The 72,089-nt window shown below is 39.9% G+C and overlaps 3 protein-coding genes and 1 non-coding gene across 5 annotated transcripts; 1 reads left to right on the forward strand and 3 right to left on the reverse strand.

Annotated features, from left to right (window-relative positions):
* Nucleotides 1-11,896: 11,896 nt before the first annotated feature.
* LOC146630144 (uncharacterized) lies at nucleotides 11,897-13,781 on the forward strand. Of its 2 annotated transcripts, none has more exons than XM_085355619.1 (3): nucleotides 11,897-12,074; nucleotides 12,572-12,836; nucleotides 12,993-13,781. In XM_085355619.1, exons 1-3 carry the CDS (start codon nucleotides 11,977-11,979, stop codon nucleotides 13,662-13,664), a joined length of 1,035 nt encoding a protein of 344 aa, XP_085211745.1. In that variant the 5' UTR covers nucleotides 11,897-11,976; the 3' UTR covers nucleotides 13,665-13,781. The 2 variants fall into 2 exon arrangements, with proteins under 2 accessions (XP_085211745.1, XP_085211744.1); XM_085355618.1 differs by having other exon boundaries at nucleotides 12,046-12,130.
* Nucleotides 13,782-15,839: 2,058 nt separating this feature from the next.
* On the reverse strand, nucleotides 15,840-16,957 carry LOC146630145 (G protein-coupled receptor 4). Its single transcript, XM_085356539.1, has 2 exons — nucleotides 16,577-16,957; nucleotides 15,840-16,370 (listed from the first exon to the last, which is right to left on the reverse strand). Exons 1-2 carry the CDS (start codon nucleotides 16,955-16,957, stop codon nucleotides 15,840-15,842), a joined length of 912 nt encoding a protein of 303 aa, XP_085212665.1.
* A 4,885-nt stretch (nucleotides 16,958-21,842) lies between these two features.
* Nucleotides 21,843-40,272, reverse strand: sun2 (Sad1 and UNC84 domain containing 2). The gene is made up of 16 exons (XM_085355620.1): nucleotides 40,033-40,272; nucleotides 29,392-29,506; nucleotides 29,178-29,281; nucleotides 28,540-28,920; nucleotides 28,397-28,456; nucleotides 28,149-28,223; nucleotides 27,644-27,783; nucleotides 26,315-26,365; nucleotides 26,075-26,113; nucleotides 25,428-25,622; nucleotides 25,183-25,320; nucleotides 24,980-25,076; nucleotides 24,494-24,609; nucleotides 24,197-24,370; nucleotides 22,645-22,734; nucleotides 21,843-22,460 (listed from the first exon to the last, which is right to left on the reverse strand). Exons 2-16 carry the CDS (start codon nucleotides 29,502-29,504, stop codon nucleotides 22,344-22,346), a joined length of 1,890 nt encoding a protein of 629 aa, XP_085211746.1. The 5' UTR covers nucleotides 29,505-29,506; nucleotides 40,033-40,272; the 3' UTR covers nucleotides 21,843-22,343.
* Nucleotides 40,273-66,107: 25,835 nt separating this feature from the next.
* On the reverse strand, nucleotides 66,108-66,179 carry trnac-gca (transfer RNA cysteine (anticodon GCA)). Its single transcript has one exon. It is a non-coding gene; the product is annotated as a tRNA-Cys (tRNA).
* Between the last annotated feature and the right edge of the window lie 5,910 nt (nucleotides 66,180-72,089).

Genomic DNA, 72,089 nt, shown 5'->3' on the forward strand with positions numbered 1-72,089 from the left:
ATTGAAGTTAACTCAGAAAGATCAATTGGAGAAAAAGAGTCTAACTTAACATCAATGGTACTAAGAGTAGCTGTAGATAATATTACATCTGTGGGATGATTATTGGTAATTTTTTCTCTAATGATAAAAATTTTATTTGTGAAGAAGTTCATGAAGTCATTACTAGTTAACGTTAAAGGGATGGTTGGCTCAAAAGAGCTCTGACTTTTTGTCAGCCTGGCTACAGTGCTGAAGAGAAACCTGGGGTTGTTCTTATTTTCTTCAATCAGTGATGAATAGTAAGATGTTCTGGCTTTGCGGAGGGCTTTCTTATAAAGCAGCAAACTATTTCTCCAGCCTAAATGATGATCCTCTAAATTTGTGACACGCCATTTCCTCTCCAGCTTACGAGTCATCTGCTTTAGGGTATGTGTTTGAGAATTATACCACAGAGTCAGGTACTTCTGATTAGAGACCTTAGTTTTCACAGGAGCTACAGTATCCAGAGTCGTACGTAGTGAGGAGGTGAAATTATTAACAAGATAATCGACCTCTGTTGGGGTAGCGTTCAGATAGCTGCTCTGCTCTATGTTGGTACAGGGCATTGAAGATGATAACAGTGGGTGGATTATATTCTTAAACTTAGTTACAGCGCTTTCAGAAAGACATCTACTGTGATAAATAAATACATTTTTTATTTATATAGCACCTTTCAAGACAGAATCACAAAGTGCTACACATAAGATTACAAGTCATAAAAAGATTTAAAAAGAGAAAATTAAACAGGCAAAAAATAAAGTCTACTCTCCACTGCTGTGTAATCAATTATTGTAAATGTAAATGTTATCAGGAAATGATCAGACAGGAGAGGGTTTTCAGGAAACACTGTTAAATGTTCAGTTTCGATGCCATATGTTAAAACAAGATCTAGAGTGTGATTAAAGTGGTGGGTGGGTTCTTTTACATTTTGAGAGAAGCCAATTGAGTCTAATAACAGATTAAATGCCATGTTGAGGCTGTCATTTTTAGCATCTACATGGATGTTAAAATCACCCACAATAATTATTTTATCTGAGCTCAGAACTAAATCAGATAAAAAGTCTGAGAAATCAGACAGAAAGTCTGTGTAAGGCCCAGGTGGACGATAGATGATAACAAGTAAGACTGGTTTCTGAGTTTTACAGCTGGGGTGGACAATGTTAAGCATCAGCATGATTCATTTAAACTAACATAGTCATCCTGCTGCAACCAGGTTTCTGTAAGGCAGAGTAAATCAATTTGTTGATCAATTATTAAGTCATGTACTAACAGAGACTTGGAGGAGAGAGACCTAAGATTTAATAATCCACATTTCACTGTTTTACTCTTTGGTTCAGATGTGGATACTGTATTGTTCTTTCTTTGTGATTCTTTATGTTTAAGTTGTTTGTTGCTGGTTTTTAGTTTGTTTTTTGTCTTTTTGGGAGCTGACACAGTCTCTATGGAGATGGGGGTTTTTTTTGGGGGGGGGGGGGGGGGGGGGGGGAGCAGGGGTAGCAAAATCAGGTCAGTGCAAATGACAAGGCTATACCGAGCATGGCATGGTCTATTGGTTAGCTGTGAACATGCTAAAAATCTGTTAGGGACTGATATACTTTAATGCCATAAAGAAAGCTTAAGAGTTATTAACTCATTCACTGCCAGCCATTTTCAAATCAGGTAACTCCCCACTGCCAGGGTTTTTGAGCATTTTCACTCACTTTTGAAGAGCCACAGAAAACTGTGTGTTATGATCATATAAACGCTGAACCTACCAAAATGAAGAACAGACTCTCTTCTTTCATCCAAAAAAAAAATCTTGTTTCTACCATTTTCCATTCTTTAGTAATCAGCTGTAGAAGAGAGGTGGGTTCCACCAAAGATGCCTGTTTTGACCAAAAAAAGGGAGAAAACGAGCTTTTTGTGAAAAATACATTTCAAGCAGAAAAGTGCCTTTGACACTAATATTTCTTGCTTTGTGACGAGGTCGTATTCTAGCCCCTCGCATTGAAAAACGTAATTGACGTCTATAGACGTCAATGGCAGTCAACGTAAGTTTTTCAATTGACGTCTATAGACGTCAATGGCAGTGAATGAGTTAAGATTTTCCTTTGTATTTTCCACTATTCCTGCTTGTTTAACAACAGCTGAAAAAAAAAGACATCACTGGTCCAGCTGAGAGGGATTTTTATGTGAGCAGTAGCAGGAGCAAAGCTTTGCGCAGCCCCGTCTTGGTGTTCTGGAGACAGAAATAATAATAATAATAATGGATACTTTATTGATCCTGTGATATTATTCTGTTATTATATGTTACCTTATATATGTAATCAAAGTAGTTGAATTAGAATACTGCTGTAGATCATATTATACCCTTTAATATAGAGTGTGTGAGCTGTATGTAGTTTAGTTCTCGTTATACTTTTGAGTTAAAAGAACATATTCACGTATTAGTTTATTAGACAAGTGTGCATCACTCTGTATCCTTGATCTGCTGTGAATGTGTTACATGCTTAATTGTTGAATCATGAAGAGAAGATTGTAAGCAGGAGACTCTGTGTCTAAGACAGGGGAGATAGACAGACCACATTCCATACCCCCACCTTACAGAAAGCAGAGAAACAACTGCCGAGGTCATAACTTAGGCGCTGTAACAGAGAAAGAATGTGATGTTTTGGCTTTTACGACTAGCTGGGGGCCACTAGAGAGTATAAAAAGCTGAGCAACCCGTCACCATTTTGAGACATGTGCCTGACCCTCTGGTAGCATCTCTCCCGTCCGGACGTTGTAATGCTCTGACTGTTGAATTGTATGGAAATAAATGATTGTTGATTGAGCATTTATACACCGAGTATTGTCCCTCCTTCAGCCCAAAGATTCAAAGAATTGGGAGATTTCAACAATCCCCATGGGGAAATTACTTGTTTTTTTCTCTGCATTTGACCCATTCACTCAGTGAAGCAGTGGGCAGCCCACTAAGCAGGCGCCCGGGGAGCAGTGTGTAGGGACGGTACCTTGCTCAGGGGTACCTCAGGGTAGCCGTTAAGTGGATTCGAACCGCCGACCTTCCGATCATGGGGCGACCACTTTACCTACTGAGCTATCCCTGCCCCAGAAGTTACCATATTTGGACGACAGGGTGGAGTGCTAAGTTATCTGCTTGGCTGGCAAGTTTGGTTAACAAGCTGCATTCATAAATCGTATGGTTGGAATGAATATTGGGTGTTATCTAACCCGACACTGGTACTGCTGCTGTCAGGTGCTGTCATGTGCAGTAATGCTGGATACCGCACACCTGACGTACATGCGTAAATTCAAGAATGCTGATTTATTTACTTCTTTTATCTTATTTCTCTTTATTTTTTCACCTTTGGTTTAAAACTCTTATTCCTTTAGTTTTTATCTTGTGAAAGCTTGTGATTTGTATTCCTCTCGTTCAACTTTTCATTGTAATGTTGACCCTGTGCTGACTTTCATGTGACAAAAAAATCAAACTGATCCTGAACTCAAACTTATTGGATGGTCTGTAGCAAACAGCAAGTTTATTATTTGTAAGACAATCCCATTACAAAAGCTTCAGAAGGTGCCCACAGCAGATAAGAAGGAGAGAGTTCCAGTTCAGTGACTCCAATTAGCGGAGGTGAAGCCTAGCAGATGGTGTTAGGAAACCTGTCACTAAAGGATGACCATGCTCTGAACTCCATTATCTGGGCGGATGTGTTATAAAAACACATTTATTTATTTAATAAGTTTTTTAATGCATTTGGACATTTCTCTGTCCAATAGCTTTGGCTTATTTGTCTGATGTTGGACAATTGGACGCTATCCAAAACATGACCTTAAGAATCCAGACCTGAACTTCATATTTGCATGTGGTCCAGATAAGAAGGGTGGCTGAGCTGAAAGGAAAGACAAGAAGAGACATGTTGATTCAACGTCATACTGTGAGGTAAAACGTCTGAAATGATAAACAAAGGTTACGATAGAAACATTTGTTTTCTATAAGCAGGTGATAGCTGTACTGGCTCTGAGCAGAGCACTGGCCTATTCCTCTGTTCCAGTTCCAGTTTGTTTGTTTGTTTTGCACAATCATATGTTCGTGCACAGTTATCAATCGGACTAATGAGAATATGGCCTTGCGTGGTAATCTGTGATTCTGTTGCAAGCCCGGATAAAATGTGACACAACAAAATCTTTTGCAATGTTCTATTTTCTATTGCAAAAGACAAAGACAGAGCAGGAAAGCTGCTCTGTCTTTGTCTTTTCCTTTATTACAAACCCGGGCAGGCTGCCAAAGTGGCCTTTTTTTCTCTGTTAGCCCAGACTCTCAGTTTGGTAGTTTAAGCTTTTACAAAACATTGTAACATTCATGTTTTATCATCAATGCTTGCATGTGACAACTGATGTGATACACTTTAATAAACTGATTATGTATGTCTGGACGCTCCTTTTTTGTTACCAGTTTGAGCCAAACTGGTAACATATTTGCACATACAAGGACGGCTGCAGACCCCAGATGTCATGGCTGTGTGCAGGCAGGCAGGCAGGGAGAGAGGACCCAAAATTCAGGACTCACAGAGGCAAACGTAACTCAAAACAGCCAGCTTTATTGCTGGAAGGCAACTGAACAGAAAACTAACTAAACTGAGAATACAAAAACAAACGACCCAGGCAGGCTAGCAAACAAAACACACAGTGAAAGTGAGGGTACAACAGGACACAGAGAAACACGGGGCTGAACTACACTGAGGCGTAATCAGGGAATGGGAAACAGGAGGGAGACACAGCTGGGAGAGATTAGGGCTAACCAGACAGGGGCACGCAAAACAGAATACACTCACATGAGACATGGGCCTTCACAATAAAACAGGAAACAAGAAACTAAACGACTTGACTAAAGCTATAGTAAACACGAGGTTACAAGAATAAAACCCTTAACTGAAACAAAGACTAAGTATAATAATAATCAAACACAACAACAGATTAAGAATATAACCCATAATAAAAAATCAAACCAAAACATAAAAAACTCAAAATACCGGGTCAAAATGACCCAGAACAGTGACACCAGAGGAGACCAAACTTTGGCTGCAAAGGCTAATCCTTGACAGTCCAAAACATGAAAAGTAAAAATCCAAAGAGGCAAAATGAGGGAAAAACTGAAAGAGTAAACCCAGACTGAACAGACATCACGAAAAGGGTAATGTCTGATTGAGTTACAAAATAATGAGGGCAGGAGAAAGGAAATGAGGAAAGCAGAAAACACAGACAACCACATAAGGAACCTCCAAAGTAAGTCAGTAAGTACACATTGACTAAGTGTACACAAGAAATGGGCGGGTGAGTTTCCAAACACTCCTCCAGTGTCTTCTTAGCCCCGAGGCCTGAAACTGCAACACAAAAAAGACACTTCTGACCCGGACATTTATGCAGCCCACACTTTGAATGTTAAAGTGCAGGCAACTCTATTTCACATTCTATCACAAGACTTCATGGTATCTGGCTGACCAAAGGCATGAAACCTAGTAAGGATTTAAGGCTATTCATAGTTTGACTGTAAGTCAGTGATAGCCAAGCAAACTGACACATTCGTTCACGGCCCTATTTATGGATTATTACTCCGCTCTGAACTCCTGCAGATATTTGGATTATAAAATGAAAGCTGAAGGTGATCTGATTTGGAACAGTTGCTGTAAAGCATTAAAATATATTTTTTTCTTTTAGATATGAGAATCAAGAAAATCAAACTGAAATCCAGAACAAAGGATTAAAATTCAGTTTTCTTTTCTTTTCTCTTCACTTCAATTCATTTCAAATTCATTTAATTTATGTAGTACCAAATCACAACAGTCACCTCAAAGCACTTAATGGTGTAAGGTAAAAACCCTACAATAATACAGAGAAACCTCCTTCAATTAGATGATTCCCACTGTGATCAAGCACTTGGTGACAGAGGAAGGAAAAACTCCCTTTTAAAAGGAAGAAGCCTCCTCAGAAGCAGGCTCAGGGCGGAGCAGCCAAAGGTGACAGGACAAAAGAAGCAGATATTAATATTAATCAGTGATTAACCTGAAAGTCGTGTACAAAAATAGAGAGTGAAAAGATGACATTTCCATTAGTCAACACATAAGCAGCCAATATGACAGACTCACTTTCCTTATTGCCAACAGGAAAAACATCCAGCAGTGGAACGTGTCAGCGAGGCGACTCCACCATTATATCTCCCCCGAACCTGAGGGTTGTTTTCAGGATACAGTTCATTGCAGTTTACAGTAAATAACGTCTAACTGGCCAACCACTTGACACTTACCTCTTACCACTATCCATGCAGTTTTGCTGTTGACTAAAAGTTTAACCAATCAAAAACAGAAGATGGCTTAGAAACCAGAGGTCCTGGAAGCTGTATTTTTTATCTTGTGCACATAGGCTAACATGTGTACGCAGGTGAATGCCCAGTGACATATGATCCACATAACTTACAAAGAGGCCTCACCCTAATTTTCAGTTTCTGCTGTTTTTGCATGTGTACACAGGTGATCACGAGCCAGAAGCACTTCCTGCGCAGCTGTGCATCATGCAGTTTCAAATGCTGTCCCAGTATGCACAGGTGATGATGGCAAAGGGCAAGAGCAGCAAGAACAGATGAATTTATACTAAATTATTGTTGTTGTTGTTGAAACAAATATATATAAATATTTATATATATATAAATAATAAAAAAAAAAATATATATATATATATATATATATATATATAAAGTGGTAATAAAAACAACATCTGCATTACCTCACAAGACAGACTAATCCTCTGCTTTTTAAAAAAAGTGTGTCTCTGTGCAGTCCTCCACAGGTTTTGTGTATCTGTGTAGCTGATCCATTAAATTTTGTGTCTCCAAAAACACTTTTATTGTGTTTTATGACCTTTTACCCTACTTTTGTTGTTTCTTATTTAACTGTTGTGTTTTTCATGTTTTTCTACTTGCTGGTGTTTTCTTAAGTTGCAGTGCATTTGACCTCTCAGGGCCACCATATCCAGGGACTTTGTAAATTCATGTAACATAACCAAAAGTAAAATCTATACCTTAAGATTATATAGTTTTGCTTGGCTTGAAAACAAAATGTTGCCACATTGTTTTAATATTGTACATTTACAAATTCTTAATTCGAAAGTAGTCTGATTTTACGGCCCACACTAAAGACTAATCTTATCTTATTATCTTAAAGCTCACTGATGCCTCCTTACTTGAATACTGTATATTGTATATTGCATAGCTTTTTTTTTGTTATACGTAAAATTGTATTGTATTTATTTAAATTTTTACTTTTTAATTATTTTATTTGCATTTTTTTAATCACTAGGGTTTGAGAGTAACGAAATTTCTATTCTCTATATGTCCTGTACATGTGGCAGAATTGACAAATAAAGTTGACTTGACTTGACTTGACTTGATCTACACTCTGCAGAAATGTTTTATGTAACTCTCTTATTTTACCATATTTTTTTACATTGACATCAAAATTAAAAATGGGATGTTAACTGTGAAGTGGGGAAACAGTTGGTAGCGTGACAGCTACACTGCGTGTGACGGAGCCTCACACTTTAGCTCCTGCCATTTGTGAGCAGGACCAACACAGCTGAATACACACACAAACCACATGTGGGTAAATCATTAAACACGTCAATAAATTGCAGTTACAACTGAAAACAGTACTGTGCAAAAGTCTTGAGCCACCACTCATTTCTCCATATTAAGTTTCCGAACTTCCTTGTAATGGTTTAAAGTGGTCTTAAGCAACATTTCTCCAGAATTTCTGAGGCCTGTTCAACAGCTTTTGTTGGCCACTGACTGCTTTTACACTTTTTCAGTCCAGTCCTTGTACCTGACCATTTGCTGAGGAATGTCAGCACGGTGGTTAGCACTGTTGCCACACAGCAAGAAGATCCTTAGTTCAAGTTCCACCATCAGGCCGGGTCTGTGTTTGTAGAGTTTCCATGTTCTCTCTGACATATCTCTCCCTAAGACACCAAGATAGGCTCCAGCCCCCCAGTGATTTGGGAATCTTGTCAAAATCAAGGGAATTATGAACACAGAAAAATGCTGTTGGATTGGACCATAAAACAACTGAAACCGTGTTTTTTCATCTTGACAGAAAAAAGCACAAAAGGCAGCCAGCATCCAAAGAAGAGCTTTGAATGTCCTTTCATAAGCCTGGAGAACTATTCCTAAAGACTAATTAAAAGAAAGCTGCCTAAGAGACCTCAGGCTGTGTTGAAGAATAAAGGTGGTCATACTAAATACTGACTGTCAGGCTTGTTAGAATTTTTACAAACTCTGTTTTTGCTTCATGTACTGGATGTTTTTTCATGTCAGCTTCTCCTCAAGATTTAACACTCGTCTGACCCCAGTGCATTTTTGTTGGCTCATTTCCTTTTTTTTTTTGACACCTCTGCCTTGTCGTAGGAAGCGAGAAAAGAAACTGTGACACATACAGCAGAAACTTAGTCTGAGTTCATTTAAAACCAACTTGCATCATATATAGTATTTTCTACTGTTTTGGTGTTTTCCTGCTACACTTCGGTGTTTCACTCGGGCTTTAAATTCTGCCCCTTCTGACTTAGAGACTCATTGTACTGGTCTTCAGCTGACAATGCCCACAGAGGATCCCCGAGCAGCTGAGCTCATTACTGAGGTCACGGGGTGCAGATTAGGACAGATTTACTTCCATAAAATGGGACGACACATTTGTTCACCGTGCCTCACTGTCTATCACAGGAAACCACATGCAAACTTTCTGAAAGTCTTCCCGTATGAAGTAGAGCAGAGGGAACTGTATTTTGCACACTTCTGAAACTTATAATACCACCACACGCCACAGCTGCTTTACAGTGACTGTATTGAATGAGAGAGTCATGCTTTACCTTTAAATTTTTGTGCACTTTTTTATACTTTTACATGGAGCAGTTCAAGCTCAGTGGAATCTTTTTGCTACCAGACGCAGACATTCGGAAATCTATGATTTGATTTGTCCATGTCTGTGAGGAACCTTACAAGGTTTAAAGGGCATTTGAGGAAGTGATGATATTTTTGTCTGCACCTCCTTTCCTCAAATCACTCTTTCAACATTAAGACTTCCCTTAAAGGTTAAAGGCAGAATTAAGATTAGGGGGTTAGGCTAAGAGTAAGGATTACGGTTAGGTGGTAGGTGATATGAAAAGGGATTGGATTAGGGATTAGGAATCCAATATTTCAATAAGGATCCCGTGACACCTATCAACTGCCATGCCAACATTTTCATTTAGAACTTAATTAGGATTAGTTCGTAATCATAACCTTAATTCTAAAATCCACACTTAAAGTTTGGTGACTGCGCCTCGTACTGTTGCCACGGAGTCACTCATAGAGACAAAGAAGCACGTGGCCATGTTTTAGTTGTAATACTTTTTACCACGATGACACATATATACACGCACAGAGACTACAGCGCTACCCACCCTCTCGTTGCTGGTAAAGGCATGTATGTATATAGTAAGTGTGGGATGAGTCATCTGAAAGTATTTCGAGAAGTGCTCTGTGGGTTTTGGTCTGCTGACATTCCTCGGAAAGAGGAAGCAAGTTGACACTGCTGGCAGTAAGCCAGAAATGAAAGTCAACACACTTGTGATGTGTGATCTGATAAAGAGGTGTTTCCATAGCAGACAGTTTGTGCTGTTTATAAGCAGTTTAAATGTGATGGTGTTTGTGTATCAGGCACTCACATTTGTCTGCGCTTCATTGGCGCCCTCTGCTGTCTGTGTTGAAAACCAACAATCATCAGGCGAGCACAGGTCACAGGACCTTAAGTCAGAGACGTAACAGCTCCTAGGAGAAAATAAAAGGATAAGTCAGAGGAGGGCCTGGAAAACATAACGTATTAATAAAAATTTTGACAGCCAGAAATATTATAATTCAGATCAGTACATTTACATATTTTTGTATCTATAAAAAGGAAGCTGACACACGCAAGACTTTATCAAAGGTGTGAGCATCACAGCAGAGGCCTTTGTGTCAAAGTAGCTGAAGGTAAAACACAGAAAAACATGAAGGCGATTTTCCTGGCCTGGGATTTTATAAAAATATTCTGCAGTACATCAAAAACGAAAGAAAACCATTAATCAACACATGAACGTTACCTCTGAAGTTACAGCGGTTTTATTAGAGACACAGCTAAGCGTTTTGCATTTTGCATAATTTTAAAAAGTTTAAATTTGTTCAGTATTGAACGGCAGAAATTAGGTTTTCTTTTCGGAAGTATATAAAACGCTGTAAACAACGGTAGACTTGTGTGTAACAAGCAAGCGAATAATGAAGAAAACGGATTTTTAGACGGGAAACTGCTGTTGAGAGAGAGAGAGAGAGCTGTGCATCGTGGTGGAAGCAAAACAGTAAAAGTAAGAGTGAATACATGACGATGTTTATGTGAAGCGTAGTTTGGATCTTCTTTTGCTGCTGGTTCGGTCAATATTGTTTGGAGAGACATCAAACTAACAGCTTTAGAATCCGCGCATAAAGGGAACACAAAGCGACAACAGATCAGAATCAGCGAGCTGTCGGCTTTCAGCCCCGACTGTGAGAAAGGCGACATCTAACTGATTCTGATCCGCGGGTTTTGTCTTTGTGCAGAATCCGTGTTCCTGCTCTCATTTACTCTCTTAGCTGTTTGGTGGTTGTTGAAATTTTGTGAGGTTTAACCTGAGATTCTGGCATTTTGGGCAAAATACATTTATATTAAAAAATCGATTCAGGATTTTAATGAATCGATTTTACGTTACCCAAGCCAGAATCGATTTTAATCGATAAATCGATTATAAAAACACACCCCTAGTTCAAATGTTCTCAGCTCAAGTACAGTTGATTTGTTTTACATCAATTTACATACATTTTCTCCCTTGTATAATTTATGTTTGTGGAATTCTTCAATCATCTCAAACTGCAAAGAGTTTTCTGTTCATTTTTACATACAAGATGCATCAGAACATATACATGCTTTTTTTTTATTATTGACCAACAAAATTAATTAAAATACACAGTGCTGCTGTTAAAGCTCTGAGGCCGACAGAGATGTGAAACTGCTAGACTGCAGGCTAAAAATGAACCCCAAAGTGTGATCTGCAGCATTCTCGCCAAAGCTGCACATTTACTATTGCAAGCACTTTTGTCTCAGTCACACTTTTAGCATTGATGCTGAACTCAGATAAAGCATTTTTACTTTTCAACTTTTTATTTAATAAATGCTGAAAATGCACTTCAATTACGCATAAACATATTAATTACTGATAATACTGAAATACTGATTTCTCTCAGATAGCACAGTGGTGTGGTCATTAGTGATGTCACCTCATATTAAGAAGGTCCTTACACCTGTGTTTGCATGCTGTCTGTGTGGCTTCCTCCTGCAGTCATGCCTCTTAGGTTAACTGGTTGATCTAATTGAGTATAGGTGCCAGTGTCTGTATCATCCCTGAACTGGACAAATGGCAGACAGAATGTCCAGCACTTCAGCGCTGGGACATTGCTTATTCACTTTAGGGCTTTATTTATTTTTCATATAATAATCTAACCCCTTTATTCATTGATTATATTACGTTGTTAGAAATATGGGGCTGAAAGAAAGCAAAGAAGAAAAGATAAATATAGATATGTATATGTGGATCTTAATGACATCATACAAAAGTGCTCTCTGCACTACAGAAAGAGTCAGGAAGCAGGTGTCACAGATAGACGGGCTGTTGCAAACTGTCTCCAGGGGGTGGCGGTAATGTGCCGATTTGTTGGAAACTGCTAAGAGAAGTGAAAGAAGAAGAAGCCGCTCCTGGCTCCTGTCAGCTGAGCGGAAGTTTGAGGCATGAGCTGAAAATGGATGAGTTCTAGTTCTTGTGTTTTTCTTTATTGTGTAAAAGTTGGTTTCAAGTGTCCCAGTTTCATATCGTCGGCACGTCTGACTGATGTGGCTAAGTGCTGCCGCTGCTTTCGTCGCTGTTTGTGCTTATTACATGAACTTTGACAACCAGCTTAGAGGAGAAGAAGAACAAGGCAGGTCGGTGTTGTCCGCATGCCCTTCTTTACTACAACTTTATTCACAAGGCTTATTATTAGAAGGTATGTTGAGTCAAGTTACGCAAACATTCATGTTAATGGCAGACTGTTAATCCAAACTCTGTTCTGAAAGCTATTGTTTTATTCCAGGAACATGTTTTTATCTCAGCACAAGTGACAACATTCATACGTGTTTAATTGAGTCAAAGGTTTCTATCGGCACAACGTTTATTTGCATTAACGAAATAATTTAGCGGGTTTTTGTTTGTTTATTTATTTTAGAAATGGCATGCAGCTGTCTGATACAGAGTTAAACATAAGCTATTAAAAGGATGACTCCATTAAAATCATGCGTTTTAATTTAGTGACTAAATTTCACAAAGGTCACGTGCGCCTGAGTCAGATGTGTAGCGTAGTCAGAAACAGCAGTTTTCACTAAATTCATCTTAGACTATTGGGAAGAGCTAAGAGCTGATTCATATTTCTCTCCTTCCCTTTCCTCAGCATGTCGTCCGCTCTTCAGCGTCACGTCATCTGGGAGTCAGATGGGCTGGTAGCCTACCTTCACCCTCGGCCCTGGACCCCGGGCTCTGTCATCCTGGAGAGCAGCACCCCCGGGACCCAAGGAGGCAGCATTTTCCACCTGGGGGAGCCAGAGTACTTGTCCTGGCTGCTTGGGGCGAGAGCTGTGGCAGAGCTGCTTTGTGACAGGCTGGGAGTTCGGAGGTGTGCGCTGGTCAGCAGACCCCACAGAGATAGACCTGCTCAGGTGAGGGCCTGAACACTGGGTGGACCTGTTCACTGTAAAGTGTAACCAGTAGCAATCTGAAAGGCTGTTGATGCATTTTAACAGCACGTGTAAACGCATGTAGACAGCTCCCTCTGTGTAAATTTAAGTTAGCAAACACACGTGTCTTCACTACAGATCCGTATCCTCCCCCTGTGTGGTCTGGACGCAGAGTGGCGCCCTCATCTGGCTGGGGAAGAAGAGCACAACGCCCATGACCCGGGATACTGCACTTCCAGGACTGCCCCACGATGGAGTGACTCCAGCCTGACTGAAATCCAGACCAGGATTCGAGCCAAACTGCCGCTGCCTGATGCCCCCCCTGATCTGACCTTCCTCGGGGACGATCCGGCTCACCCTTCGCTGTTCTCACGTATTGTTCGTGGTGAGGAGCAGCAGTGGCGCGTGTGGGAGGACAAAGGTCATGTGGCTTTTCTCACTCCATTCCCCAACTCTCCTGGATTCACTGTGTTAGTCCCACGCCGACCTTTGACCTCTGATATATTCAGACTGGAAAAAGAAGATTACGAGAGACTGGTGCTGGCCGCCAAGAAGGTGTCGTGGCTCCTGGAGGATGGGTTGGGCGCTTGGGGGGTGGGGCTTATTTTTGAGGGTTTTGAGATCGACTACGCTCATGCCAAGCTGATACCACTATTCCTGCTGCCATTGTTGGCGGGTGAAAATAAACCAGATAAACCACCGTCTCCCCAGTTTTACCCCACTTACCCGGGATATGTGACATCAGAAGACGGGCCTGAAGCCAGCTTAGAGAGTCTGAAGATAATGCACACTAAAATCAGTCAAATGTAATGCTCTTTGATTCTGACTCTGATACTGTTTTTACCAAATAATCACCATTCTCTTTGCACAATCACTACACCCGAGCTGGTTATCTAAGTACTTCTAAGTGACTCTGTTCATTTTTTGCAAGACAAACATTTGATTCAGACATCAAATATCTGATTAAAGTTTACAAATTACTCTAAATCACGTATTAAATACATTCTTTAAAATCCAACAATGTTAAGATTAAAACATCAGTGTCATTGCACACTTGTACTCTGCCAAAAACCAGTAAACATGTACAGTTTACCTCAGAAATACAGAGCAAAAAGCTCAGTTATGTCATAGCATCATTACACTGTGCTATTTATGTTCCTGAATAATTCGATTGTTATGTGTTTAGTTCGTTTGCTTGCATAATCTGTGTGCTCGCTCATTACACATCTACTAATTGGTCCCTCTGTGTGATTCTGTTGTAAGACTTAATTAATAAATTAATTAATAAAGTGCTTAATCGGTGCTCTGTAATACAGGCAGTGCCCCTGGCTGTCATTATAATGGTCCAAAAGATGTTCAAGAGTTAATGAGGAGGGTTTCTGCTGCTGGTTGCAATGGGGAAAAAGCAGAGAGCTAGCTAAAGTCTTCAAGGAGTAATCTCCATGGTTCAAAGTAATTTATTTACTCGTCTGGTGTGCTCACTAGCCAACAGCTTCTTTTACTTCTTTAACGATCGCTTCTATGTGCACCTGGCAACTGTAGGAAGGAAAAACTCCCTTTTTATCAGAAAAGACACCTCCAGTATAACCAGGTTTAGGGAGGGGCAGCCATAAGCTTCGAGCAGCTGGGGGTGAGGGGAAAGGGTAGAGAGCAGATGGAGACAAGACAGCCCTAACTGTACGTTTTAAAGTCTGATCTTAAATGTAGAGAGGCTGTGTCTCCTGAATCCAGGCTAGGAGTTGGTTCCACTGGAGAGATGCCTGCTAGATGAAGCCTCTATCGCCTTTGGAACGAAGTCTAAGAGTGAAGTGCTCTATTGGGGGGATATGGTACTATGACGTACATGGGGCCTGATGATTCAAGTCCTTGTATGTGAGGAGCAGAATTTAGCCTGAATTTAAATTCCTGACACAAAGACAGCTTAACTACATAAAACTAAAATGTCAACAGTTCCATTAGAGGCAAAGCCTAATCTAAGTGATGATAATAAAAGACCTGTAGGTCCTCTTAATTCCACTTACCTTGGTGCTCATAAGCTAGTCCTGGGATAGCTGAATTGTTATCCCATTAGCCGATATAACCCCTGAAACACTAGCCTTCTGCTACTGAATGCAAATGAGGATTTATGAAAGAACACAATCGTTTCCAAACAATAACTACGATAAACCTTCAGAGGATAAGTAGATGAGAACACAAACTACAAGTGTGAATAAGAAACAACTGGTTGTGGTGGATGCTGTTTATTTGTTTATAAGTAAACCCCATTAGCTTCCACAACAGTGGTTGCTAGTCTTCCTGGGGTCCAACCATCAAATACAATCAAATAAAACATTACACAATAAAGTGGATGCAAAATATCTACATAATTTGGCTCTTACATCCACAGTAAGGTTTTACAATTGTGAAAATATGAGCATATAAATATCACAATATGAAAATGAGAACAGCAGGTATTGGAGAAGGGGGGGTTTTATAGCCTCAGGCCAGAGGGGGCGTGAAGGAGGAGTGGTCCCGCTCCTGAAATTCAGATGATACCGCCGCTAAAAGCTGCCTGAATAGGCTTTTAAGTGACTTTAAAATTTAAAAATCACTTCTTTTCATATTTTTTAAAGCCCATTCTCTAATTGCATAAGGCAACTTATTCCAGTTTTTCAAAAAGTTGCTCTTAACTCAAGGAATTACTAAATTGTGGTTTGTTAAAAATCGATTATGTATTTCTTCTGGATATTGCAACTATTTAGCAACTATTTACTAATTATCATATGCATGGAGTAAGAATTACAACCACATAACAGCTAGTGAAAAAGATAATTAGGTTACATTTCAACTAAAGCTAGGTTTGTCCACCAGCTCAAGAGCTTTGACGTTGTTCTCTTACCGGCTCTCCGGATCACACAGGACAAAATTCTTCAAATAAAAGTATAACAGTGCATGCACGGTCTTCTCTGAAAAACTTTTGTGATGGATTTATGACTAGAGGTTCAGTTATGTGGTGACATCGAGCGGCTTCTCACAGACACTCTTTCCACAGCATGTGCCTTCCACACGCTCCATCTTTGTGATGTAGAGCAGAGGCTCAATGCTGCAGCTCAGATCCATGATGGAGTACACACTGACGCGGATCTGACATTGAAACGCCATAGCCGTGTAGTATGACGCAAAGGGCATGAGCGCCACGGGTGGCAAGTAGTTGACCACGATGATGGCCAGGTTAATCAGCACCATCTTGAAGGCCCTCTTCTTCACCGGGTGCATCACCTCTTTTCCCGTCACAGAGTGCCGAAGGGCCCAGATGATGGAGATGTTACAAAAGATCATCAATGCAAACGCAAAAAGGATGATGCCACTGAAGACACCATCGACAGGCATGCGTCCCAGGATGCACTTCACCAGGGCGTAAGCCAATATGAGGCCCCACACCACCACAGAAATCCCGATTCGGATTTTGTTGTCACGGATGCCAGCGAAGAGCACGGGTTGGACCACAGCCATGTAGCGGTCCAGACAAATACACACCTGGGTTGTTAGACAAGAAGAAAGACTGTGTTTCATGGTGCTTTGAAAAATAACGAAATTGATAATAATAATTTTATAGCTTTAGCTTTTTATTGAACTGGGAGAGCAACAAAACAAAACAAAAAACACTCCAGTGGTCTGATTTCTTCGCACATCAGACTATTTGAAAACATCTGATACACTAGTGCAACAAATGAAAAACTCACCAGAAAGAGTGGCGCTAAGTCTTTGATTCCATATGCCAATCGCTTAAAGTACCAGATGCCGTTGTCATTCAGCAATAACCCATTGACAAGGTCGACGGGCGTCATGAGGCAGAAGTAGGCGTCCAGTATGGCCAGATTGAGGATAAAGGTGTCAGATGTGAAAGCGTCGCTTTTCTTGGTTATGATCTGCCAGATGACCAAGATGTTACACGGAGTCCCTACTGCCAGGTTGAACATCTTGACTCCATAGTAGAAAATGTAGCCATAAGGGGCCACGGCGCATATTGGGAACTCGTACCATAGCGGACGAATGTGGACCGCACTGGGGTTGGTAGAGTTTGCAGAATGATTGTAGGCAGTGTTCAGAGTGTTGTTGGACATTGCAGAACAAAGGAGCTGGAAGGTTGTTAGAAAGACCAATTAGGTTTTACTGTTCAGTATTTAAAGAAAACAGGCTGAAAACCAGCAGCCAACAAAAAAATAGATGGAAGGGCATGCCCATTCCACAGATCTGCTTTTTCAAAATGTTTTTGCACCAGAGAATTGTGTTGTTTCAAGAACTATTAGTCTTTCTAATGCCCTTCATAACCTGATTAAAAACTCTGATGCTTGAAACTTTTCATTTGCTGTACACTTTAATTTTACATTTAGCACCCAAACAATAGAGCCATGGAGGAACTTATTGCTATTTGATTCCACACAGTGGCCCAATGTCATTGCTTATGGCCTAAATCTAAAGATGAAACATACACAAAGATATCTTACCTTAAAAGGTTTTGATTTGTCTTGTGGTCCTGGTCTTCGCCACTTACTGCAGGATGTTCCCATAATTACCAGCAGTTCACTTATAAACATGCTCTACAAGGACTAACGTCACTTTTGTGTTTGGCCAATCTGGACGAACATCTACGACGTCTTTTCAAAATCATGTCATGTCAAGCTGTGATTGGCCAGTGATGCAGAGACAGCTTCAGCGATTGGATAACTCAGATATGTAGCGTACATACAGCCTGTTTTGGCTGAGCTAGATTGAAATGTTATTGTGTCCATTAAAAAGTACTTATATGGGCTTCAGAGATAAAACATAAATGAAATACAGGCTAGATGCAGTGCCATCAGGGGTCTGTAGTTGTTGAACAACTTACCTTATTTTGTACTGTGAACATGATATATGTAAGTTGTGTAGCTGCATAACATATTCTCAGCTGTTGCATTATTATAAAGGCATTGGTCTTATAGTTGCACCAAGCTGCCTCTCTAGGTTTGTGCTTTCATAGTTTTCATTTATGACTCATAGGGTGTATAAGTCAAGCTGATCCCAGGTCTGTTCCTATGGGTAATTTACCTACAGTAAAACTGCAGTGAAATATTCATCTCACTGATGCAACTGTACACTGTAAACAGGTGATGCAAGGTAAGCATCAATGAGAAATCTAATGCAAGGTGTTACTGAACTGCCTGTACGAAGTTTAAAAAGGGTAACGCTGTTAGGGAATATGAGCCTGCAAAGCCATGAAAAACACTCGTTTATACTAATTATCCTATATGTTTGTTAATGTTTACATATTCGACTAATATATGACATATATGCGAATCGTTTACCTTTATGTAATACCAACATAAAATTATTAGACAACCTCTGTACAAACTGTACAGTTGACACATTTTTTGCACATTATCCTTCGACTCCTAATGACAGAGAAGCTAACGTCATATCTGACTGTTATGTTGAAACACTAGTGTGAATAGAAGTGAATGTTCAGTATCGGAAAGACAGTTACTGATGCTCGCCAGTGTAAAATAAGGTTAACAGAACCGTCTCTGAAGAGGCTGGCCCTCAACATCTACAGTCTGACAGTCAGTGTACAATCCACTCAAGACCACTGCTACCTCTCCCAGTAGTGATTGACCAAAAGAGATCACACCAATAGGGAGGCTGGGAGGCCACAAAGGATCGATCGATCTATCTATCTATGAGTGTGAAAAATTTCCCTCACCATGTGAAAAATGGTATTTTAAGAATGTTTGCACACAGTCCAAAACTAGTAGTTTTAGTTTATGTGAGTTCATTCATACCAAATATTGACAAGGTTGTTATAATTGTACAAATTCTATTTTTTTCTTACATACTGCTTGTTGCAGTTCTTTGCACATATATCTATAAATTACTGCACCAATATCACATTTTCATAGCACAATATAAACAACACTTTGCACAGTTCTGTATAAGACTGTTAAAAGTCTAGATTCTACTAATTAATCAGGATTATTTGTTAATAGATTTCAGCAAACGGTGGGTTAAATCAAACTGTGTTGTTGTTCAGCTCACAGGAGACCACATCACCTAAACAAATGAGAAGCTGAAAACAGAACTATGATAACAATAGAGCTGGTAAATACGTGACAGATAGAGTGAATTTGCATCATTTCTTTAAACGAAACAAAGTGTGCAAAACAGCACCTGGCATAAGATGTGACATGCAAAATAAAGAAGCAGTGTTTGTTTAGATGAGTCGAAGTAATTATCTGTCTAGAGTAGAAAGATTTGTTTTTTGGAATTGAAGCAAGTGCCCAGTGTATTTCACGCTGTTAAGACTTTGTAAGGTAATAATGTATCAGTGTTGTGTTTTAGTTATTTTTAGTATTTCGTTGAAATTTCAATTTGTAAAATATCTTCTGTTTTTGACAGAGCTCAACGCAGACACATGGGAAACTCCACGGCAGCGACTGAAATATTTTTGTGGTACTTCTTGCCCACAGTAGTGACTGTGCCACCACTAGGACTACCAACTAATGCTTGGGTCATTTACCTCCTGTTGCGCAAACCTGGTATTTGCTCTACCTCAGAGATCTTCACACTGAACCTGGCAGTAATCGATATGCTGTTCTGTATCACAGTCGTGGGTGAATGCATTAATCTTTGGTTTAATCAGTCAATGGAGGCCACTAGCTTCCTGGCGTGGGGTTTAAACCAGGGAGGGGGACCGCTTTTTCTTTGCTTTTTGAGTTTGGACAGCTACGTAGCAGTCTGCCATCCTCTGTTCTTTCTGCGGCTCAAGGATCCCAAACTGCGGCTGTCGTTATGCTTGATGGGGAGTGCCATCACTGCTGCTTGCTGCCTTCTGGTCAAAGTCTCTGCAGGGTATAAGTGGAATGTGATACTAGCAATCATAAGCTTTTCCACTGTGGTCGTAACAACCTGCAGCACCCTGATTCTAAAGTCTCTCCGCCAGTCAGGGCCCAGCAGAAAAGAGGTCCACCCAGTTAAAAAGCGAGCATTCAAAATAGTGCTGTCTGCGCTGGTCATAATCAACGTCCACTACCTCCCCCCCATTGGAGAATACCTGCTGAGGCAGCTTGGTCCCACTTCTTTCAAGCCCTATTCAGTTGTCACCTGTGTGGCCTACTGGATTCTCTCCATGAGCAGCTTTGTTCAGCCTCTGACTTTTCTCATCCGGACGAAGCAGCTGCCCAAAATCAGCTGAGACTAAAACTGATGCAAGAGTGCAGAGCGGCTGATAACGTGATGGAAAAGCTGAGCTGCAACCTGCACAGTGATCAGCAATATTTAAAAATTCATTTTTAACCATAATACTAAGTTGTTGGTATTTTCTGCAGTTTAATAAAAATCTACTGGTAGCTGCTTTATGCCTTTAAATGCTTGAATGCAAACCTGACATTTTTCTCTCTCATGTCTTTGACTCAGGAACAGGAAGTAAATTTGTCAATAACCACGATGAGCGTCACTGGATGTACAACAAGTACAACAAAGACATATTGCATTGTTTTATTTTAGAACTCAAATATCCAAATTTGGCTTACAGACAAAAATGTAGTCATATACTCTGCAGAACACTTTAGGGCTCCGTGTGAGACGAGATTTCTAAAATCCAAATAGAAAACAAACGTTTTTTATTGTCAATCAATCGATCAATTTAACATTTGAGGATAGAGAAAATGAACCTGATTGATCTACCTAAACCTTAACACTGTTCAAATAAGAGGAATGATACACTCTGAGGTGTAGGCTCTAGGCTCCCATCAATACTTACATTTTTAAACAATGCTTCAGCAAATGTGAGTCTATTAGACACATGTTGGAATGTTTAGTTATGCAAAATCAAGCTATTTAAGGATTAAAGTGAAAACTGTAAGTGAACATGTTAAACACATTTAACAACATTAGCGTGTATTATTGCGTGTATTGTATTGTCTACAATGTTCAGTTTATCTATAGCCTGCAGTACACCAGGAGAGTGGTTATTAAGCTTTTTAGGAATGTAAACAATCATTTATAAAACAGCCATCAATGCAAAAATATATCTTCATTTCACTTTAACATTACTTTTTGAAAACATGTGTTAATGACACTGTGTCTCCTTTGTTTAACAACTTGTATATAACAGCATCTATTAAATAGACAAAACACAAACAATAATAATACTTCTGAAAACCTGACCCTTTGTTAAGTTATCCAAATCTGAACTGCTTGAAATCAGGAAGAACATTTCATGTCATTCTGTAAATGATACTTTCTCTGATCTTCTGTCTAAATGTACAACAAATAAAAACAAAAATTCTGTCATTGTGTGAAATTGTGTTTTCTGGGTTTTGAATGACACAATCCAAAGATCTGACATAATAATTGACAATAATTCAAAATGATTCTCGAGCTGGTCCTACAAAATGGACGGAGCAAAAAGAATTTGTAAAAGAATTTCTGTTTTATGCATAAATAGCACTTTTTTCTATCCTGGTTAAACATTTCATACAAATGTAAGCATTATGTACAGAGTAAAAAACAAAGCTGTCATGGCTTCAACACGACGTCTGTCAAAGAGGTTAGAAAAACAGCTTTTCAAGTATTCAAGTACCAGAAGGAAAATCCACACTGATGTGTCAAAACGTGCTGAAAGGAAATGTTACCAAGCTGCATATTTTACCTTTCATAGTGATATGAAATTACATTTTCCTTTAAGAACATCAAGCACTGCTGATTAGAAAACATTCACTGCTGCCCTCTGTGTATTTCCACCAAATAACAAAAAGAAGAAGCACAAAACAAAACAAAACAAAACAAAACAAAACAAAACAAAACAAAACAAAACAAAACAAAACAAAACAAAACAAAACAAAACAAAACAGTGTTTTCAACCTGTTCAGGTATCAGGCAACATATGTGACTGAGCGCTAGACAAACTAGATTATTTTCTGTTTTAATTGTAAAAACATAAAATACTGAGACTCATTTGGTCTAAGATGGAAAGATGAATAAAGCTGATAACCAGCTATAGAAACCAGGACAAGTAAATAAAATAAGAGACTGTTTCTATGACTTGTCACTGTGCCACTGAGCAAGGTGTTGAACACTCAACTCCTCTGTGGCTTCCCAGCAACAAAACGGAAAGAGATGTTATTTTACCAGAGAACTCTCAGGTGGGATGGAGCGCTGTACACATGCAAAGTAGGAAAAAAAGATTGTTAATAATAATAGTTTGTAATAAGAAAAGCTTTAAAAGGATCTTGTGGCACAGTCATATAATTGAAAGCAAGTTGCCAGAACCTTAAACTTCCATGTAGACTTTTGTCAAAGCAAAAGCAAATGTGCACTGCACAACAAGGATCGTGCACGTTTTTATCCTTTAATATTAAGAGGTTAGAAAAACCCCAGTAAAACACAGCTGAAACAAAGAGTTGTGCGTGTGAACACTAAAACACTTTTCAGTAGCATTTGGCCACTCAAGTCACTCCGAGTGAGTCTGAAGCCTCACGTGGTGGCGAGCTTTCCGTGCACACGGAAACGGTAAAGACACGTATACTCGACGTGACCCCAGTTACTGAGAACTCTCAGCTCCACGACTCTGTAAACCATGTCGCTCGGATTCTGTGTGAGGCGGAGAAGAAAAGAAAAGATAGGAAAGAAAGTTAAACAACAAAATCTAAGTGTAAGGGAGAGCATGCAACAAACACTTATGATTACTACACTTTATACAGAAGCAGAAGTAGTCTGCTCGTGCTCTGTAAATATAATGAGCGGTAAATATTAAGATGGGCTCATTTGAACTCACAGGAATCTTAAACGTCTGCGTTGGCTCTCCATACTCATCGTAAGTGAACGTCCCCAGCAGTGTTCCTTCTTCTGTGTCGTTTTCCATCCCCTGGAAAGAGACAAATGGCACCTGGGTCAGATTTCAATATTAAAATTGGCTTTATGTCACTCTCAAAGGTTTTCTTTGAGACTTAATTCCATACAGTACTCCTATATTAGGTCCTACGGTTGATAAATGGCAGATTTAGATCATCCACATTTAAAAAATGACAAGTGAAATAATAAACAAGTCAAATTCATGAACTACAAATATCAGAAAAGTTACAATTTGTAGCTATCACATTGTGCCGAGGCTTTTTAATAGGAAGTGGAAGAAAATGAATGTAATAACTGGCAGGTATGCGTGTCTGTCAAGCAGAAAACTCTGCTGTGGGAAATTCAGTAAAAAACTGCAGCTGCTCAAGGTTACACTTGAAGCTGGCTCCTGTGCTAAAAAGCGCAAATTTACAGCACAATGGTACAAAGGTAGTTTTGCCCTGCAGCTACTTTCGGCCTTTACAACAAGTGTATGGAGTGTATTAACCTTTAACTGTAAAGGCTTAAACTTAGAGATGTGTGTGCTCTTTTGGTGCCTTTGGTGGATTTTTCATGGAATTATCTAAGCTGCACGGTTACTTTTACAAACAGCTGTGGTCCAGTTAAGGTGAGTAAAACAGTCTTAACAGTGTTAATCTCTACATGATCAATGGAATTTTTGTCTTCAAACACCTGAATAAATTTCCAGACAAAGCAAAACTGATACATATGAAAACTCGTATATGCAAACTGATATTTCTCTACTGTTTCAATTCATATTTCAGAAGATTTAATATCCATTTAAAAATAGATAAATACATAAATAAAAAATATTTTTATGTCATGGTTCAGGCTGTACAAGGTTAAGATCCAGCTTGCAAACCATGCTTGCTAGCTTTCATCCATATACATTTAGTTCTGACACCAATAATGGAACATGGCAGAGGCAAAAATGCTAAAGCTTTAAAATCCAGTGTGTGCTGTCACCGTGGACAAATGCAGAGCGTGTGTTGTTACTTGAGTTATTGCTGGAAATGTGATCACATGTGTACTGTGTGCAGTTCAATCTGATGTTTTGGTTAATTTGTGTAAGCATGTGTACTTGAGAACCAGCATGACTTAGCAGCAGCTTTAAATGTCTCAACCACAAATGCTGCCTCTGAGGTATAATTTCACATCTTTACGTCTGACAGATATTGTAGTACATCTGTATATCCTAAAAAGTACGTGATGCTCTGGCTGAGGACAAACAGACCTGGTGGGTTCGCTCTTTCCTTACCACGAGTACCCTCCCTGCTCCCTCCATGTATCTATGTTTGAGCTGAGTCATTAAGACCCACGAGCTCACAAACTCTCATTAATGATGAACTGACTGCTGGCTACTGGTTATTTTCCTGCTTCATGTTGACTTGCAGGCAGCTTTTTCTTTTCTTTTTTTTTAAGCAAGCGCAGGCAGTCATGTGTCCCCACACTGTTTCTACACTGGAAGCACTCACATAGACGTCAAAGTCTTTGGGTGCTGAGTCAATTCGGCCAGTGGGAGAGTTGTAGCGTGGTAGGTGGTCCAGTGTCACATGAGTTATCCGTATGGGGTGGGACAAAGAGATCACAAGTGTTCCCTGGACACCATGAAACGCCCAGCATTTCCCTGGAAGCAGCACTGGGTAACCCTGGGGAGGAAGACAGCGGGAGATGTAGTTAGTAAAAATGAAAGGGCTAACAGTCTAAAGTGAAAAGCCCTGAGGGTAAAATGACAATGAGGGAACAGATAAGCAAACTGATGGTCATTGTACCTGAATGACAGTGCGCGGGCTTTCAGATGGATACCAAAGAGGGAAACCAAACAGGGTCACACATGCTGAACGAATACGGTACGTCTCTGAACACCTGGTACTGATCACACTGGCACCTACACACACACACACACACACACACACACACACACACACACACACACACACACACACACACACACACACACACACACACACACACACACACACACACAGGGCAATAAGAGTTCTGAAATGTTTTTTTTAATCTTCTATATGTTATAGAGTGTAAGATTAAATGACAACAATCTTTGCTGATGACTGATGACAAGATGCATGAATGTCATTTAGAATAATTACAGAAGACAAATCAACAGGCAAATAAATTAAACAACCAATAACTAAATATTTAAAAAGTGTTTTTTTGGGTGCAAAAACAGCAAACACACACATGCACACACTGAATTTTAGCAAAAACAATTTGATCTTTATCCAAACATTCCTGACCTTGAGTCTCCAGGGCAAAGTCAGCCACTTTATCAGCCATGGGACGTCCACAGTCTGCGCAGCTTCCACTGCTGCTGAGCCTGATTGCATCCTGCTCCTTATTCACATTCACAAACAGAGTATACTATTAAGTATTGACAGGTGTAACAACTCATATCTAGCAGCATAAGCGCACACACACACACACAGTTACTACTAGTTACCTTGATGCGGTCAGTGAGCCACTTCTCCATGGCATGTTGGAGCTCAGGTGTGAGGTGATTGTGTATAGGTGTGTTGGTAGGATCAGGGCAGGGGGCTGGAGGAGGCATCACCTGGATGGATGACAACTCCTGGGCCAACTGCAAGAGAAAAGACTATGCATAAAACCCAGGCAAAGTTCCAGACTGCATTCATTAAGCTTCGGTTGCTTTAAATATAGATAAGTTGAACCTATCAGGACTTTTACCTTATTATTCTGATCCTCTAAAGCTTGGATTCTGAGGGTGAGGCTGGCAGCAGCAGTGCTGCTGTCTGACTGATAATCTGCCATCCGGCTGCTCAACCTTGTGACCTGCTGCTCCAGATGCTGCCGACTGTCGGAGTCTGTGGCCTCAAGCTTGGCCTTCATATCGCGCATTTCCAGCTGGAGTCTCTCCTTCATCTGTTAGAAAAAACAAGTGAAGGAAAACATGACATGCTGATAGGTGAAGTGAGCTCATAGATACCAGGCTGTCTCTTTCATAAATTTTAGATCTCATGTTTTAAAGCCAGGTTTTTAAGTCATATATGTTCATCCTAAAAGCTAACCATGGTTACCCGTTTATCAGAAAGCCTTTTTGTTGTTTCTAAACCTTAAATCAAATTAAAATTTCTTTAAAATAAATTCTCTTCAAATCAGAAATTATGCCTTTGGGGAATTATTCAGCAACTGTACTTCCTGAGTGCTTGTAGGTTAGTAAACAAACCTCTGCATTTGCTCTAGATGTCAACCACTAGATGTCACTCTAGCATACCTGAGTTTTGACCCTGTTACTATTAGCCTGTGTTCCTTTCTGACATCCGTGGGCAGAAGCTCTACCACCCACAGGGTTAACCAGAAAGAGATTCTCTCACCTGGGAGAGAAGCAGCTCCTGCTTCATCTGCAGCTCCACCTGTAACAGATGCAACACATCACTTTCACCTCAAAATAGATCAACATGCAAGGTCTCAAAGTAACACCAATGCATTTATTTTAGTTTTCCTTTGTTTTATTCTGATATGGTTAGACAGCTTAATTTTTGTTTGTGCATGTGCGTGTGTGGAGGGAGGGTGCAGACTTTTTTACTCCTGACTGCAAGGAAATGGTTTGTTACCAGAAGACCTTGCATCTTTTCATCTACTACAGCAGACACAATGGTAGGATCCTGTTTGAAAATACAAAAACAACAAACTATTACTGCAACAAAAAAGAACCCAAATTTTCATACAAACATATTAAGAGTCTCATAACAGCAAGCTTAATCAGAACAGCTATTACATTAAATATATTTTTGACCTTTAAAAATGCTTCAGAATTGACTGAGAGGTCCCTGAACCGGTGAACTTCTTGAAGGACTTACAACTAAGTCTCAAAGTTTTGATCATAAACATCATAAATCCCATCCCTTGTTGACTCTGTTTAGCTGGTTAGAGAACAGTGGGGCTCCAAAGTGTAGCGCTTTACACATTTGCAGGTGGCTGCATTTGGGTTTGTGTCAGGACGGGTAACTGGTGCAAAATATCCTGTGAATCAAACATGTGGTGCTGCCTGCTGTCGCAACCCCTTGTGAATAAGAGAACAACCAAAGGTAGCTTGGTAAGAGAGAAATGACATTGATGAGAGTGTCGTTGTTCTCAAACTGTAACTCTTTTAACTGAGAATGTGATGCACTTATAAAGATTTATAAAGAAAATACAGTAAAAAGCACCTTTCAGCAGCTCTCTTATTTCCAATTCATCACCACCACAGCAGGTAGCTTTGCTGGCTGATTTTTGATCCGTCATGATCCCCCAAGGGATTTGTGTCTCCTCTCAGGATCAAACTGCTGATCTTTCACTTTCAATTTGTAAACCACCCACAGTGGAGAAAACAGACTCTGTGAACCTTTAAAAATCCACAAATGTGTGCTGGGAAAATACTACACTAGCAAATCTCAAGCTTGGGCCGCCATGATACCAGGTTACACTGAAGAAAACAACAATGATTGCTAACAGTCAAATTCATCTTTAACTCATTGTCTGCTTTTTTTTGGATAAATGAATAAAATTTAAAATACAAGTGCACGGATATAGTGAGACAGGACTATCAATTGCATATAAACAAACAACTACACAATGATTTATATCATTATTACCATTACTTAAACAATATCAAGATTTCATTTAAAAATATGTATTGTATTGGGAGCAAATGGCTGCCTCTGCCATCTGTTGGAGTTCTCTCGGTATTATTGGATTTGAACTTTACACCTTGAGACGACTGCTGCTGTGGTTTGGCATTGTTAAATAACCCCTCGTGCAGGCCTTGAAGATTTGAGCTTGAGCACTATTATAAAAGTTTGTCATTTATAATTAATCAATCTACTTAGTCACTCAGACAGTTAGATTGATCCAGCACCCATCAATCTAACCAGCAAGAAAAACAGTCAGTTGCAGAGCCCTACCACCACAGGTTTGGAATAGATGTTGTTGGGTTGGGCAGGAGGAGGAGTAGCAGGCACAACAGGCTGTGTCTGTGATGGGCTCTTTGTGACATTCATGCGGGTGATGAAAGAGGTGAGCAAGGGAAGGAACAACCAAAGACCTGGAGAAAACAGAAGGGATAGTTCCTGAACAACAGCACTCAGAAGCACACAAAGCAAGATCACCCAACTCTAATATTCAACAGTGAAAGCCTCTTGTAGTGACTGACATTTACAGTGACTCATACAGTCACAATGAGGTGGAGAAGGGAGTAAAACCCCACCACATGATGCAGGGAGCAGACTAAGCAGTGCTGCTTTGCAAGTCTAAGAACCCTCTGCGGCAGAACCTACCACGCCTACTTTTGAGGGGAAACCCCAAGCTCATAGAAGATTACTGTACTGTCTTCAGGAAAGTAGATCAAGCAGAAAATACAGCGGCTTTCTGAAAACACAGAATATATTCGATTTCGTTTATGTTACTTACATAAAAGTAAGATGAGGAGGAGGAGGAGAGCCACACCACAAGCCTTCTTCATGCGACTGCTGATTAGAGAATTAGCTGCGGGGAAGAGAAGGAACGTTGATTTGCAGGGATTTTGATAAGCTAGAGCCAAATCACATGCAGCAACTAAGAAAAAGTATGTAGGATCTGTATATAATGCACAGGCACATGTAGATCCATACTGAGCTTCAGCTACAAGAAGTAACAATGATCATATACAAACACCATACCTAACGCTGCCACGTCATGTGTTTTTGCACATACTGTCGCACCGAGCATCAGGGCTGAGTCTGCCAAAAGAACAAACACGAACAAAGAGATTATTACATGGCAGCGCAAAGACACGCAAACACAAGCAAACTTCAACACTCACCGCTAAGGCTGTTGAAGGCACTTTTGATTCTGCTTCTGTATCCGGTATTGGGATCCCCAGTGTTAATGCTGACTCTACCAGTGCTGCAGGGGGCGGCCATGGGCTTCCTGTAAGTACCCTCAGAGGACGAGTACCCTGAGCTGTCCACGCCACTCTGACTCAGCTCCTTATGGCTGGGTCTAAACTGTAATCCTGGCCTGCTAGAGCTGCAGTGCCCTGCAGGAGAGCTGTTTCCTGGAGATGCTGAGTGGCAATGAGGGGGTGTCTGCCTCGGGGTTGATGATGATGATGGGGTCAGGGCAGGCCGCGGGGTGGCTGTGGATGGGGTGAAAGATACGGTCCTCATGACAGGTTGGCTCTCAATGGTTAATGGAGATGGGACTAAGAGCCAGATGAGAGAAAGAAGCAGAAAATGAGATAAATAAATTAGGTTCCTTACACCAATACTCCATCTGTGTCCATTATTACAAAGAGTAACTAAATAATTGACAGTCAGTAAAATACCGATAAGGGGTTAGAAGTAATCCAAAGCTTTGTTATAGGCAACAGTTTGGAAACTTTCTCTTTAACCTACTCTGAAAACTTTCAGATTGTGATATTATGTCATTACCACTTATGCACCGTCGCAGCATACTGACCTGGAGTGACAGGTGTGTCAGGGGCAGCGGAGCTAGTATTGCTGTTGGCTCTGCTGGAGGTACGGGAGGCGGGCTTGCGGGTCCCGGCCTTCTTCTTGAAAACCCTGAAGAAGAAAAAGTTGGTAAGAGAGAAAGGCAGGGTTACATTACAGACTGACAATCAGAATGTAGAAAAAAAGCTTCAAGCACAAGGGCACAGAAACCAGTAACTTACTTAACAGGGTTTTCACGGTAGGATATAGATATGTTGGTCACGCTGCTTGAGTCAGATTCTTCATCTGAATTATAGTAGCCACCAGAAACCAGGCGAGAACTTCTGCGAGACATGACTGAAACACACAGACAGGGAAAGATAGTAAGTCTCAATTTACTCAATATACATAACAGAGTTACTGAAATTGGATAATCCCTGTAATCAGCAGACCTAGTCAGAGCAGTGGAATAGGATTTTAGTGTGGTGTTTTGAAGTCCACAGCAAACACTGCTGCATTGTGTTTAGATTGCTTTCAGCTACTCTTAATACATAATCCTTAGGCCTACATAAAACTGCAGTTTTCACCTACAGTAACCTCATTTGCCAGCTTAATTTAGATAGAGTGAATACACCATCGCTAACCAAGAAATTGCCCACAATATAATTAGTAATATAATTAGTGATTGTGCCTCTTCTATATAACTTAATATGCTTGGCTTAAAAGTTAGAAATCATCTGCAAGAAAAAGATGAGAAAAGATAAACTGTGACTGTCAATGTACAGATACTGTGGAAGACTTCAGTGTTATATGTGAAGGTGTAGAGTAAAGCACAATCAAACAGTTTCAAGAATTAAAGACAGTTTTAAATATGAAAGACATATAGAACAGTGATGTAGTAGGGGGCTAGTAGCTTTCCGCTAGGAGTCAGGTCCAATTCTGAGCCACTGAATTGGACCTCCCACAGAAGTCTGTGGTGTTGTTGCCCTTTGGAGCATTTTTAATTCAACTTTCTGACAAACAACTTGCTGCGTGGTAACCATCAAATAATCTTTACTCCAATACGCCTCTGGGCACAGCTTACTAATGAAGCTTGCTGATAAACTCACCCTCTTATTCAAATACACCCAATTCTAGCTCCAGAACACACAGAGACTGAATAGTAAGGCTGGGCCATATCATACCGTTCACAGTAATACCGGTATAATGTTGGGCAATGATAAGAAAATGAAATATCGCCATAGAATATGGGTAAAACGCATATGCGCAGTGCCTTTGTTTTCATACGCACATGGCGGAAAAAGCGTGCCGGTGACAGAGAATGAGAAGAGCAAAAGCGGATCGTTGAATAAAACGGATGAATCAGAATTGGTTTGTAAAAATGCTGCAACTTCACTGGTGTGGAACTGGTTTAGCTTTCGTCCATCAGATACACAACAGAGCACTGTTTTTGGTAGCGCATGCTAGCGGGCCGCCGTTATTACCGTGGTGTTTGGAAAATACAGCACACTTAAAATCAATCCTTTGATTTTTCTGAAAATCGACAGAGCCCCTTATAATCCCGTGTGCCTTATGTATGAATTCTGGTTGTGTTTACTGACCTTGAAACGATTTTATGTGGTACACGGCGCTCGAAAATCTGTCAGACGTTTTAGTACGACTTTGCTAAGCTACGAACCCGCACCGCTTGATGGATTGTTGGAGCATTACGGCTATCGTAGGCAGGAGCCTCGCGGAGTGATACGTACTGTGCTTCAACATAATATTACCATATTGTGTGTGTATAACCTCTTTTTAAGTTTTGTGGATATTATACATGGTTATGCTGAGGATATGCCGGCCAATTTCCACTGGAAATGCCTTTTGGTTAAACTGTCAGCAAGGCATTTGCATTTGCACTGTTAAATTTTTATATAACTTTAATGCACATAAAAAACAGCTGCTTGTTTAAGTGAAAATACATTGATGGGTTTTTTTTTCACTAATAAAGTTGTGGAGTTGTAAAGTGTTTTGTCTAGTGTCAATTATATCGTCAGTTAGGGCTGCTCAATTAATCGAATTTTAATCACGATTACGATCTGGGCTTTCAACGATCATTAAAAATGACTGAGCCGATTATTAGCCCCTCCCTCATTTATCCGCGACACCTTAAAGGCCGGTCCGTGAAAATATTGTCGGGCATAAACCGGTCCGTGGCGCAAAAAAGGTTGGAGACCGCTGATTAAGAGGACCCGAGGGAAGCTCGGAAAGCTAAGCAGAAGTTATTTGGAGAGTGACTGCCGTTGGTTGAAAAGAGAGTTTAAAAAAAAACTTCAGTGGTGTTGCACACTATTTTATATTATTTTTTTAAAGTCATTGTTAACCCTTTAAAGCCGGTCAGAGCAGCATGCTCCGTTTTGCGTAACTATTTTTAAATCCCTGTAGAACCTGAACCGTGTAAGCTAGCGCAATAATTTGTTTTGCATATGAAACCGGAGGAGTTGTACTTACATCTTATGACATCAGCTTGTCCTCGGTCACGGTTTCGTTCCACATATAGCTTTGCAAAAATTGCATAAAAAGCGCTTGCAGCAACAAAAACATAATATTCCAGAAACACGCTTTGCCGTTCCTATCAGCTGTTCGTAACACTTCCCACAGTGAAATGATGCACATGCTGTTTTCTTTGCAAATTTGCATCATAGGATTGTTTTTTGTTTTTCCTGCAATATATAAAAATTGCTGTATCTCCAAAATAAAACTATGAAGACACTCAAAATAAATTTCCTGTTGTTGTAAACTATTTTTTGCAACTTTATTGTATTTAAAGTTTTGAGGGATAAACCTCTTAAATTTCTCCAAGTAGAAATATATGTAAACAAAACAAAAGCGATTTTCAATTTTTTTTGTAGTTTATTGCACTTTTTTGCAATTAATGTAGTTACTATGGACTTAATGCATACATATTAGTAAAATATGGGCTATAACAGTTGTATAGCAACTTGAAATGCTCCCACAAATGGCACTACAGCATGTAAAAAAAATAATATAAGCTCTGGTGGACTTGGTTCTATAGTAGGTCTTAAAGGGTTAAATAAATATCGTCAAATAATCGTGATCTCAATTTCAGTGAAAATAATCGTGATTATCATTTTTGCCATAATCGAGCAGCCCTATCGTCAGTTATATCGTTATCGCAAATTTTCAAATGTATATCGTGATAAATATTTTTGGTCATATCGCCCTGCTCTACTGAATACTATAATGCCAATTCAAATTCAAAATGGGACTTCACAAACCAGTGAATGACTGCAGTGGCTATTTCCATCTGCTATGTCTGAGCAATGTTTTCTTTCTTTTTTTTTGCCTCGGTCACATTTTTTCATTTTCACATCAACTTTTCTCTCGTTCATTTCATAAATATCTCTACGGGGAGTCAAGAACTGGTGACCCCAGTAAGTCAAACTGGCAGCTCAATGCATCTTTTAGGACTTGCATGTTTCAGTAATGATATTTCCTGTAATCACATTAAATAAATAAGACCATATGTTCACCTTTAAGAATGTGGCATTATTATTACAATAAAACAGTAAAGCAGCAGCACAGTGAAACGCACAGTAGCAGTAATAGTGATGCGGTAGTTGTGGTAGAAGTAATATTAGTAGTATGTCACTGACAGATGCTCTTTTGGTTAATCTTGGTTGCCTGTAATCCAGCTAATCGGTCCTGCTGCACAAACACTCAACAGCACCAAGATTTACAGAGTAAATATAAACCCCCCAAAACACCATGAAGGCATTTGTACATGCAAAGCTTAAAAAACAAGGACATACACTTTCATTACGCTACAGTGCAGACACATTTACAGTATAGAATACATGATAGACAGACACACATGCACACACAGATGCATACCTTAACAGACCCCGCATACTTAAAGTTCAGAAAATCTTCAGAGACTATCACAGGTAGCGAGAAGGATCTGAACAGCTCTATGTTGTTACAAAACATCTATGAGGTTAACTTTCAGCACGGCAGGCATCGTAAAGATTATGTAACAAGCATCTTAAGCTAAGTGATCCCATTGGTCCACGATGTGCTCTTACAGTGCGGATAATTAGCAGCAGCTTTACCGCCTGACAGCTCCTGCAGCAAGTTTATTGTTACACATTCAATTCATTACAGAAACACAAAACACGAGCAGTGCTCTGACGATGGGGTCAAAACATTCAACTCCACATTAACCCTCTTTCCTGCTGCACATCACTGATAAGACCAAAAGAAGAGCACCAGTACATACCTGCAGCTACAGTTCCAGACAATCAGACAAAACGAGGCGTTCGACAGTAACAGGACGCTGAAAGTTAGAAATGCTAGCTGCACGGGGCGTTTCTCAGCTCAGTGACAAGTAGAGGCCCCCAGGAAATCCACCAGCCTTTAGATTCTCTCTGCGATCCTTTCTTTTAGCTTCTGACTGTTCTCATGAAAGCAGCCTTCCTGTCTCGGAAGTTTTAACGCAATCAGAGCTGACATCCAATAAAAGCCTTGATGTCATTAGCCGGGGATGCGATCACTGCAGACTTGTGCAACTGAAATGAGCGGCAGAAGATGACAAAAAGGGAAGCTGCGTCTGTGCATCTAACAGACAGGAAGCTGATGCACGAGGACACATGCGCGCCGAAACCCTCACTTTAAAAAAATGGGCGATTGCCTTGTTGTTGTTGTTTAATATAATTACTTACAAATCATGACCTTGCTTTACAAACAAACTTTGTCCAGCAAACATGCTCAACAACACCACACAAACTCTTTACATACTTTTTCTCTAGTTTTGTCACCCTCTGCTCGTCTGTTGATTCAAGACTCGAGGGGGTGAAAGACTGAAAGAGAGAAAAGAGTAAATATCAGCAGCCACACCGTTTTGATGTAAACAGCCAATAACAGCAACACTGTACTTGACGACGCCCTGCAGCCCCTGTGGTGGTTGCTACAGCCAGCCTGTTCTGTTTACTGTGAATAAGGAAAACACACCATCATACTGAAACTGCTCTGTTGCAGAGACAGCTACGTTTCCAATACATCTTTCCTATGAAGATGCATATTAAATCTGTTTATTTTTTGTAACTTGCACCTTCTTCTCTCTATCAAACAACCAGGCTGTTTAAATTTAAATTAGATGGAGGGGCTCTTGTAGCATGTGACAGGTAAGAGCTCTTTTTAAATCCCATCATGTCTAACAATCTAATCTGCAGATCCCATCATAAGAACAAAACAGAAAAACAAGGGTCATGTTTATTTAGACTAAACAGTGCAAGCAGCCTGGACCTGCTGCTGAGGAAACACACATTTACATTTCTTTCTTCTTAATACGTCAAGAGGCTTAAGCTAAGAGCGTAGAGAGGGGGAGTATTTTGAACTTAATTCCCCTAAAGCCTCCCTTACACTTTAAGTGGCATCTCAGTGGAGCCTAGCTCAGCACAATTCTCCTCCTGAACATCACCGACCCCCACCCCACACAGAGGACACTGCTGCACCAAGATGTCCCTCCTCTTTTGCTCATTCCACTGAAACACTGCAGCCGTGTTTGACTGCGTCCCACATTCTTGTGTAGGTTTACTTTCCTTATTTGGGGCTTGTCGTCCAGTCCGCTTGATCTAAAACCCAATTACATCTTACAATAGTCTGTTCATGCTGTAAACTGAGAGAGCTGTTTTTGTCCTGGAATGCCCGCGTGACTGATTTGAGGCCTTTCATTTAATTTCTAAGCATCTCACTTCTAAAGAGCTGCTGAGAAAACATGTTCTGCCTTGGTCACCCTTGCACTGCTCACAGGATCTGTCATTGAGGTCTGATTCCTCCATGAGAATGTGCAGTATGGAAAGCCAATAATGTACAAATGTGAGGATGACAACATCCCCCCCCCCCCCCCGTCAGAGACAGAGAAGCCTGATTCAGGTCCTGTGGGAATCAGGTGCAGAAAGACACAAAAGCGGCTTTTCATCAAGAATAGGCAGCACAAACTGCACAGCTCCCACAGAAATAAATCTGCCTCAATCATGAAGAAGGACAACAGTGACAAGTGCATCACATTCAGCCATTTAGTCCAAATGAAAGATGAAAAAGTGAAATGACAGAGTCTCCCAAACAGTGTGGAAATTCACCAGTTATCCATTTGTACTGTACTGGAATCATTTATAAACAGCTGTATAAAGAATTTGTTTTGGATGATTCGACACCAACAAAAATAATTCAAAAATGTCAGAATGTCAGAGTAAGAAATTCCCATATAAATATACTGACTCATATAATTAGTATAGTCTCTTAGAGTGTAAAACAAGTCAAAAGAAGCAGAAGAAGAAGAAAATTTACTGGAACAAAGCTCACACATCGCCTCGCCACAACATCGCCCTGCTCGGCTATGATGCCTGCTGTGCTACATGTAGTGGAGACAGTGGCGGTGGCATGAAGGGTTTGATATCAGTAAAGTCTGAATTACTTATATTTTTATAGTGTTCCTCGGGTCAACAGTGTTGTGGAAAACATAACACAGGATTTGATGATAGTAAGCAGGGCTCAACAATATGAGCATTTTTGCTTTCACAGTTTTATCTAAAAGAGACATCTGAGCAGTAAATTGAATTAAGCTCTGGGCTGTAAAAATATACCAGGGTCACCAAACATCTGGTTCAATAGATGAAAATGTGGTTTCCTGGATACGGCAAAACTATTACATCTGTGATAGGCCAGTATGTTGATTAAGCTGTAATAATCACACAAGCAAAAAACAAACAAAAAAACAAAAAAACACTTTTGGTATGTGCTTCAGTTTTGGGATCATGGCACTGCATTTTCACTGCAGTTGGCTATTCCAGTTCTTCCTGTAAGATTAAGGCCAAAAAAAGCTGCTACTTTCCATTAAAACAGGTTCAGATACTATTCAAAACTAAGAATTATTATCAGGTTAGACACCCATTTGCGACAGCAATGATAGCAGCAGACTTGACAGGGTACTGCTGCAGACACACAGCCCCTCCCTCACTAACAGTTGAACCAGCTGACGTTCACAACACTAAACAACTCTTAAAGAGGAATTGAAGAGGCCAGTAAATCTCCTGTTACATCAACACAGAAGTATTAAACAGTTATTGTAAATGTTAACACACCCAGTGCCATACTTTTGGCATGACCTAGGAGAAATAATTACCCCTTTATAAAATATCAGTAACCTTTCACTTCACTAAGCCAATGTTTTAACCACTACGCTATGGAGACACTAATGACCCTTTTTTAAAATATCAAGTATTGTCTTGGGTGCAGGTATTTAGTTTGTCATAACAAGCCTACTGTTTATAAGAGAGAACTCTAAGCTAGTTAGTGGTTCATAATCAATAATCAGTGTGTTGCTTGAACTTTTTTCAGCTTCTGAAGTGGGGCAGGTCCAAAAAATTTTGAGAACCAAGTACACACACACACACACACACACACACACACACACACACACACACACACACACACACACACACACACACACACACACACACACACACACACACCAAACTTGTTTGTGTGTAAATGAAGGCATAAATGTTCAGTAAAAGTGGAAGTACTGTCCATCTTTCACAACCACTCCTGTTAGCATGCTAAGGCTGTCTATCAGCAGCTGATAACAGATGATTACAGATAAAGCCTCAAATGTCTGTTCCAGAAACCCAAGTATGCCGGCAAAAATAGACTTCTATATTTCAGTAACAGTATGACTCACAGGCTGTATAAAAGCGAGGAAATGTCATACCAAACTGAACTGTGCAAGCCAAATGGTTCAGGACCATTACAGCCCAAGCACAAGCACATGTAAAAACACATGCGAGCCCGTAAAGCTGACGGCAGGAATCTCTATTGGACAAAATCAAAGAGTGGAGATTGAGATGTAGCAGCATTATTTGCTCAGGGCTGGGCAAAGAGGGGCACTGTTTCACTGTCAGGACAGCGACAAAGAAGGAACGCTGACACGGCCTGTAACAACAAAGATGTAGAGGGTGAAAGGAAGAGTAAGAGCTGATGCAGACTGAGACAAAGACACTGAGACACAGGAGAGAAAAGAAGAGACAGAACAGGCAGAACAACAAAGATGAAAGCTTGGCTGGTGATGGAGAAGGTGTGAAATCACTTTTATGATTTCACACTTTTATGAATGACTGAAACAATTCAGAAAAAAGAAGAAGAAGAAGAAGAAGAAGAAAGTGTAGAAATGAAGGGAAAATGGTACGGTAAGAAGGAGTGGGGGAAGAAAGGAATGCCGAGAATTAGTCTTCATCAAACCAAACCAGCCTGGCACATGGTTTGTGGCTAACATTAGTACCGTGCCAGTGAAATATGACTCACTCACAGAGAGCGGATGAGTCATCAGTGTGCACTGCCTTCTAACAAAAGGACCACAATCTCTTTGTAAAGTTTAAGGGGAGAAAATAATTAAGCACAGTTTTTTAGCTAAGTTGCTACCTAACCAGGTCTGTTTACAACAATGTGACCCAGTTAATTAATGTTTATTCTCTCAGTGTCTCTCTAAATAGTCTGCTGCATGAAAGAAACTTTATTGTCAGGGCTGCGAAGCTGTTTTACCATCCCTGCCCGAGACTCTCAGGCAGGCCCATCTGCTTTCTTCCAGCCTCACACAAAACTCATATATTTCAAGTAATGTGTTGAAACAATCTTTATTTTAAAGATCTTCTGAATTAATCTCCTTCCATTTCCATACTAATAATTCCAAATCAAGCCCTTGATTGCATAAAAAAAAAATCCCAATTTTAATTTTAACTGTAAAAAAAGTCTAACTTCCCTTACACTGAACAACAGCTGGATTACATGAACTGCGCTGATCCAAATTTGTCGAAATTAGGCTGCAGCCGTTTACAGAGTTTTCCTGCTGCCCTGTTTTTACTCGTGTCCAGTGCTGGATGACTTTTTTGGTTAAGCCGAATTATTGTTATCTCAGGATGGTGAGATGACCCCTGTTGTTCATAGTATTCCCAGAGTATTTAAATTTATTTAATAAAATATTAATATCTGGTGTCCCTGTATTAATTATTGATACAATGTTGCCAAAATCTCCCCCCATTTAATAGTAGCATTTATCTGTAATATAGACCGCTGCAGGAATGATGTGTTTTTCTAGCCCACCCTGATTTTTAACACATAATTGCAATCCCTAAAGTAAAAGACCAATGTTAGGTTAGAAAATTACTACATGACAGTTGTATGACTTCACTACGACCCTGTGCTCAATGTCTCCATGGTCCTTTGTTAGTGAACGCCTTTACAAAAACACTTAAGGCTTCAATATTCATGATTGTGTATTTATTGAAATACATCCTATAGATCAAGATATTGTGTGTTTTGATCACAAAAGTTAAAAGCCTCTAAAAAAATTAAAATGTTAACTTCAGGCTAAGGAAACCAGAAGTAGAAAATGCTAACTCATTTTGAAGCATTCTTCTTAAACTCCAGCAGGAGACAACAGCTCTGAGAGTAAAAAGAAATAAGACTGTGGAAAAGTCTATGGTAAACATATCTCAAAGATGCAACCACAGTAAACACTACACGCATATACTAATGATCTCAATCTGCAGTTTGGGGGCTTTTTGAATACAACACGATATTCATTTTGTAAACTACACTCTAGTTAAAAGCGATTGAGGATGATGAAGCAGGGTGTGCTTTAAAGATTGAGGGGTTGCTACCCTAGCAGAGTGAATGGTCCCTTGATTGCTCTGTCGGATCAAGCCCTCACTAGTCACGTCTAACTTAATAGTGTTTACATCTACTTTTTTACATACAGTCTATGATCCTTACATGAAATAAACAAAAACAAAAAGAAAATTCCGCAGGGATGATTTATGCACTTCATTAGATTTTGCAATACCTAAACATACCTTTACAAAAATGAATAAATGAATGAATGAATAAATAAATAAATAAATAAATAAACTGTGGTTACATATTGAAAGACAATAGTATGATACCGTAACGACAGACAAGCCCAGTAGTTTTTTTTCTTTCTGGTGTTGTGATGTGGTTGATGTGAGACAAAAGATAAACACCTGTTTAGCCAGTACATGTAACAATGCTTCCCTACACAACACACTTAATATGGCAATAAGGTTAAAACATGTTATTTACAGCAAAACAGTTATCGCCAGTTTGGCCAATTTTGCACTTGCCTTTCTTAGACACACCCTCTGAGGGCCTTAAATATTCCCTGCATGCCCTCCGTTGATCGAAGTACAGAAAAATAATTGCTTTTTGTGAAATTTAACCTTTTGTGCACCTGCACCAAGCTCAGTATGGCTAAAGTAGCCCTCAATGCCCAAGCTCATGTTATGTATTGCTGTGGACAAATAAGACTAAATGCTACGCAAGTAATATATGGCAACTAATAATAATAATAATAATAATAATAATAATAATAATAATAATAATAACAAAATGGTAATAAGACATAAACACTCCCACATAAAGTTGTTAAGTAGTGGTCTTATGGGGACTAGCAGAGCAGCCTATGCAGAAAAGTATGGCAGGTTAGTTAATCACCCATTACAACAAACCAGTTCCGCCTACATATGACACGCTGACATTTAACTTCGCTGTTTAACTACATTCATCGCTAAATTAACACACATTTCCAGCAGACAGCTAACCCCACATGCTTTCAGAGTGAGCAGGAGCTGCAGGCAGCTAATGTTGACAATAAACTGTAGTCGCTAAACTCAACGGGCAGCCAACGGACAAAAGCATCCTGAAGCGCAGCTGAGATGCAGGGAGACACGAAAAGTCCAAAATTCAACCTTAAGAAACTGAAAAAACACGAATTACCACTTGGATTCCTTAACCCCGTGCCCGTAACTTACCTCGTTAAACTGTTTAGTCCGTCGCAGATAAATAATAATAGTACAAAAAAAAAAACACGCCAACGAACAGCAAAGACGGTTAACCAGAAATATTAATCCGCACGGAGACTGAACTTAAACAAACATGCCCGTTTTGTTCAACTCTGTTCAGTTAGTCCCAAAATAGCAGCCTGGTTCATGACGAATTCCACAAGTAAAGTCTAAACCTAGATGGCATGACTGGGCTCAACAGACGCTTGCTGTGACAGCTCGGAGGTTTCACCGCAACAAATGTTGACAGCAGCGGAGTCAAGCTAGAGCGAAGAAGAGAAGCACTTCCGGTAAGGGTTTGCAAAATAGCGGTCGCCCAACGAAACAACGAAAATAAATGTAAATTCATTTTTTTTCTGCATATCTAACTTCCGAAAGAGAATATAAGTTTGACAGTGGGCTAAACATTAAAATCCATTTAAAGTGTGCTTTGAATAATAGACACCACATCCGTCTAGTTCTCTCAGAGTTGAGAGACATATTATTCTATGCATCCAGATTATCATTTGTTCTAAAATTAATAATAATTAACCCAAACTCGTGTTTCTTCCTTTTGTTGTTTCAATTATTTTTTAAAAAGAAAAATGGCAAGATTAAAGAGATATTTTGACCGGAAATTTGTTCAGAGAGTGCCTTTTTAAAGCTGTTTATTTATTTATTTTATTTTCTGTACACGACCGCAGCTATGATGCGGCACACTTTGAAACCGTTTCCGGTTTCGTTCCAGCGGTAGCAAACAACAGATACACGAATGGCTCCATCTAGCGGCGACAAGTGTGCTCCTTCGGGATTATTTTTCCATAAGCTGCTATTCAGAAATGCTGCCACACGGTGGCGCCAGTTCTCCGCGAGTAATTTACGTGCTGAGCAGGCCTGCCGCAAGTTACAGTTTTTCTCAGTTGCTTTGGTGCATTTCTCACAACAGAATTGATCTCTGCACCACTACTAAGGCTCTTCTCAAAACAATTAGTGCAAACTGCAAAACATGGTGGATAACTTGCAAAAGTGAGTCACTTCATCAAAAAGAAAAGTCAGTTGTTCAAAATAAGTAGTCAATGCTTCAAAAGCAAGTCCCTTAATCAAAACAGATAATACATTCATCAAAAGCAAGTACTTATATCAATCAAAGTGTCAGGGCTGTCACAATTACAAGTCATTACACCAGCACCTTTGGTCACAAAATCAAATGGTTTGAACATGTTCTCATTGTGACGGATTTCTTTGTAGGTGCTTCCCAATGACATGTCAAGTCTGGACAGCATGCATGGCATGTTGAAAACCATAAATTGTAAAGGAAAATCAAGACACTCCATATGCACTCTTGATAATATTTAATTGAAACTGTTCACAGCATTGTGCAAACTGGGGAAATACAGTAAATCAAACATTTTACAGCAAACATAAACTCACTTAGACAGTAAACCTCACTCCAGTGGTTATGAAACAAAAAAACAAAACTGAAAAACAGACACTGCTGCATATCAATCATTGATATCTAGACGCTCCCGTCTGTCTGCCCACATATTTGCATCAACATCACAGCGAATGTCAGCTCTATCGATGCATCGGGGAAAGTATCTTCTGGAGTGTCAACTCCACCCTCTGCAGGACTCTGCTGTGATGTCATCACAAGCTGCATCCATAGCTGCTAGCAGGGTCATTTGGGTATGTGGATGCCTGTCATATACCTTCCACCTCCAGGAAGAGAAAAACTCCTCAATTGGATTTAGGAATGGAGTGTAAGGAGGAAGAAACTCCATAAGCATCCTGTCGTGTGCTGCAAACCACTGCCCGACTACAGCAGAGTGATGGAAGCTAACATTATCCCAAACCACTACATACATTGTCCGATTGTCACCAGGATCATCCCTTTCATTTTGTGGGATTAGGTCCCTATAAAGAGCGTCCAGAAAAGCCAACCGGTGTTGTGTATTGTATGCACCAATACGAGGAATATGGGTGTGAATGCCATTTTCTGAGATTGCTGCACACATTGTAATATTTCCTCCTCGTTGGCCTGGGACATCAATGGTGGCTATTTCTCCAATGTGATTTCGTTCACGCCTTTTGCAAGATTGAATCCCGCTTCATCAAGATATACAAACGTGTGCAGGGGTTTCATGGAAACTCCTTAAAAATAGGGTTTTCAAAATGGGTGTACAAAGTGTTTGACAAGATGTTCAACAATTTTGAGTGCACTGACACAGCAATGAAATGAAGACTATTAGTTGTAAGGACAATGACTATTCAGCCGGTACAAGTATAAATAATTGTGACATTCATGATAAAAGAAAGGAGATAGTGATGAATAGCAAGTCAAAAGTGACCATTCTTTAGATATTTGTACTTACTCAACTGCTTCATGTCCAAAGGCATTTGCCTTTGGACGCAATGAACATGAAACCGCCACAAGGTTGTGCCAAAACGACTACATGTTGTGGAGGTTGAACTAACTGTTGTGCAAAGTTTAATTCTGTTGTGAGAAATGCACCAAAGCAACTGAGAAAAACTGTAATGTCTCTGTTGCACCATCATCTTGCAGTTTGCAGCGTTTAGAACAGCATTTAAATCTATACTGTATCATGCATTATGCGTTTGAATTGAATATCAGACTGAAGACTGAAAGCTGAGTTTAAAGGAAAAGGACACATTGAATCCAGATTTCCACTTAAATGAGAATGTCAGACAAACTACTCATAAGCACACATGACTCTCTGTGAAATCTTTAATCTCCAAAATATTCTTTCATGTTTTATTACAGGTTATTTAAAAGCACACTAAACTCTTTGATTGCCTATCACAGTCGATTTATTTGTTTTGGTTAGGTGTGAGGGCAATTCAAACATTTGATAACACTTATCTATTATCCTATGTGTAATCTTGTATCACTGCATCTATTTCCCCTGCCTTAGTTAGAATAATACATTCTGCTTTATACCAATTCAGGTTAGAATGGCTGCTGGTATAGTTAGAAATGCTTACTGGATATGTGACACTAATTGGTACTAGTGCTCTTGATTTAATGATGCAGCTTCTATTTTGTTCATTTCTTTTAAAATGTACACACAGAAGACTAAAAGACAATATGAGAGAAAAACTGCAGCTCCAGGAACAGGTAATGCAACCAGATCAAGGTCAAACTACTCAAAAAAATAGGCCATTTTTTGGATTTTTCTTTTTCTTTTTTCCCCCTCTGAGTGCAGTCTTCATCACACGTGACAGGCAAAAAGTCCCAAAAAACACAACAAAATGCTTTTAAGCGAAACCCTCAGGGCTCTGGTACTCTTTGCAATACTGCAAGGAGCCCAAAAATAAATCTAATCTGACCTTATCACTGGGCAGACCAGGTCCAGGCAGGGGAGGGAAGGTGGGAGAGGGATAATTCTTTATTCCAACAGTCACCTAAGGAAAAGTGACCAAAAAAAACCAACCTCTGAAATGCTACTGGTATGTCCGGATTGTTCCATATTTGATAAATAATTTCAGAAGGTCTGAAGACTATCAGGAGCACAGGCCCGACCCCTGACCCTTGAGCTCTGGCAGTTATGGCGCATGTTTACGCGTCTTGCATGGGTGCGCACGCGCGCGTGTATTTATGCCAGTTGAACCCATTGTCTCAGAGTGTGTTCTCATTATGCAGCAGTTTCCTTTGGCCGGGGTGAGAGAGCAGGAGAGACAGAGACATGGGAATACACTCAATCATCAGTCGCTCAACAATGAAGAGTCCATAAAAGTTGACAAGCCCATCACTCCTGAGGCCAGCCACGCTGACTTTAAACAAAACCTTTTTTATGCGCACGTTCATGTCTGGCATTTCCCTCTTTCCCTCAATACCCTACCCTACCACACACACACACACACACTGCTTATCTACCAAGCTGGTGCCCCAGACACAACCACAGTACGCAAACAAACAGCTGACGTCATTGGCACACACACACACACACGCACGCACACACACACGCACACAAACACACACATTTCACTCACTCTATTTCTGATTGCATTCCAACTCAGTGACTTCAGCCAGAAGTGTGTGTGTGTGTGTGTGTGTGTGTGTGTGTGTGTGTGTGTGTGTGTGTAGGGTGGGTTTGTTTTTGAGAGCACGAGAGTGATAGAGGGATGCCTATGAGAGAAAAGGGGGACATGATGGAGGGAAGATCTGGGAGGGGGTGTCACATGGGCAGAGCCAAAAAGGGAAAGAGAGAGTGAAATCTTTAAACAGACTTGGGGCCAGGCCCGGCCCTAACCAATCTGGCGCCCTAGGCAAGATTTTAGGTGGCGCACTCCTAAATCGGGAGTGTAGTGTATGTACTCACAAGAAACTGAATAGCTTTGTCTTTGACCTTTTTATTTTTATTAAAGAAAGCAAATTCACTATCAGAATAATTAACAAGATAAAAAAATATATGAATAAATAAATGAATACAAAAAATAAAAAATGAATATATGAAATACAATAAATTTTACATACATAAACACAATAAAACGTGTCAACAAGTTGGATAAAATAAATTAAAAATACAATATAAATAAGGCAACAGGAACACCGCTTGATGCTGCTGCATCATGGCTGGGTTGTGCTGCTGATGCTGCATCACTGGTGGGTTGTGCTCCTGAAGTGGAGGCAGCAGCGGTAGATGTGGTAGATGGCCCAGGGGTGGGATTTAGAAACTTCAACAGTGCATCTGAAGAGAGGAGTATGTGACACCACTGAGTATTAAAGTCTAATAATAAAAACATATGATTCCAGGAATAAAATGAAATGATATAATATAAATGAAAAACCAAAGAGATATATGTATGATGTTAACTGATATGCAAATTAGATTAGATTCAATTTATTGTCATCATTACAGTGAAATGCTGAATAGCAGAATGCAAAGTAACAGTATAATATCATATGAGAATGTTATGTTATGATTATCTTTGACCGAATCACAGCAGTGCTCATATTAAAAAACAGCATTCCCTCTCATGTGATATTGCTTAATTAACATTAATGATGTGCACTTTAACAACTAGGCTTACAACTATAATATATACAGGGGTGGAAAAGTGACTATTACCTGCAGGGTAAACGTTAGCTAACCAGAAGGCAATAACAATGTAAACAAAAAACACCTGCTTAAAAGATGAATACAAATGAGGAATGGTGGGAAAGGTGGGAGTACTGTAATTACCTAACGTTACATTATTATTTTACATAACAATTTAGCCCCCTCCACAATATTAACTGACGTTAAAACAGTTAACTAGCTATTTATTGATTAGCAATTAGCGAATCATGTAACATTAGCTTAATGCTAAAAATTTAGGTTACTATCACATTCAGACCAATAATTCCATGTAGGCTAACCTTACCTACCTCTGTCTTTTTCTCGTTTCTCCTCCTCTTCTTTTCTCTTTTTTCTTCCCTGGGCACCTGACAGTTTTGGCCGTTTTGACATCTTGTGTTGATCTTTTGATGTGGTGACGTCCAAAAGGAACCATGATACGGGAAGGGAGGGGGCGCACCGTGCGGGGGGGGGCGTAATGTTGTAACAAATAATATTTCTATTAAATAAGCTTTACTTTGCATTTTAATTAACGTGGGATTATTTTTTGTATTTAGAAATAATAGTACCAACTTTTTTTTTTTCTTCAACATTTGTGGCACTGGCGTGGCGCCCCCTGATGGACGGCGCCCTTAGCATTTGCCTATACGGCCTATGCCACGGGCCGGCCCTGCTTGGGGCACACCTATAGATGGTGACACACACACACACACACACACACACACACACACACACACACACACAGTCTGAGTCATCACCACAACTTCTTATCTAGATCCGGGCATTAAATCCATTACAGGGCATTGGATGCACAGACTGTACTCTCATGATGCTGATTACATGTTGCGTGTGAAAACTGCTATTTTTACCAAAACATGAAATTTACTACACACGTTTGTGGACTTGTTATACCTTCAATCCAGGGCAAAATATCTATTTCTGCAATGCGTTTGATATCCATCTCTTCTGGCACTTATACAGTGATGTCCAGACCTCCCTCTCTCCTTGCACTTCCTCCTGGTCTTTCAGGGGCATTTACCAAAATAATCATGAACTCTCCAGCATGTCCTAGGTCTGTGCTGAGGCCTCTTCCCAGCTGGACTCACCTGAAACACCTCACTTGAGGCACCTATAGGAAGGATCTTAGCACCCTGAACAATCTCTGATGCCTATTTGCAGTTTGGCACAGTACAGCACACCTACAAATCAAGAGGATTTAGAAACCTGCCTATACGCAGTAAGGGAGTGGGGCATCATTTTGAAACTGAAGGCAAACTGAAGAGGAACTGCAGCTTGTACCCAGCAGTGTCTAAGCACAGCTGATTGAGGACACCTTTGCTGAAAATGTGCTTTGGACGTACGTTGCAGTGGAACAGTCATGTGAGTGTCTGCAGCTCACTGTCTGCCTGAACTGGCTCACTGGCTTTGCTCCATTTATTCTGGGTCACATTCAGTAAATATTTCATGGCACAGAGTCTGGTGAGACACTTAAATTTAGATGGTTAGATTTGGACCCCACCTGTGTGGCAGCGTTTGCAATGCTGGAGTAAGAATTTGCAGCACTGACTGCACACATATGATTAAGAGAATATAAACATCCCAACAGACTCGTTTTTGGCTGTTTTTTTTTCCTTTTTTGTAGCATATATATAAAAAAAGCCCAATTTAGAAAGATTATCCAGAATTCAGCCAAACACTGATGTTCTCTTTGAAGTTATGTTTACTTCATTATCAGAGGAATTAAAAGCAGCTGATTACTGCACTTGCATGGAATGCTATCAGAAATAAACACAATGATAAATTAACATGATTGCAATATTTTTTCCTGTCCTGTCCCATGACTTGCCGAAACTGCTTCATCTCCTGTGTCCGCGATGATGACCATGAAACATCGGTGGAGTTTCCCCTGATGGATCAAACAATGAAACATAAAAAGAAAATTCCGATGCATTGTTACTAGTGTTGCCATGTTAGCATCTGCTATTTTCTTCTTTTTTTTCCCTTGTATGGTCTTTCCTGAGAAAACCAAGGGGCATTTCCATCTCCCGATCTGTTTTTCTGTCAGCCTAATGACCAAGTATGACCTTTGGAATTTTTGGAATGTGCAAAAACAGGATGGATTTTCTTTTCATAGCGGCCTTACACATAGTGGGTGTTTTCATTTGAAGTTGTTCAAATTAAAAGTGTTGACAGCACATTATGTAATGTGGACACACAGTAATGCAAAACTGCAAAATAACATTGCAACTATTTTCATATGGAAGACTTTAACTAAGATGTTTTCTTAAAAATCAGTTTTTTGTTGTTGTTTTTTTTTTTAAACAGATGACTTTGGAAACTGTGCAAAAAGTAAAGAAAAAGGATGTTAGGTGGTGTGGGTCAGGTGCAGGGCTCAAATTCATGACATCACCAGCAGTGTGGCACACATTTTAATCTGCTGAGCCTCACAGAGTGACCGCATGTAGTCACACTTAAGCTACCCTGAGACCTGTGCAACAACCGCCACAGGCCACCGATTTAATCCGCTCCCAGCCAAGCAGGACACTGACCTCACTGCGGTGATGTCATCAAGGTGAGTCAGACAAGTCTGAGAGTAATGACGGCCAGGGAGGAGGAGGAGCAGTGTTAAGGTAAAGGACTTACTTTCCATCTGGGGACAGATGGATGATACAGGATTAACAAGTTCTCTTGTTTCTGGTTGACCTGAAATAATCTGTGCTTTTGTATCAAAATTGGATCAAATAAGGTCTTCAGAGTTGGTTTTACAGAGCATCTTTACTTTATTTGTATAGTTTTTCTTTAGCGGACTATTCGAAATCTAAAAATCAATTTTGGCCATTTCTGTAGCCAAAAATGAGAAGTCAAGGAGCTCTACTGAATAACAAGAAGAAGAAGCACACAATGGGTAGAACAAAGCCTAATATGAGTTAAAAAACCAAACTGAGGCCTAAAAAAGCAAACACAGAAAAAGCGGTAAATAAGGGGGAATGAATAAGTTGAGCTTATTATGGTACTTCTGTATTTTTTCTAACCAGCTCTTTCTCTCGCCTGTACTTTCTTTAAAGATATAACGCATTTTGGGGGCAACTTGAAAAACAGGCAGATGAGAAATGTAAAGTGAGCTCAAAGATTAATAAAATCCCTGTACAACACTATCATTTCCTAAATGTTGCCAAGACAAAAACAGTAGAATTTTAAACACAGTTTTAAATATAAAAGACATGTTATGAAAGTTTGGCCTTATTTGACCTTGAAGAAGAGGAAAAAGGTCAAAAACATGATATTAACATGATATTTAGAGTTTTCATATATACCTCTGTGCTATCAATGCAATCAGTGGCAGAAAGAAACAGATAGCGAATAGCTGCTTTAATAGATCAATCTAATGGCCTCTAAGGAGAGGTCAAAGGTCAAATGTGTTATTTTAAATCATCATACGGTTCTTTCTAAATGTTCCCAAGACACTGCACTTGTAAGAATCATAGTTTCTATTTGATCAATTGATCAAATTTCTGTGGATTGTTAACATGACCCCTACAAAGTTTGACCAGATTTGAACTTTTCAAGCTATCGCTATGCAAGCGCTATTAAAAACAAAGGTCCCTTAGAAGAGGTAAAAAACAACATAAAACCCTAGGACCATGGTACATGTAGACCAGCAGTTCCCAACCCCCGGGCCATGGACCGGTAGGTCCGTGAGTCATTTGGTACCAGGCCTCGAGAGTTGAGGCTCGGGTGTGTTTATGGTTTTCAGGGATTTTATCGTTAACTCGGTTTCCCTGGGTCTTTTCCCATGTTGTAGTTGTGTGTCTTATTTTGAAAGAAATATTTACACGTTACCAAAGCAACCAGAGAGCATTAAGGGGAGGAAGGAGGATGTTGCTAATAAAGTTACACCGCGACACCTTAAAGGCTTGTCCGTGAAAATATTGTCTGACATTAAAGCGGTCCATGGTGCAAAAAGGTTTTGGGACCGCTGATGTAGACAGTGTTGGATTCAATAATTCTGGTAGGCTTTTAATGTGGTTAACATAGTGAAAAGCTCTATGCTAGCCCAAACTAGGACCTTCCTGTTCACCCAGCTAAGTGATTTTAGTTCCTAAAAAAAGCAGCAAATGAAGTAAATACAGAGTGAAAATACAATGTTTGAAATCAGGAGGTAAAACAAAAAGCAATGGTTCCATAATGGAGTCTAACCCCAGTCTGCTGAGTGAAACTTCTATGACACACAACTTTATGATGGTCTTTATGAATGTGTCAATGTTACCTTTACTTGCCTACTGGTGTTGGCCAGAGGGGCCGATGGCGTGATATGGCAGCCTCGCTTCTGTCAGTCTGCCCCAGGGCAGCTGTGGCTACAACGGTAGCTTGCCTCCACCAGTGTATGAATGTGAGAGTGAATGAATAGTGGAATTGTAAAGCGCTTTGAGGGTCTCGAAAAGCGCTATATAAATGCAACCCATTATTATTACTGCTTTAAAAAGGTCTAATGAGCAATGAGGAAAGACATTACTCACTGTTATGTGTGTGATTTCATGTGTCTAAGTAAGACAGACTTCAGCGAATGAGAAAAACGAGACACTGTCTGTTTGTGTGTTTTTGTGTTACAGGAGACCAGTAAGTCCTTTCCACATACTGTCACTTATTAACCAGAGCCTCCCTGCTATCTCACCAGTGGGGAATTTTCTTTATCACCGACACCACAGGTAGTGGACAGACCGTGACAGAAAAGCGGCACAAAGGGTTTCACGCAATAAGAGGAAAGAATCCTTAAAAGGAGATCAGTGTTGTTATTTGTTTGGACCTACCCCCATTAAGAAACACCATCTCCGCTTCCTCAGATTGTCCTCAGGATGAGTATACCGGAAGAAAAGTACAGGTCACCTCAGTGTTATTTCAAAGTCACTGACTGTGAAAATAATTTGCTTCATTTTTTTTTAAACTGAGGGAGAAGGTGTAAGCATTTCCCCTCAGTTTGACTTATTTTACAAGTCGCTACACGTATGTATCTGCAAGCTACGCCGTCAAGAATGGCTTAAACATTTAAGTAATTGCACCATCAATGTCACAGTAAATCATCATTTAGAGCTAATGAATTTTTTTCAATGTTTTGCTCACAAAAAAAGACGCTGAAAAATGGAAAATACAGAGAAAGGTGACAGGAAACGACAGTTACATGTAAAACTCATAAACCCGTATTTTATTCACAATATCAAGTTTGTAAACTGAGAAAATGTACCATGTTAAAGCCATTATTGGCTCACTGCCTCAGCCTATTTGGAATAGGTTTGCATTGCTTCTCTTGTTTCGTGGGGTATCATTAGTTTCTTTCACAGCTCTTCTTCTGCAAGATTGACTTTTAGATAAAAGAGGAAAAAGAAAACTGCACGCTGCATAAGCCTGTCACTCACCTCCTGTATACAGAAGGTAAAAGTCATCTTCAGACTCATACTTGCACAACTCCATGAATCACTGCAAATAAAGACGGGGTGTGAACAAGAAACACGGGGTGCATCACAATAAGCCTCTTCTAATCTATGAATAGCTGGAGTAAGATGTACCCTAATGACAGACACAACCGCATCAGTAAACATACACAGAGACGGCAATTTAGAAACATCAAGGGGAAGAGTGGGTTGTAAAATGTGTTGAGACAATACCCAGGGAAAATTTGACATATGTCTGATGATTGCATGAGAGAGTGTGTGACTAAAAGGAGACAATTTATTATTATTTTTTAACCATACTGACTCGAGGGAGTATAAATAGGATTCTACCTGGAATTTACCTACGAACACCACAAGCTTGCTGTTGGAAACTGGGCAGCTGCAGGTTTTTGGGGCTTTTGCCGAATGTGTGTTTGGGAAAGTGGAAAATATTGTCTATTCACGACACACATTCCTTTACAACGGTCAGCATTCAAGTCACCAAACTTTCCTCCACTTTTCCACTGTGTTTGAGTTACCTTTGCACACATGAAGTACTAGTCTATGGATGAATGCAGATGTGCAAGTGTATGCACGCATAGACCCCGGTGGGTGTGTTTCTGAGCGTCACGATGGTATACAAGTTATTAAACTGTGCATCTCCACCTGGGTGCTGCAGACATCACAAATCTTCACCTCTCACCTCCCCACCACAACAAAGGGAGTCTCCTTATGAGCTCATGTCTGGAGTTCTGCCACAGCCTGCCCGATAAAGGGATAGAACAGGAACACTGTTTGTATTTAGAGGGATCATTTGCAACAAAAACAAAAATAAATCGAATGACTCATCGTAAAGAATCATAAACATATGCATTCATTGTTTGCGATTCTTGTAACAATGTTTGCAGTTTTTCTAACTGCTCAACTGTATCAAAAAAATTCAGTTATTAACTGTTTATAAAGGATGAAAGTAACCACCATGATGTCATTACCCATTGCTTTGTGGACTGAGGTTTAGTATTTTGTCTATTAACATTTTAGTTTTTTGGAGGCAGAAATGACCATATATGAATGAAGGTGGAGTATTAAATTATCAGTAAATGCTAGCTAACTTGGTTAGCCAAGCACATTAATAAACTGTGTGGATTTACATAGAGATAGCTAGTAATTAGTGCAAAATAATGTAAAAGCAAAATACGACAATTTCACTTCCCAAACTGCAGCAAAGATTTCATGCAATTCATGCTATATTTGTGTATAACTATTAATATTTACATTTGTCAGGAAATGTGTTCATTTCTACTGTAGAGTTTGTCATTATCAAAGGAGTCCAAAGGGACTCAAACCTCGTGTGGCCGTTTATGGAACTGCAGGTTCTATGACTTGGTTTTATCTTTTGGACATAAAAAGTGTGCACTTGCATTAAACCCAGTGACTGCAAAGAAGAATCGTTGGTAGATGAGCAGAGGGACAGCGTGTGTCTGTGTGTGGAAACATTAGGTAAGGATGTCTAACAGAGGACTAAAATCCCAAAAGCAGGATCCACCCAGACAGACTCATGCAAGCCTATCAATGGAGCCATTGATACATGAAAGGCCACGACTGATGGAGGGAGACTATGAGAGGACGCGAGTGTCTGAGTATGTGAGGGGGAAAGATTTACAAGAACAAATCCACCAGATGTGGAGTGCGAAGCAAAGGCCAGACATTCATGTTTGCCTGGGTCACGACCTCAGAGAGAGTTTGATTTTTTAAATGACCTCCAAACATTGTTCACATGTTTTGCTGCTACTTAAAATATTTGGCTGACTTTCATTATCTTGACACCACTTTTAACAGTTCCTTCATTTAGTCTCTTTAAATTACAACTTTAAATGGCATAAAAACCACACAGTCAAAGCCATGGAAACAGCCCTCAGTGTTTTGATTCATTATCACAAACCTTAGACTGTCAGCATTTTCTGAAGCATTCATGTTGCTCATTACAGGAATCACTCTGTGAGAAGCCCATTGCACATTGCACTAACTTGAATGTAGAACATGGCTTACATGTTTTCCTTATAAAAGAAAATAAATGTCAGCTATTATCCTGTCTTCCCTCTCATACGTCTGATCTGAAGAAGTGCATCTCAGCATGACATGTTGAAGGATGTCTCACTTTAAATCTAGAGCACAGGACAGAGAAGGTTGGTTGGAGGAGCAATGAGGCAGAACACATTAGCGTAGCTGGTCTATCATCCACATTAGTGATCATAAACGTTATTTCTGCTCGTCTGACAAAGATCGCAAAGCACAGCTGTAGCAGCTGGAACAGAATGATGTAGCAGTGCCCCACCCTCGAATTTGCCTCTTTAAAATGACAGCTCACAAGAAGACGAGCCTTATTTTGTTAAATGTCTGTTGCCATGACTCCTTCACGCCCCCCGTCTTAAGTGGGAAAGACTGAGCTGCAGACAGTAAAAGCTGTATTGATCCCAATGCTGGTATTGGGATCAGATATGAGCATAATAGGATTGATACTTTAGTTTGTTTCTGTCATCTTAGTCTTAAGTGTGTGGAAACACAGCCCCTCTCACGCAGTCACACTTTAACATTAATTATTGATAAGGATAAAGTATCATAGTTTACTTTGGCAGATGTATTACCTATAGGCTATATTCATTCAAATAACATATTCAGACCATTGAATTGTGCTAAATAAGTTATTTTACTGTGAATGAAAGAAATCTACCTGAAGTATAAACATGAAGTATAAAAATGTCTAAATCGTTGTGTGTTGACTGTCAGCTCTTTTTATAGCACATTTAAAAAACATCAGTAGACCCAAAGTGCTTTAGAGAAAAGTTCAAAACTTTCAAAATACATGAAAATCTGAGAGGTTTTATAAGCTGATGACTCATCTCATAAGTGATTCCACTCTGCCCGGCCCTACATAAGCTGCCTTTGTAAGTTCAAAAGTATCAGTACTGGCCCTGTATTTACTTGGCATAGGATCGATACTGACATTTGCAGTATCGCACAGCACTAGCAGAGAGACGAATAGGTGCAATTAGTAACTGAACTCTTTTTGTACTTCCTGTTTGTTCCTGTCCAGTCTGTCACCTCCACAAATCTATCTGCACTGCTTTGCAGTTTCCAATTGTCCTTGCTAACTGTTCCACAGTAAACTGCCTGCTCTGTGTGTGGGACCACCTGCCAGTGTTTTGATTTTCCCTTGTTGCTCTCTTCTTCAGTGTTACCTGAACTGTGGCTGACACTCTTTTATCTCACACCTCAAGGACAGCACATGCACACTCACACAGTAACCCTTACCCTAACGTTAAACCCTTTTGTTCGTAGAAAGCGCTGTCTAATATGTGGCACAAAATCTCTCATGTGTTTTCCGTTGGGTTGAGATCTTGTGACTGTTAAGATGATAGCATATTTACCCAGTGACCCCTTTTTGCCCTACGGATGGGGACATCCTCGATCAGACCGCTCCCATCCCGAAGGAACATTTCATCAGAAGAGAATGGTGGTCATTCAGATCGACTTGCAGTGACCCCTTCTCTAACTTTGAGCTCGCTGAGCTCACTCTAGAAGTAAGGTGTTTTTTTTAATAAAAATAAATTGAATTTGACACTTATGTGTATCTCAACCCCGAGGAATGATTAGAGGAAAACTTCAAATATTACTACTTTAAGCATAACAACTCAGTCGATGTTAAATCTTAACCCCTAGATCATCAGCTGTAGCTAATTCCAACCCCTAACCCCAGCAATGTCACATAACCAGGACCATCACTGTTTTGCTAATTTTCCTTAGAAAATAGGTGGAACAGAAAGGTAACAGTGTGAAGGCAGGAGATGCAGGCGATGGTGTTGTAGGAAATGGCCTTGATGTGAAAAATGCAAGATCAAAACAGACATCATAACATCAAACTCAACATTTCAGAAATATTTTCAGGGGCTTACCTGATTAAAACCCCCCCAATCTTTGTTATTTTAGGAATATAGTTCATGTGCACTCCTGCTACGTTTCATGCTCTTCCTTGAAATCGATAGTAATCAGATATTGCTCCCTCCAAACTTGGCGTTGTGTGACTAATGATAAAAGAATGGCCTGTATTTGTATAGCGCTTTTTACTTAGTCCCTATGGAGCCCAAAGTGCTTTACACTGCATTCAGTCATCCACACATTCACACACTGGTGATGGCAAGCTACATTGTAGCCACAGCTGCCCTGGGGCGCACTGACAGAGGCAAGGCTGCCGGACACTGGCGACACCGGGCCCTCTGACCACAAAAAGTAGGCAACAGGTGAAGTGTCTTGCCCAAGGACACAACATCCAAGACGGTCGGAGCCGGCAACCTTCTGATCACAAGACAAACTGCCAACTCTTGAGCCACGATCACCCACAGAGTTTCACTCCACATCAAACAGAGGAGTCAGCAAACTACAAAAAGCTTTTATTTGTGACATCAGAGGTAAGATAACACTTTAATGATCCCCATAATGAAACTAAGCTGTTGCAAAAGAAAACAAAAGAAAAGAGGCTACATCAAAGTTCTTTTGAATATTGCACTACAAGATGACAGCTGTGAGTTAACACCTTGCTGAACAAATAGTTTGTGTCAGGTTAGTTATTCTGAGCTGGATGAGCATGGGAATGGACTGAGAAGGCATGGATACGTGGATGGATGGTGTAATGTAAGTACAGGTCAGGGATTAGGGAAAAAGAGAGAAGGATTTTCAGACGAGCGAGTAATCTAGACGTGTCGATAGTCATCCTCTGGGGGGAAAAAATACCAGGCCACAGAGATTATCCTGATGGCGATTGCATAATCTCGTTGTGTGTGCATGTATGTGTGTTATGCTAAGCAGACGGCACAATTAGTCACTCTCCCAGTCATGCCTTCGGGCTGTGACTAAATACACGTAACATCAGGCATGCAGCTACAGAGATATGCACACGTTTACACACGGAAGCACACACCAAAGCACTGCTGAAAGAGGTGCGGTGTTACTTTCTCTGCCTTCACTTAACCCTCTCAGGCTCAAATTAAGTTTTTGTTGCTAATGCACAAAAGAATACCTGCAGTGGTACTTCTGAGTAAAAAAACCTCATAAAATCTGTATGTGGGGTAATCAAGTATTTAGCTTTTAACTGTTGCAAATCTGCAACGCCTGCCTTGAGAGGGTTAATGAGCAGCTTGTTTTTCCCACTTTTTCGCTCCCTCCATTTAATTGGATTCTTTTTTCCCTCCCTACATCCTTTATGGCCTGCTTCCTTTCCTCTCTTTTCTTTGCTCTTCTTTCCTTTCACCAACTTTTCCATCTTTGAGAAGCAGCTGTGCTTGCTGAGACATCTCTGCAAAGCTATGCAGAGGAGGCTGCTAAGAGTTGCAGAGAAGTCATTGTACATAACTATGGAGGGACTGACAGTCTGGTAGACTGGGACTGTGCCTTTTGGACTGGCATCACTATTTGGTGATGGTTAAGTTGGATTTTAATAACAAGACAGATGAGGGTGAGAGTAAAGAGAGTGTAGACCCTCCTGTTTCAAGTGTTATCAGCACACGGAGTGGCCATTATTAGTTTTTATCAGTACATATTACCAGTACATTGCTTCCTCCTTCTATCACTAGCAAGTAATCTCTTCATTGAATTCTGCCCACTGAGAGCTGCTGAGCAGAAGAAATGGGTGGTGTGTTCAAACATTTGGAAACCAAAGCTCAGCTGTGACATTTCAGCACCCATCCTTTGTGCTGAACTGTGATTAGAACTCAACCTTTGGCTCCATTTGCTAGCTTACCTTGACAATTACTACTAGAGTTTCACTCCCACTTATTCCCACAACCCTAGTGTCTCATGTATCATATATTCTTGGATAATAATAACCTACTGCGCTGGTTAGATGTTAGAACAATGTTCTTAATGATTATATGTACAGGACATATAGAACAGAACAATCATATAAGAACTTGGCTGCTGACTACCAGGACAGAGACATGGTGATGATGATAGAATATGCAACTCGTATTGTTAAGAAATCCATTAAAAAACGTTGATAGCATTGTAATAAAACAAATTATCCATGCTTTGCTGAACTTAATTTGCTAAGTTGCTCCTTTTTTGTAAGTTGTCAAGTAGTTGAGAAGCTTCAAAAACTCTAACCCCAAAAAGAGATGTGCGCATGTTTCTGCTGACCTTTTCTCTGACTCTGATTTCCTGTGAAGAATTGTTCTCAAAGCATAAATTCAATATGAAAGCAGACTTAGAGGCAGGATGTCGATAAACAGACTGGAGTAGTTTGAGTTGATGACCACACTGGCAAACATCTACAAGGCACTGCACTGCTGTAAGGTTCGCTGATCAGATCACGAAGACCAGCACGTTATTGTAAAAGCTGCTCTTGTACTCGAATAGGTTGAGATGATGTTTGATTCACAGATGTAAAAAGATGGATTGCTAAACATTGTTCTGCTTCCACTACACACTATACACTGGATATACACACTATTTTTATGCATTTTAATGCATCATTTATCATCATCACTTTGATCTCTCTTTTCCTTTAGTAATTTCCACCTTCCTTTATTTCTTCTAATTGTAGGGTCTTGACCATAGTAGTAATATAGTAATATAACACACCTGTTGTTGTGATTTAGTGCTAAATAATATTTAACTGATTTTACTGACTTCTTTTTCATCTTTTTATCATCTCTCCATCACATCTACTGTCTTCTGTTTAACCATTCTCTTGTCCTATCCTGGTTTAATCAGCACTATTTTGTCACTCTGTACATTGTGATGTCACTCAGTTGTTTTGCTCATATTCTTATCACTGTCCTCCCAGTTTCCATGATTTTCACTTTATAATAAATGTATTATTATATTTTTCCTTTGAGATGTATGATATCATTCTTCTTTGTTTCATCTTCCCTCTTTCTTTCACACGTTGAAATATTTATGAGGTTTAGCAAGTGATGTCACTGCCGCCGATTCTCACCTTTTCTTCCATTGTCTCAGTGCTGTAATTCCCCCCCATCTATTATGAACAAATAGTCCTTTCCATACAGTGGGCCATTGCAATTGTGTGTGCGTGTGTGTGTTCTGGTAATCATGACATTATGGGGACAAAAGGCTTCTAGAGAAAGGGTGGTCCTCAAAAGTGATGATTAAAAAGTTCACCAGATGGAAACCTGTGTGTGTGTGTGTGTGTGTGTGTGTGTGTGTGTGTGTGTGTGTGTGTGTGTGTGTGTGTGTTTTCTGAAATATGCATAATAGGTGTACAGCATAAATGTCCTTGTTGTGTTGCTTGCGACTTTATAGAACAGCAATGATACTGATGGCGTAAGAGGCTGTTTTTTATTTCACCTTGTTCGTATTTTTTGCAGATCTCACCTTCATAGAGAATTATTCACATAAAAATGATCCAGTTTCTTGTGAAGCAGCGTGGGTTATCTGCTGGAAGCGTTTTAGATCTAAAAATACAGCTAAAGATGACCTTCAGTCTTGGGAGGGGATTCTAGTTTAATTCAAGCTTTACAAAACTTTAGTTTATTCTACTGGTCAGTCAGAATAAACAACTGCACATTAACTGATGATATTATTGCTATTAGTATAATACTATCACATTATTAAAAAAGGAGTCTTCTGTTAATGTGAGACAGTTTAATGAAACACTAAAAAGCCTGTAATATATATATGTTCCAGTATAAAAGGAGCTAAATTGTCTTACAATTAACGGATTATGAAGACAAAAAAGGCCCCACCTCTCTTTCTAACATACTCTTTCTAAGATGGAGCGCACACATATAAAGTACTGTATTACAGTACTTTATATGTGTGTGTTTTTATACCTTTGTGTGCCTATTAATGTGTAAACACATACTGTACAGCTGCTCCACTGATCCCGATCGGCTCATATGAAGATCAGGACTGCCATTATTATTGGATTTAGAAGATTAACACACACCTGCATGGCAGGACATTAGAAGGCTCTCATAATAGCGTGTGTGTGTGTTTATGCGCATTACGCACTTAACCATTATGAAAGGAAGCTAGATGAAAGAAAATTTGGCCATTTGAGCTGCTTTAACTTTCAACTTCCTGCTCATTGATCAATTCTCTCAGGGGGACAAAAGAGCCAGAAAATAGCCTTCTTACTGTAATCAACCTTCATTATTATTAAGGGACTTATCTGGATCTAAAGAGAAAGAGAGAAGAGAGGTTCTACCGATGTTCAGGCGGAAGTCGCCTCATGTAAACAGGAAAGAGTGAGGGCAGTGGATATGACAGGAACAGAGGAAGTGGAAGTCAATCCAACTTTAAACACACACTTACACAGAACTACATCCAGCCTGAAAATACAACCTGACTGAAATTTGAACTCTTCACATGCTATTTCTTATGATGCTATTCCACCACCATTATAGACAAATAGTATATAGTTGTATAGAGCACATTCTTAAGGAAGAGAGACAGGGATTGGACTGAAAATCAGTGGCAACAGGTCTGATTTAGTGGTTCCAGTTGTATATATGTATGAAAGTGGTCAGGAAGCACGCACAACCATGAGTGTGACTCTATGTGTTAAACACGGCAGAGGATATGTCATGGTTTGTGCTTGCATTTCAGCCAGTGGGGAGGTGGTGTTGGGGATTGTGACAAGACTGATGGAAATATGAATCCAGAAATGTTTCTATCAGATTCCACCAAAAGTGTGCGGTTTGCAATGGCTGCATTTTTCAGCACAACAATAATTACGACAAACTCACAAACACACTGGCAGAGCGGTAAAAACATACCTGGATAGATAAAGAACTAACAACAAAGCTTCAGGGTGTGTTGAAGAATAAAGCGTCATACTAATATTCCTTCCAAGCTTGTTTGAATTGTACAGGCTCTGTTTTTGCCCTGTGTTTGATTAAGTCGCAGCACCTATTTGCCATTTTCCTAGGAAAATATAAAGAAATGCGGGGTGTCTAAAGAACTTTGCACAATAAATTCTCTAGATTACTTTACAGTTTTTTACAGACGCTAGGACACATTTCTCAATACTTAGGTCACTTTTGCAAAACTCCTCACACAGTGAGCACAACAGAAGTCTATGTGGGCCAAACTGAGGATCAGTTATCATTGTTTTGGCACAAAATGCATTCAATGACTACATCTCTCAAATTTCATGAATTATCTTCTCACTCAGACACAACAACTGCCAAAAATCTTTGTACGTACAGGACATTTTGCATGTGCTTACATACTGTTTTCAAAACTGTTAAACTTATGGCCAAAACAATAACATAATGCAAAACTTAAAAAGACAGCAAAATTCAACAGCAATATTTTATTGACACATATTTTAAATCTAAAAATGCAGTTTAACCAGCCACAGCTGATTCTCATTGTAGATGAACATCTACACAGGTGTTACTCCTTCAATTTTTCAACTCCTTCAATTCTGGCAGCCAGACGATTATTTCCTAGGTGTATTGCCCTAGATGACATAAGATGTGATGTGGATGAGAACCTGTGGCCAAATGGAGAAGACCGAGTAGATTAGCATTACTATTGTATGAGTATCAGTGGATGGTGTGTATACAAATTCTTGTATTTTGGGATTACTTAGTGCAAAAAAATAAAAATACATAAACAAATATTACAGTTTTTTACAGACGCTAGGACACATTTCTCAATACTTAGGTCACGTTTGCAAAACTCCTCACAAAGTGAGCACAACAGAAGTCTATGTGGGCTAAACTGAGGATCAGTTATCATTGTTTTGGCACAAAATGCATTCAATGACTACATCTCTCAAATTTCATGAATTATCTTCTCACTCAGACACAACAACTGCCAAAAACCTTTGTACGTACAGGACATTTTGCATGTGCTTACATACTGTTTTCAAAACTGTTAAACTTATGGCCAAAACAATAACATAATGCAAAACTTAAAAAGACAGCAAAATTCAACAGCAATATTTTATTGACACATATTTTAAATCTAAAAATGCAGTTTAACCAGCCACAGCTGATTCTCATTGTAGATGAACATCTACACAGGTGTTACTCCTTCAATTTTTCAACTCCTTCAATTCTGGCAGCCAGACGATTATTTCCTAGGTGTATTGCCCTAGATGACATAAGATGTGATGTGGATGAGAACCTGTGGCCAAATGGAGAAGACCGAGTAGATTAGCATTACTATTGTATGTGTATCAGTGGATGGTGTGTATACAAATTCTTGTATTTTGGGATTACTTAATGCAAAAAAATAAAAAATACATAAACAGATATTAACGAATTCTGCATGATGTCTGATTCATTCCAGTAACATATATTGAAATTATAAACAGAGATGTTTCCTTGTTTTACACAAGTAAACACTGTGTAATGCTACATGTTGTTAGTGTTTTTTAGGTCATTGTTTTGTGGGTGACAAAGTGTGTTTGTCGGTGGTCAGCCTTTGCTAGTGTTCTGGAAGAATGAGTTTATTTGAGACCTGAATAAAGTGTTTTGGTAGTTGTAGTGCATTTTGAATGTGAAATGAACTGCTTTGCCAAGCTGAAGGTCAGTTAGGAGAATTGTGTGAAGAGTTTTGCAAAAGTGGCCTAAGTATTGAGACATGTGTCCTAGCGGCTGTAAAAAACTGTAATGCTCCTATTACCTTATCATATACTGCAGAAATAAGCTAGGTTGTGTGTGTGTGTGTGTGTGTGTGTGTGTGTGTGTGTTTTGTCTGGTTAGACTTTAGGTGAAGATGCATACCGGAGATACTTTCATCTCACAGTCATTTTCTCCTTTAGTTTCTCTATCTCTGTTTCTTCCTACCTCTGCATCTTTCATCATCCACATCACCTGCTTCCACTTCCAACTTTTGATTCTCTTCTGGGAACCATAAGACTTCTAACTATTGTAAGGCTGTATGAAAGCGAAAACCATGCTAACCTGTTGAATTATTGAGGATTACAATAGTCTTTTTTACCTTTGAAAACAGTTTTGCACATTTGGATTTTGGAAGTGTCCTGCACGGGACAAGGCATGTTAATCAAGCTATGACTGATACACGCCTATATATGGAAAAATAAATCAAGCTATGACTGATACACGCCTATATATGGAAAAATAAATCAAGCTATGACTGATACACGCCTATATATGGAAAAATAAATCAAATTGGGGTTAAGTGAATGAATCCATGCAATGCACATGGAAAAAGAGACTGCACTTACCCTATACTGGGTTTTCAAAATCAGTCAAATACACTCCCAAGTCCATTCTCAATTCCTTTAGGTCATCTTTGAATTGCATTAAAATAAGCCAGGGAGCAGCTCTTCAGCTCTAAAACTACATTTACTTTCTTCTTTATGACAGTGTTTTTAAGATCTTACATTATGTCCTTTCCAAGTCTTGATAATTCAATATGCAAGACCTGCCTGAACCTGAGTTTATTTAATTTTGTGTCTTAAATCAAGTAGTGTGGTGCAGATGCCTGGGGCAGCAGGTTACTGCTTGTGTTTGCCTTCTTGGCTTAACACTGAAATCTATCATAGATCTTTACTTTGACCAAATCAAACAAATCTTTTTAAAAAATGCTCTAAATAAACAGAACAAAAAAGTGGCTTAGCACAGCCTTAACCTAAAAAAAGTTGCATAACAGCTTTTATAGCATTCACTTGTTTGACCAGATGAGAGTCAGCCTGTTAAGACAATGACCCTAACTATACAGGGTCGTACACACCCTTACACACACAGGCCCCATATGCAAGTGCGTGAATGGATGAGCTTGTACTGAGAGGTTAGCATTTCTCCTGTGCTGACGCATTTCCTCTGCTCCACATCTCAGTTCAGATTTTTTTTTAGCAACTCTGTAAAAGCCACAACTGTGTAAATTTACACAGAAAAACCACGAGAACTTCCCCAGATGGCAACTTTCAGGGAAGTGGCTTCCCTTCGAGGTGTGTGTCATATTTATTTGCATCTTGTGTGCGCACTTTTCATACACTATGTGTTCATCTTTCGCACCATCTTGTGCTATTTCTCTGGCACTCATGACCCTTTCCTTAAAAACTGACAACTTGAGTCAGAGGTTTTTTTTTGTTGTTTTTTTGAGCTCGCGATGGCAAAATAACTCCTAGCTGGAAAGAACTGCGGTCGCGCCTCACTGAGAGTCGTTCATCATAAGAAAAAAAAAGAAAAAGAATCAAAAGGTTAACTGCTGGAAACATGGGAAATGCAGGTGCAGGAAAATCTTGAGATATTTCAGATGTCGGTGCAGTCTGCTTCTCATTTTTAACTATGTTTCAATGAATGAAGAATAAGGAGAGGAAAGAAAGTGACTCTGCTGCAGGAGCTTTTATCAGAACAGTTGGTTCTGCGTGGCTGCTGCACAGATTGCACCTGTGACATTTCAGTTATACAACAGTCTCTTTAACCACAACCTTAGCAACCTTAACTTAAACCCGACTCTTGCTATGTAAGGGATGATGTTTCACACCACAGCCATTTAATAATCAAATAGTACAGGTTTAAATTTCTTCATGCATCTTTGCACAAACGCTGTCTTTGTTAAGTGAGTTAGTGCAAATGTGATTTTGAAAGCTGGATACTAGTTAAGTATTTATTTTAATTTGAAAAGACGGGAGGCCACTGCAGCTAGAGCGGGTGAATTCTTTGCTAAATCTAATTTTGTTGTTCTCAAGTTCACATTTTGGCCTTCGGGGAGGAAATTCTCCACCTGAGGGGAGAAGGGGGGAAGAATGGCGCCCTCTTTCAAGACCATCATTTTGTCTTTACAACAAAAAAATCATGTCAAATTGTCACAGGGCTAATTTGTAGACGAGGTGTTGCAAGCACTGCTCGAATGAAAACTTCACATTCATTACTCTGGTGAAAGACAGTGAGCCTCATTCACTGCTGGCAGCTCCACTTCATCCTATAAGCACTTGTCAGCAACAAAGTGTCGTGGAAGTGCTTAAAGGGGCTGCTTGAAGTGTGACACCAAGACCTTATAGGAGACCTATGGAAAACACTCGGCTTCACTGAGAAAGGATCACAGGACTACGGACAACGACTGGATTGAGCGTGTCTGCAAAAGGGAGGAGAAGAAGAAGAAGGAGAAAAAAAATTGAACATGCAGTGTGAAAGGCTTCCAACCCCAAAGGGCAATCTCACCGAGCTTCAGAAGAGCTGGAAGAAGAAAGCAAGAATAGAAGATGTTTTACTTTCTTGGAAGGTAAAGGAAGAAGAGCCTCCTACAGCGATATAAGGGGAAATTCCCACCTATTGAACATCCACCTCTCAGATCAAAGTGTCTACGTATGTGTGTGTTTCTGTGTGTCTGTGTGCATGAAGCCACTTCTGCACCTGCGTCTGGAGCATCAGCACCTTAGAAGGTTATTAGAAAAAAAGCTTAAAGGTGTGGAATAATAAGGGTCGTATAAACTGTGGGAAACAGACACCATCATGTTGCACCTTTGACAAGCAGACCCAAAACAATGTGATGCAAAATTTTATTTATATAGCACCAATTATAAACAGCAGTTACCTCAAGGTGCTTTGTACTGTAAGGTAAAGACCCTAAAACAATACAGAGAAAACCCCAGAACCAGGCTCAGGGGCGGGGCCTCCATCTGCCATGATCAGAATTCAGCTCCACCCTGTTCTTGTAAAAACAAAGCTGCTCATCTGGCTGATTTATTTTCAAGATGTCTTTTAAACTAGATTATAGTATATGTGAGAATGATGGTCATTTGTCAACTAACATTCCCTAATTCCCCAACCTTAACCAAGATGCTTTTAATACAAAAACCTAGCACAGGGAGAAAAAAAACTTAAACTCAAAAGGGATTGAGTTTTTTTCCCTCCCCATTCTCCCTCCCTACACCTCCAACCTGTCAGATGCTATAAAAATAAAACTGAACTAAACGTAATTATCCGTGAGTGGTCAAACAATTTGAAATGTGAATTTCTTTTTATATTGTATCGCATTCTATCACAGCAGGTCCTATATAAGAAACCTGAAAGTTGTTGCTGGTAACATTTTCCAGCTTCTTCTTCTGTTCCATTTGTACAACTGCACCAACTGCAATAGCAGACACACATTACAGCTAAATCTTGGCATTTTTGACATTAGTGACTCAGTCAGTGTACCGGCAAATGTTGGGTGGGCTAAATGCTGACCACTCGTCAGTACTCACAAGATATCTTGGGTATATAAGGTGGGGCTGTGACTAGATTTGGGCAGGTGGACTCCACCTGACCAATGCCATCATACTGTGTAAAATAGAGCCCATAAGAACATTGCATTAGTGCACTACTGTTTATGTTCAGTGTGAGCACCACACTGTAGTCAGTGGAACTCTGCAGAAGTAGCATAAAAATCTCATAAAAGAGCTCAGAAAATGTGAAGTCAACAGATTGTAACAGATTAATTACAATTGAACTTTCTGTTGAAACCTTTTTCATAACAATTAACAGCCAACCTCAGTTCATTGTAACCAGACTAATGAGTGTTATCACCACTTTCCACTCCCCGATGAGCACCTTAACAGAACAGTTTGTTATAGTTTACCCTGCTGATCTTCACACACTCTGCTTCTGTTTTATTTTGCTCAGTATATTTAAATGCCACTGGTGGCGTGAGAGGCAACAAGGGTGCGGTGCTGCAGTGGTTAGCACTGTTCCCTGTTGGGGTGACCATGGCTCAGGGGGTTGGGAAGTGTATCCGGAAGGTTGCCAGTTCGATCCCCGGGCTCTCTGTCCTGGTCGTTGTGTCCTTGGGCAAGACACTTTACCCTACTGGTGTTGGCCAGAGGGGCCGATGGCGCGATATGGCAGCCTCGCTTCTGTCAGTCTGCCCCAGGGCAGCTGTGGCTACAACTGTAGCTTGCCTCCACCAGTGTGTGAATGTGAGAGTGAATGAATAGTGGCATTGTAAAGCGCTTTGGGTGCCTTGAAAAGCGCTATATAAATCCAATCCATTATTCTTATTATTATTCCCTCACAGCAAAAAGGTCGTGAATTTGACTCCATCATCGAAACGTTTTTTTAAATGTTCAGACTGCATTAAGATGACCACACACACCAGCAGATGCAGTCAGTGGCTAATGCCACAGAACAATGCGTTTAGAGATTCACTCACTCAAATCACGAGGTAGATGGTTTTACTCAGAAGTAGAAGAGAAAAATATCTGTTTTAACATTAGTCAGATGGCACTTCTCTGAGCAGCCTTATAGTTCGTCTAAGATCAGTGGTTGCTCAGCCATTGCAGATTCATCAATATAACAAAGATTCCCCTGTGAAGAGATATTTAACTACAGCACAACATGAGAACAGTTAATTTTTCTTAAAATGAGAATATTTCTTCCCTCTTAATTGAAGCAGAGGTCCTATGTGGTGAAACAACAGTTGTTACTTTTTCCTGAGCAATAAAACCACAACCCATCACCCATGTAGAGGTTATAAACATTTGATACTCAAATAATTGTACACACTCAAGTCATTGGAGAAAAGTCTTATGAGGAGCTGTTTCTAAGTATTCTGAATGATTATTTGCCCTTCACTGAGATGGCTTAGGGGGCACCCAGATTTGAACTGGGGACCTCTTGATCTGCAGTCAATTGCTCTACCACTGAGCTATACCCCCAACCACGATCAGCAAGTACATTAACTCTGCCGAACAACTCATATTTTCTCTTCAAGTCACTTTATCACTTTGTATATACCCCCCCCCCCCACTATAGCCGCAATACAATATAGGATAAGCAGTAAAACCTTCTGCCACTGAACTAAACCTCATCATACTTAGTGACTGTCAGCAGGTAGCCCAGTGGTTCCATCAGCATGTGAGTGTGTGTGAATGCTAGATGAGATGCTCAGGTATAGAAGAAAACACTGCGATGAATGTGTGTGACCTGTTTAGAGTTAAAAAAAAGAACATGAGGAGAGCTCAGTTAGAGTACAAGAGTGTTGTGTAAGCACCATGTTTAATATAATACCTGACTGATATGAAGGAACTGCAGTCAGCAGATTTCAGATCATTATTTTGCAAAGGATGCAATTAAAAAGTCAACTTTTTAATCCTATGTTTTCATATACTGTTGGGATCAGAGTGGCAACATGCAATTAAGAGTAAAAGAAAGTTGCCACATTTGTAGTTTTGGAGCAGTAAAAATGTAGTCCAAGGTCACTGAGTTATACTTAATTGATTTATTCAGAAATTTACCTCAAACAAACAAACAAACAAAACGAGCTCCAATTTAAATCTGTTCATTACTATACTTTTATTTATTAATTTATTTACTTTTCATTTGTTGTTGTAATACTGTTTATAATAGTAGAGAAAAGAAGTTTTTTCTTGGTTTGCAAGCCGAGCCAAGAAAAAGAGTATGACCTTCTTAAACCATATGTATACTATTTACTGTTCTTTTTTTCTTTGCCCGAGAAAGATAACTGTGATAAAAACACAAAGCAAACACACGACGCTATTAAATATTGAAAGCACACTCTCGTACGTTTAACCTGCCTAATTCTATTTAACCGGCACGCCTTGGAGAAAACCGGCACAGCTGGTGAAGCTGTCAGTTCACAGCGAGTGTTTTTACTCATAAAAATCAGGGAGAGGACTGAAGCAGCACATTTGATCGGACCTTTCTAGCAATTCAGATGGCCTCAGATGATTACATGGCAAACACGAGGTTTTCACTGCTATTATGGGATTAGGAAGAGAGACTGAGGTGGAACATATGGATAAGCAGGAAACTGTTGGTGGAAACTATTGTTTTATAATAACGCTGCAAAGAGGAGGAGGAGAAGGAAAGAGGAACATAATGAAAAGTTGGTATGGAGGATGTAGGTTAAAAAAAACAACAATGACAACAATAAGGATAGCAGTGATGATGGTGGTGACACGGACCATTTCTGAAGGAAATCACACATTGCTGCCGTCAGGCACTGCAAATAAAAGCAAGTGGCACATATGCGTCAATAGATATGTCACAAGTTTATCACTTATCAGGTAACACAACAAGTCTAAAAATAAACACTAAGAAAAAACTCCCTTAAAAAACGCTGCATCTGTTGTTGCTAAGGTAATAAGGAAAAATATCTACTGCGTGGCTTCCTTTTGTTTTGTTTTGCATTAGCCAAGACGACCAATTATCACATGAAGAGTCTTTCCTTTCACCCCAACAGCTCTCATGCAGTCAGCAATCAAATCCTCCATTCATCCTTGAGTACTTGATCACCTCTAAATGTCACTGTTAAGTTTATTTATTTATCAAGAGACACACAAACACACACACACTCATATGTAATTACATGTTAGATTAAGTACACAACATGTGATAAATCACATTCACCAGCTTACTCATATACTAATGGTGGCAAGCAATCTAAGGTAGGAGTATAAATGGTAAATGGCCTGCATTTGTATAGCGCTTTACTAGTCCCTATAGACCCCAAAGCTCTTTACACAACCCATCATCCACCCATTAACACACACATTCACACACTGGTGACAGCAAGCTACATTGTAGCCACAGCCACCCTGGGGCGCACTGACAGAGGCGAGGCTGCCGGACACTGTCGCCACCGGGCCCTCTGACCATCACCAGTAGGCAACGGGTGAAGTGTCTTGCCCAAGGACACAACGACCGAGACTGTCCAAGCCGGGGCTCGAACCAGCAACCTTCCGATTACAAGGCGAACTCCCAACTCTTGAGCCACAATCGCCCCATTAATGTACTGTTGTTACTGTTGCTGCTGTTTTTATATGGGACATTTGGCAGAGATTAAATGTCACGTATCACACAAGGCCATAGCCTGTCAGGGGGCACCCAGATTTGAACTGGGGACCTCTTGATCTGCAGTCAAATGCTCTACCATCAAGCTATACGTCCTCGCATGTGCCAGTCTGCAGGAAGGAACAATCTAGAGCAGAGGTGTCAAACTCAAATACACAGTGGGCCAAAATTCAAAACTGGAACAAGGTCGCGGGCTAAAGTTAATATTTATTGAAAAAAAAATCTTCCTCCAGATATAAGAATGAATCTCTTCTTATGGACTCAAACAAGTTTTGCTGAAAAACTGAATATGGAACAAGAAAAGCTTAATACTAAACAATATAAATATTAGCTGTATAATACCAGTAGGCCAGCTCTAATAATAATTTGGTATGGCTTCGCGGGCCAAATGTAACTAGGCTGCGGGCCAAATTTGGCCCGCGGGCCAGAGTTTGACACCTATGATCTAGAGTAAATTTCCCCAACATTCAACTATTTAGGCTCATCTTTAAATGCCACTGAGCCAAATATGAGTTTTGTTGGTTTTGGTTTTGTCAGTGTTACCCGAACAGGGAAACACGTGTTGTTTCTTGGCTGTACAAAGACCAAAGATTCACAAAGTCTCATTAACACAATATTCTCTCAGTAAAAGAGATGCTCAGATTAGCAACAATGTTATCTATGTGGGGTTGTTGTCTGAAAAGCAGTGTGTACGCTCTGTCAGCTCTTCCTGTACAAAGCGAAGGCGGTCCTCAGCATTTCATACTCATGGACCTGGCGACGGCTGTGCTCTACAGCTGCTTCACACTCGCTGCCTCATTGTGCCGTTTGCATATTTAGCTGCTCTGTTCCACTTCCCCTGCTGTTGATGTTGGGAAAACACACACAACAATACAGCTGTGAGGCAGCTGCCCGCCCTCTCTTTTCCTCTCCTCTCAGCATCCCCCTGCCTTTTCCTTCTTCCCTTGCTTTGACTCAGCGGTCGCTCATTCGCTTTCGATCTCATTAAAGCTTGGTTTGAGAAAAAAAAATTGTAAATTGATTCACAGAGCTGTGACAATGTCAATGGGTACGCTTTTTTTTTTCCAGAGCACACTTAATATTTGATTAACACCAATTCTAATACAAAGTAGGGACCCAAAATAAAATATTTTCCTTTTCTTCTTCATGAAAACCTTGAAAAAAATACCAGATGTGACTCATACTTACCGCACAAGAGAGGGTGAGGTAGATGTAACACTAGCTAGCTTAGTTCTCTGGGAAGTTTAGTGTTAGCAATGCTAACACTTCCGACTTACAATCACTCACTGCTAATTGCTCACACAATGATAATGACTTGCTATATTATTGGAAAGATAATGGAATTAAAAATGCTTCACAAGGAACAAATACCACTTTTATGTTTTATGGCTAGCTGTTTTATGGCTAGCTGTTTTATGGCTAGCTTCAAAAGCTAGCCATTCGCTGAAGTCCACTTTGTGACATTTCCAGTTTTCTTCCATTTTCATCCTATAACGCAGTCCTCTGGCTAATGAAACACCATCTGAATGCATCAGTTCATCATAACAATAATTATAACATTTTATTTACTAGAATGGAAATACATCAGAATATTTCACTGTGCAGGATGAGTTTATGGAGTTAAAAATAGAGCAGATATTAGAGCAGATGAAAATAAAGTATAAGTCTTCAGTGATCCTTAAATGCCTACTTCAGAGTTTATCTTTGCCCATTTTTCTTCATTGTGACCCCACTTGGCTTTAAACAAAGGAGAGATTTTTAACGATAACTCATGTATCCCAACAAAACTTCTCAACTTTTGATCCTATAGGATATAACAGGAAAATAACATTCAATAGCCCTAAATGAGACAGCCCACCAAGATAGCAGCAGGACAAGCTTCCAATGTTGTGTGTTAAATCTTTGACACGAGCTTGAACTTTGGTAGGAGCGCAGCATTTGGTTTCTTCATTCTACAACTGGCTGTGGTGAAAGAGGAAGTCAGCAAGAGGAGAGAGGGGATGAAATTTCCCCTTTTAATTAGATAAGGATATTAGACAGGAAGTTAATTAACGCTCTTACACAGACTCACATGTGCAGCAAGGTTTAAAAAAAGAAAGAGAGTGTGAGAGTGAAAGCAAAAGAATGGTACGATAACCTTCATGTGGTACAAGCCAGATATGCTGTTTGAATTAAACCAACTTCAGCTTCAGAAATTTGAGGCTTAAACCTTCTTTTGATTACTTGTTTGTTGCCGCTGGTCAAAGGAAATGAATTAGTCTTTTTTGTCCGTATTCAGTTTTTGAGGGGTTTTCTTTAGTCTGATCTTATTTTTGCAACCACGCGAATGTGGATCCTCCAGTAAACATATTTATTTCCAATTCATAATGAACACACAAAATGCTAAAATGTCAAAAAGCTGCAGTACCTTGAATGTCCACTTGAGACTTCTTTCGGAGATTTTGAGGTGACTGTCGTAATTTGGCACTATATTAAAAAAAACTGAATAAATAGAATTGAATTGAGTATATTTTCAGTGCAGCTCTGTTGCTTTTGTTTCACAGTCTTATCAAAATGACTTTGCAGGTGAGTTTGTGCCTCCCCTGGCTTTGACATGCCACAAACAACAGAGGCTGTATTCGCACATCTGTGTCCCCCAGTGTCACGGACAGCTGTGCAAGCTGTTCTGCTCTGTCTGGTTCTGCAGTAGTTCACCTGCTCAAACACATGTGCGTGTGTGTGGTTTCTATCCTTCCTGTCTGACATACCAGGAATTTTATGCTGAACCTTCAGAACTGACAGCAAGCAGCGCTGTAAACGTGATACGCTTTCAAGTTGATACATGCACACAAACTGTATATGCACCATGCTTTCATTATTACATTTGAGAGGTCACACTTCATCCTGTCATTGACAGCAGAGTGATCCCAAGGTCTGCCAATTTGCTAGTGTGTAAGTATACGTGCATGTGTGTGCATGCGGTCTAAGAATAGCTAAAGAGGGATGCCTGCTTCCTCTGTCTTCCCTCAGCAGTGAGGAAGAATCTAACGTGACTCCCGGCTTCCATAGTGGTCCATCAAGCCATGACCCCAAAATGAGCTTCCTGGAAAACATTCACTGTCTACAGCGAGAGTGCATTTATCTTCAAGTCACCAAGCTTCTCAGTTCAAAGCAAAAATAGTTTTTTCTCCCCAATAGAGCAGGATGACTTTCTAAAGGCCAGTAAAATAAAGCCCTTTGATGCTCTTTTTTAAAAAGAAAAAGAGAAACATGCCATAATAGTCCATCTTTAAAGCCTTGTAGGTAAAGTTCTGTACCAGAGGATAATGTAAATCTTACTAGTACTTTTAGATATTCAAAGTGCTGACGGCTTATCTCAGCAGGATGAAAAAGAATTTGCCTGCAGTCCTTTTGAAAACATGTGAAACAAACGTGATAAGAATCAGCTTGTCGTGATGCTGCGGCAGTGTGTGAGGACAAACCAAGGTATTTTGCATATTTTGCACATTCTGACATTCTCGGTAGAGCAAGAAATCTGAATTTGTCGTTTTTTTAATGTGTCTGACAGACAGTCCATCTCTATCTTGGTAACAGGTGGAGTTCACCTTGTCTAAACAACTGAAGCAGCGCAGCCAGTGAAGTGCTTTCAAAATGCAATCAAAGGATTGTCTGGACTTTCTGCTTCTGTTTGGTTTGTGCTGTTTGCTAACCCCCACCCCCAGTCGTTCAATCTAAACTATAATCCAACCAGCAAATGCTTAGACTTTTTAGTG

This window comes from Diplotaxodon limnothrissa, linkage group LG6 (genome assembly GCF_057381915.1).
Source record: "Diplotaxodon limnothrissa isolate DT_005_m linkage group LG6, D_limnothrissa_male_GT1.1, whole genome shotgun sequence".
NCBI classification, from domain to species: domain Eukaryota; kingdom Metazoa; phylum Chordata; class Actinopteri; order Cichliformes; family Cichlidae; genus Diplotaxodon; species Diplotaxodon limnothrissa.

Excerpts from the sequence above, each read along its gene's own strand:
- sun2 (XM_085355620.1), bottom strand. The coding sequence starts at position 29,504 with ATGTCTCGCAGAAGTTCTCGCCTGGTTTCTGGTGGCTACTATAATTCA. Across the intron at positions 24,610-24,979 it reads CTTTGCCCTGGAGACTCAAG|GTGCCAGTGTGATCAGTACC; the intron begins GTCAGGAATGTT and ends GTGTGTGTGTAG. Across the intron at positions 22,735-24,196 it reads CCAAAGACTTTGACGTCTAT|GGGATGGAAAACGACACAGA; the intron begins GTGAGTGCTTCC and ends GTCTCTTTCCAG.
- LOC146630145 (XM_085356539.1), bottom strand. The coding sequence starts at position 16,957 with ATGTCCAACAACACTCTGAACACTGCCTACAATCATTCTGCAAACTCT. Across the intron at positions 16,371-16,576 it reads ACTTAGCGCCACTCTTTCTG|GTGTGTATTTGTCTGGACCG; the intron begins GTGAGTTTTTCA and ends CTAACAACCCAG.
- LOC146630144 (XM_085355619.1), top strand. The coding sequence starts at position 11,977 with ATGTGGCTAAGTGCTGCCGCTGCTTTCGTCGCTGTTTGTGCTTATTAC. Across the intron at positions 12,075-12,571 it reads GAAGAACAAGGCAGGTCGGT|CATGTCGTCCGCTCTTCAGC; the intron begins GTTGTCCGCATG and ends CCCTTTCCTCAG. Across the intron at positions 12,837-12,992 it reads ACAGAGATAGACCTGCTCAG|ATCCGTATCCTCCCCCTGTG; the intron begins GTGAGGGCCTGA and ends TCTTCACTACAG.